The 72,089-nt window shown below is 40.6% G+C and overlaps 2 protein-coding genes across 2 annotated transcripts; one reads left to right on the top strand and one right to left on the bottom strand.

Moving 5' to 3' along the window:
• Positions 1-19,357: 19,357 nt before the first annotated feature.
• On the bottom strand, positions 19,358-30,936 carry LOC126178775 (40S ribosomal protein S5). The gene is made up of 6 exons (XM_049924557.1): positions 30,838-30,936; positions 29,587-29,750; positions 24,145-24,354; positions 23,932-24,060; positions 21,843-21,941; positions 19,358-19,475 (listed from the first exon to the last, which is right to left on the bottom strand). Exons 2-6 carry the CDS (start codon positions 29,737-29,739, stop codon positions 19,407-19,409), a joined length of 660 nt encoding a protein of 219 aa, XP_049780514.1. The 5' UTR covers positions 29,740-29,750; positions 30,838-30,936; the 3' UTR covers positions 19,358-19,406.
• Positions 30,937-31,340: 404 nt separating this feature from the next.
• On the top strand, positions 31,341-71,731 carry LOC126161752 (uncharacterized). The gene is made up of 2 exons (XM_049917805.1): positions 31,341-31,542; positions 69,900-71,731. The coding sequence occupies exon 2, from the start codon at positions 69,949-69,951 to the stop codon at positions 71,098-71,100; it is 1,152 nt and encodes a 383-aa protein (XP_049773762.1). The 5' UTR covers positions 31,341-31,542; positions 69,900-69,948; the 3' UTR covers positions 71,101-71,731.
• The last annotated feature ends 358 nt before the right edge of the window (positions 71,732-72,089 follow it).

Raw genomic sequence — 72,089 nt, 5'->3', positions numbered from 1 at the left:
TTCTTTCCTTATACATTTTTTCTTTTGATTTGACTGTTGGTTGACAATTTTTAAGTGCCTTAACACGAATAACAGTGAAAAAAGCAAAAGTGCAAAATTAAGCGGGGCGGCATTTCGGAAATTATCGAAGGAAAGGTGAGAACGAGAAAGCCAATCTTCTAAAAACGCTTGGCAGAGTAGATAAATTTTTCGCAAATATGTTACTGGTTCGACTGCGAGTTCAAGTAGAACGTATTATATTTCTGGCACTGCAGCAGTTGTAAAAGAAGTAAATACATACGAAACAAAAGTTAAAAATGAAGAAAAGCAAATTGCTCCTGATTTCGAGTTTCACGAAAAACTAGGTGTCGAGTCAGAGATTACAAAAAGAAATAGCTTGTTAGTGATGATCATGCAGAATGGTGTGTCAATGAATCAATAATCGACATTCTCTTACAAAGTGGCATTAACCAAAATTGTAATTGTGATTTTTCTAATTCAAGAAGACCAATAGACGATAAAACCAGATATTTGAACAAAAATGTATTTTACCGTAAACTTTTAAGAGGTGAATCAACTTAGTGTGATTTTCTAGTATACTCATGTAGCACCGGTGCTGTTTTCTGTGCACCATGTAAATTGTTCAGAGGTAAGGCTGCGATTGCTACTAATAGTATTTGTAGATTGGGAAAAATATTTCTAATATTTTATCTCATCATGGGAATTCACTTCAACACAAAAATTTTGAGTTATCAATCTTAACAAGAAAAAGTCACTTGGAACAATAGATAACCATTTCGAGCCATATGTTGAGACAGAAAAATGTATTGGCTCAGTGTGTTGAAAAGGTTGTTTCAGTAGTGAAGAAGCTAACAAGTCGAGGACTTAACCCTACGTGGACACGTTGAAAGATTCCATTCATAACATAATGGTCAATTTATGATGTTTCTTGAACTTATAGCGGAGTTTGATCCTTTTCTCGCAGAGCACATTGAACGATATGGAAATCCAGGGCAGGGACATACAAGTCACCTTTCTACAACAATCTGTGATGAAATAATAGAGCTTCTTTCTGAATGAATAAAAAGAATAATCATAAGTGAAATAAAACAGGCCAAATATTTCTCTATAATAGCAGATGCTACTGTGGACATTTCACATATTGATCAATGATCTTTCATATTAAGATATGTGAATGAGGATGATAAACCTGTTGAACGTTTCCTTCTGTTTTTAACAAACCCGGGATACAAGTCCGAAAACTTAGCTGAGGCCGTACTAAAAGTCCTGTCTACAAATTCCATTGATATTACTGACTGTAGAGGCCAACCACATGACAACGCAAGCAATATGTCAGGAACCTACACTGGTTTGCAGGCACGCATCACAGAACGAAATCCGAAAGCGCATTATGTGCTTTGTGCAGCACATTCATTGAATTTAGTCGGCACTAGTGCTGCAAGCTTTGTCGGGAAGCATATTCATTTTTCAATGTAGTGCAAAACCTTTACAATTTTTTCTCTGCTTCTACACTGTGCTGGGATAAACTTCTTTCATTCATGAAAATAGGAAGCAAAACGGTAAAAAGTTTACCAAAAACACGTTGGTCAGCAAGAGAGCAACATGTATAAGTCTATATGAAAACTGGGAGGGCATTATCAATGCCCACACACATATTGCGAATAATACGTTTCAAAAACCACTTGTGCGAAATAAGGCTTCAGCTTTATTGAATCAATTCAGTAGACTAGAAACAGTATTCATGATGGCAGTTTAGAAGGACATATTCCAGAGATTTAATAGTGTAAATCTGAAATTGCAAAGTGCAAATATTGATACTAAAATAGTGCATGAATTATATGAATCACTTATAGGATTTATTGCATCTATTTGTGGCATGTTCGACTATTATGAAAATCAATCCGTGGAGGTTGTAATTGATATAGACTATGAATGCAGCCATGAAATATCACGAAAACGAAAACTTCATGATGACGAAGAAGCGGACTCTGAAGAAGTTTTTCTGACTGGAAGGGAAAATAGAGTGTCGAAACATTTCTCCCAAATTACTGATGAGAAAGGAAAGCTATAGAACACTGTTGGACTCCACAGTTTTCAGTAACATTAAGAACAGTTCACCTTACGATATTGCTGAATGTGCAGCAAAATAAGCGTCATAGGACACAGATTTAGAGCCTTCCTTCCCTAGTGAATGTATACATTTCGCGGAGCTTTTGAAATCTTCTGGTGTTCGTGCTTTTCAAGGATGCTCGATACAGTTTATAGGATGTGCGTGATAATGACACGCTATGTTATGCACATTAAGTCGTGCATGACATAGACTACAGTGATTTCAAGGGAAGCAGTGGATGGTTGCATAAATTCAAACAGTGCTACACAATTGGAGGACGAAAGATAACAAAATTTCAAACGAATCGTCAACTTGACGATGCACAGCAAACAGCGGAATTGGCCTGAAAATTTGTAGATGAGAGAAACAAACATCCCATTGTCCAGTAAGGGACTTGTTTTCATCTCTGACCAATCTGAACTGAAGAGATACTGCATATAAAAGGAACCCCGGAAATTAGTGGTACCAAGGGAGTTGTATAGAGATCAATTAACATTAATGTTTTTAATGCATTCGCATACAATTATGCCGACTGTTAATATGAATGATAAATTGGCTGGAAAGTTATTTATTGTGCTGCAAGAAGTTAGAGGTGCTCTGTCCCCTATGATTCTTTCTTGTGTGGGTGATCTTGGAAAGGCATGTAATTCGCCTTCTCCGTTGTTCTGTAATCTTTTTGATTATTTCGCTATCCGGTGCAGTAATTTGGAAAATATGTTTCGTTATAAAGTCGCATGATAATTCTCGCCGTGAAGCAGCGTTGCGACTATAGCAATATACACAAGCGGAAACTATGCCACAGAATATTAATAAAATATCAGTAATGTTAAAACACTAGACCAGCTGGAACAACGAGAAAAGGCGCGTACATTCGCAAGTGAGTGGGGTTGGTTGGTTGGTTGGTTTGGGAAAGGAGACCTGACAGTGTGGTCATCGGTCTCATCGGATTAGGGAAGGAAGTCGGCCGTGCCCTTTCAGAGGAACCATCCCGGCATTTGCCTGGAGTGATTTAGGGAAATCACGGAAAACCTAAATCAGGATGGCCGGACGCGGGATTGAACCGTCGTCCTCCCGAATGCGAGTCCAGTGTCTAACCACTGCGCCACCCCGCTCGGTCCACGTGAGTGGGCTGTCTAATAACTACTACATTTGGGGATGACTGTAAGAAATTGTGATTATTGTAAAAGTCACCCACCTATGATGAATATACAGGAGAAGGAGACGCACGTTTTTTCTTAGATTTAACTTTCGTTGTGGCCTCGTTGTAAAGAATATCGGTTATGGTGGAAATAAGAATCAGATAAAAACTATAGCCAAAAAAATCAGACTTTGTTACAAAAAGAGAATTGATGAAGATTGCCGGTATTAGTGTCGCGGCAAATGACCAAATCAAAAAAGAATGAAAATGGCGGCCACAAAGGAAGAAAAAAATCATGTTCACCTCCATTATTGTACTGCGTCGTCGCGGAGATCGCCGCTGCTAGCTGCATCCATTTCGTATAAATAATAACAATATTGGTCCAGGAGAATGTGTTATTAGGTGTCCATAAATAACGATAAACGCAGAGATTTCGTTTTGAATTAAACTGGTGATTATTCAAATAAACTTTCATATAGTACCAAGTTTCACACATACATTCGCACTTTATGACGAACAAGAATAGAAAAGAAGACTACTACTAACGCTAAAAATTGAAGAGCGTAATTATGTCATTGTCCTCAGAGACTATCAATGCTCTTATCTTTGATTGACCGATCGATATATGGCAAATACTTTTCATTTTGGTTTATCAAGAAATAGTGGCATTGAGAAAGTATCTGCCCAGCAAGTATGCAGTATTTACGTCACAGCAACCAAGAGTGGGAAAATCGGCAAAAGATAATTACAACTATGGTTTGAGCAACTATGGTTGGCCAACAGCTGGTCAAAATAACTTGCTTTTGCTTTATTTCTGATCTGCATATGAAAATCATACTCCTTTCAAGCAATTTCTCTCTCCTGATAATTCGTACCACCTGGAATCACTGAACAAATTCAGTCTCTGAATGCCTTTTATTTATTTATTATTTTTTTTCGTGCCTATAAAACATGTTACCACAATGTCTGCAGCTGTGCGTTAAAGCATAGTCAGTTTCACAATAAGCTCCGTGACAGACTGTTTTGCATTCTTTTGCATGCCATCACATCCCATCAGTTCTCATCACCACATTACACCAATATGATTCTATATGGATTCGTTAAGAGTGGTAATCTAGCCGAGCGCCTTGCATTGTTTGTAACTCCCAAGGAGTTCACCGATCTTGATGATGTGAACCTTTGTGATCACTGTGGAGCACCACTTTTCATTCGGTGTTCATGGTCCAAGTTAATGTTTTCCTGAATGTCGCCTTACTAAAGACCTTGCACTTAAGGGATTTGTTGTGAGCGAGAAGAGCCCACTTGTCCTCAAAACCGGGTCAACGTGACAAGTGAGCAGCGGCTCGAGTCTCCGAGCAACAATGACGCCACAGGACTCCTCGGCAAGTGTTCTGGGCTCATTTCTAATTTCTGGAGTCTGCCTCCATGTCCGATTCTGGGTTCTATCTTGGAAGTTGTAGAGAAAGCTTTCCTCTGAATTTGATGTTGGTTGCTTGATGGGTTAGTTCACTGGATTATCTGTCAAAAGCTCATCTTCACCAAAAGTTGAAACAGTATTGACCTGTTTACTGAATCACAGGTTTTCCTGGAGTCTATGAATGTGAGCACGAAATTCTTGCATCTATGCTTTTGATAGACGGCCCAGATTTATATTAAAGATTTATTTCACGCATGAACTGCCTTCAGAAATTTTGTTGCTTTTCCACTCTGTTCAGTAATGTTTTCTAGAATATCTTGAAGGTCACTGGCGTTAACATTTCCGATTTCTTGCCAGGCTCTATCTGACTTATCTTCTATTAGCTGACAGCCCGCCATTGCCCGGTTATTCATTTCGATTTTCTAACAGAAAGAAACCAAAAAATGAGTTGTCTTTGTAATGTAATATTTAAGAAATTTTATTTCCATACAATGAAATATGCATAATATAAAATATATATAAGTACAGTATTTCGGACAGTTTCTGTACGCAGTTGCTTCGCGTATCTACAACGCGCTTTTGTAAACGTCTCGATAACAACGCTTCTCGATAGCTGTTCGCCTACAGTACGCGCTTCACAGTCGAAAGCTGTCAAATGCGCTGCCAGGTGTCATAGCTAACTTAAGCTGGCTCGACTGTAGGAGTGTCTTAGTACCTAAAAAGATATGTATTAAAACTCCATGCGTCACGGGGCATTTTTTCACGCATCTGTGTTTTTGACGTCATATTTCTTGAATTGTGTGTCGTACAATGATATACTTGAGTAGGCACCTTCGGCAGCATATGTGGATACTGTCTGCGAAAGATGCGAACAGAGTTAGTAGCAAAGCAGTCTTTGTCTTCTTCTTCTTCTCCATCCTAGGATAAAAAGCCTGTTTCCTTTATTTGGTACCCCTCAATCTACCCTAAGGTTGTCGCTCCATCTTTTTCCTTGGACGCCCAATATTTCTCTTACCAGCTAGTCATTTATTAAGATTTTCATAATCTTCAGCTCATCCATCCTGTCTATCTGTTCGTTCCATTCATGCATTCTCTTCTGTACCTACTTACTAAAACTTTACATTCTTTTCTAGTACTTTCACCTCTGTGTGTGTCCTGCAATAATGGGAAAATAAGAGAATGAGAACTGAAACTATGAGTCTTGCTTTTGGCTAATAGCTGGTCAAAGTGACTTGCTTTTGTTTGATTCCTGGTCAGCATGTAAAAATGATACTCCTTTAAGAGCAAACTATCAATCTTGAAAAGTGTGTGATATTGCAATCCGTTCCACCTGGAAACAGTGGACAAATTTAGCCTCTGGATATTTGTTAATTTTTCTCATCTATAAAACATCATCGCACTAGTTTCAGCTATGCCATAAACAATACATTTGCATTCGAAACAGTTACATCATCGCATACACAGACACACTGATCTCTTCATTTCCTAGTGATTTTTTATATTTATACAACTCTTAACTATTTAACCCACGAGTCCTTAGTTATGTTGTTCACACTCAAAATTTCGTTTCTTTCCTCTGCTGTCATACTCTCCTTTCGTTAACCTCTTTGTAAAACCATAGTGCTGTTTTCCTCTCTTACTTTACAACTTGTGTACCTGGTGTTCCTTGAGCTACTGCTTCTATGTTTTGATTTCCTTACAAGTCTGATCTCCATTATCCTCTGCATTACTGGATTTCTCTTTCATTATCTCTGCAAATCATTTCTGATCTAAAATTTTTGTGCTGTCATTCCACAACGGCTATTTTTCTTCTTTTAAGACTAGTTCTTTAGCAACTTTTTTTCCCTCCTACATACAATCTGATTTTTTTACCACAAGTAGGATGCAATCATTCCCTATGTTGGGAGAGTATAAAATCCTGACATCTAGCTCTGAGCAGGCATTGATGGTCCTGTTTGAAATCTATTTTAGATTTATGACTTCTTGTGTACTGTATTTATACTGCTCTTTGTAATCACAGAAGGTAATATTCGTCTTCAGTTTGCTGCTTGAGCATAATCTCATCATTTAGAAACTCTTATTAAATCGTTTGACTCCAGGAAAGACACTATTTCCAATATGATTATGATGAAGTCTGCTTGGGGGTATCAAACTGAAAACATAATAACTGTTCATAAAAGACAAGGAAGTAATAAATTTAAATATCATACATGATGTAACAGTTTTTAAACACCTCTCACTGTTTAAGTTTTTTTTCCTGAATTACATCATGATTGATAGGTGGTTTTACAACCCACAGCAGTTGTTGCCTTACAGCAAGGGGTGTGTGAACCAAGTGTGAATGTAATCAGTGTGTGTACGACCCGGGACAACCGGGAGATCCGGGAAAAACCCGGGAATTTTTTCATCCGGGAGAAAACCGGGAAAAACCCGGGAATTTTTCAGAGCTCCGGGAATTCTTCATTGTTTTAGTTTTCAGTTAAATTTTTGTGATTTTGAGTGGTAAGAACCAATACTCCAGCAAAGGATATTATTGTATCCCGCATTTGCAGAATAATTCTGCGGCAACAAAACATGAACGAGAGAAAAAAAAAAGAAAATAAAACTTAAGTCGCAAGGAAATGCGCCTTATATATATATATATATATATATATATATATATATATATATATATATATATATATATAATATAAAAACAGTGCTCGTACAAACGTCTGCCAACAGCAAAGTGTGTCAAAGGCTATAGGAAGACTATGCAATGCTTCCTAACAACAAATCGCTCCGATGAGCGTGACGTGACAGCTCTTTACATTAGATTCTTTTGAGTAGTTGCGGACGGGCTCTTGTGCATGTGCAGTTGAGTCGCGTATGGGTAGTGTGGCTGGGCGCCTCTATTTAGTATTGCCACGGTTCGGAAATATCGTAGATTCAGGGCTGATGCACAGAGCAGTCAGAGTTGCAGTGGGTGGGGGGGGGGGGGTAGTTTCCACGTGACCTGTGTTTACGTTTAGTGATTCTGCTGTTTGCTCTTCATTTATTGCTCTCACATTAAATGGAAAGAAAACGGATTTCTGTGGCCGGAAGCTAGCAAATGAATTAAAATACGCTCGCATAACTACGCCCTAAATCGCTCCAGGCAAATGCCGGGATGGTTCCTTTGAAAGGGCACGGCCGATTTCCTTCCCCATCCTTCCCTAATCCGATGAGGCCGGTGGCCTCGCTGTTTGGTCTCTTCCCTCCAACTCCGCATAGTTACGTAACGCTAAAATATGTTATTAGTTTCAGGTTTCTTTTTTTCAACATTTTTGACAGTCAAGCGTTAATCACCTTGCAAAACAATGAAGTTATTTTTGTCGGTTTGCTAAAGAGATTTGGCTTTTATTAAACTTTACCGCTGAAGCAGTCAATTTATTTAAAACGAAGTGTTTAATTTCACACTGTTGGCTAGTTTCAACTATTCGCTGCATTTCAAGTGCACGTTTTCCATCTTCTACCTCATATGGCATTATGTCATAATAAAGAACCAAACATGAGATAATTCAAGAAAATTTACATCCGAGTCTGTACATACGAATGTGAACTTTAAGCCGAATTATGCATTTCAGAATGGTTCACGAAATTCCGATGCTCTTGAAGTATCCTCCGATTTCTTTCTTTTATGACATAACAGGTTATGACAGGTTTCAGATAGATTATATAATGGTAAGACAGAGATTTAGGAACCAGGTTTTAAATTGTAAGACATTTCCTGGGGCAGATGTAGATTCTGACCACAATCTATTGGTTATGAACTGCAGATTGAAACTGAAGAAACTGCAAAAAGGTGGGAATTTAAGGAGATGGGACCTGGATAAACTGAAAGAACCAGAGGTTGTACAGAGATTCAGGGAGAGCATAAGGGAACAATTGACAGGAATGGGGGAAAGAAATACAATAGAAGAAGAATGGGTAGCTTTGAGGAATGAAATAGTGAAGGCAGCAGAGGATCAAGTAGGTAAAAAGACGAGGGCTAGTAGAAATCCTTGGGTAACAGAAGAGATACTGAATTTAATTGATGAAAGGAGAAAATACAAAAATGCAGTAGATGAAGCAGGCAAAAAGGAATACAAACGTCTCAAAAATGAAATCGACAGGAAGTGCAAAATGGCTAAGCAGGGATGGCTAGAGGACAAATGTAAGGATGTAGAGGCTTGTCTCACTAGGGGTAAGATAGATACTGCCTACAGGAAAATTAAAGAGACCTTTGGAGAGAAGAGAACCACTTGTATGAATATCAAGAGCTCAGATGGCAACCCAGTTCTAAGCAAAGAAGGGAAAGCAGAAAGGTGGAAGGAGTATATAGAGGGTTTATACAAGGGCGATGTACTTGAGGACAATATTATGGAAATGGAAGAGGATGTAGATGAAGATGAAATGGGAGATAAGATACTGCGTGAAGAGTTTGACAGAGCACTGAAAGACCTGAGTCAAAACAAGGCCCCGGGAGTAGACAACATTCCATTAGAACTACTGATGGCATCAGGAGAGCCAGTCATGACAAAACTCTACCATCTGGTGAGCACGATGTATGAGACAGGCGAAATACCCTCAGACTTTAAGAAGAATATAATAATTCCAATCCCAAAGAAAGCAGGTGTTGACAGATGTGAAAATTACCGAACTATCAGTTTAATAAGTCACAGCTGCAAAATACTAACGCGAATTCTTTACAGACGAATGGAAAAACTGGTAGAAGCCGACCTCGGGGAAGATCAGTTTGGATTCCGTAGAAATGTTGGAACACGTGAGGCAATACTGACCTTACGACTTATCTTGCAAGAAAGATTAAGAAAAGGCAAACCTACGTTTCTAGCATTTGTAGACTTAGAGAAAGCTTTTGACAATGTTGACTGGAATACTCTTTCAAATTCTGAAGGTGTCGTGGGTAAAACACAGGGAGCGAAAGGCTATTTACAATTTGTACAGAAACCAGATGGCAGTTATAAGAGTCGAGGGGCATGAAAGGGAAGCAGTGGTTGGGAAAGGAGTGAGACAGGGTTGTAGCCTCTCCCCGATGTTATTCAATCTGTATATTGAGCAAGCAGTAAAGGAAACAAAAGAAAAATTCGGAGTAGGTATTAAAATTCATGGAGAAGAAGTAAAAACTTTGAGGTTCGCCGATGACATTGTAATTCTGTCAGAGACAGCAAAGGACTTGGAAGAGCAGTTGAACGGAATGGACAGTGTCTTGAAAGGAGGATATAAGATGAACATCAACAAAAGCAAAACGAGGATAATGGAATGTAGTCAAATTAAGTCGGGTGATGCTGAGGGAATTAGATTAGGAAATGAGAAACTTAAAGTAGTAAAGGAGTTTTGCTATTTAGGGAGTAAAATAACCGATGATGGTCGAAGTAGAGAGGATATAAAATGTAGACTGGCAATGGCAAGGAAAGCGTTTCTCAAGAAGAGAAATTTGTTAACATCGAATATAGATTTAGGTGTCAGGAAGTTGTTTCTGAAAGTATTTGTATGGAGTGTAGCCATGTATGGAAGTGAGACATGAACGATAACTAGTTTGGACAAGAAGAGAATAGAAGCTTTCGAAATGTGGTGCTACAGAAGAATGCTGAAGATAAGGTGGGTAGATCACGTAACTAATGAGGAGGTATTGAATAGGATTGGGGAGAAGAGAAGTTTGTGGCACAACTTGACTAGAAGAAGGGATCGGTTGATAGGACATGTTCTGAGGCATCGAGGGATCACAAATTTAGCATTGGAGGGCAGCGTGGAGGGTAAAAATCGTAGAGGGAGACCAAGAGATCAATACACTAAGCAGATTCAGAAGGATGTAGGTTGTAGTAGGTACTGGGAGATGAAGAGGCTTGCACAGGATAGAGTAGCATGGAGAGCTGCATCAAACCAGTCTCAGGACTGAAGACCACAACCAACAACCAATGACATAATGCAAGATCTTTTAATTTTTTTACACGTACGAACATACGGGCTTCCTGCGTCATCGTAGCTGCGGAAGGGGCAGTGACGGCAGTTATCTGGCGCTCTCTAGTAATGCTGAAACGAACCAATTTCCAACAGGTCACGGGAAAATATTGCGAATGGTGGGTTGAAAAGCGCAACTTTCAAAGTAAATTTCCTTCTACGCAAGATAAACTACGTGCGAAAACGTAAGATGAATTTCTTAAATCACAGAGTGTTTGACTCTCATTTAAAAATCAACTCTGAGGACGACCATCTAGGAGAATTTCGCGCCCAGATCAGAAATTTACGTAGTTATTAAAAATTTTACTGGCACATTTGTGTGATGAATCTTAAAGTACAACACGCGCAAGGAAGATCAACATTATATGTAGAAGCTTAGCTTCTCTTGCAGCTTATTAATCTTCGAGACCAAGCTTATATGTGAAAGCTTTTCGTTTCTTGTAGCAACACTATGTATATTAATTCAAACCATTAACTTTTCTTATTTGTGTGTCCGCGCTACTTTAGAATGATATTGCTATTGGCTGACTACATCACGTGTCCTGTGCTGCCATCAGCTGGCGAGATCACGTTAAATGAGCTATGACTAGCTTACAAAAGTGCGTCGCAGTATACATTTCAATGCTTCGGAAAGTAACGTGGTGTTTGGTGGTATTCGGATTTATACGTTCGTAACACAAAAATATGCAGCGTACATGTTGCTGCACATCAAAGATCTTTCCAAAATGTGTTTTTTTCCCTGATTTTCGTTTTCTAAAGTGTCCGGAAATTCTATGTCCGCGTATAAAACCGTAAACATTCAAAGGATTGATAAGTTTTTCACTGCCGATGAAAAGTATACTGTCATTTAACACGGAAAAACTGTATTTTCACCCGGGAGAATGTGTTTTCAACCGGTAAATCCGGGAACTTTTTCCTTGTCCCTGTGTACACCCTGGTAATCGGCCAATGGTTTTGGACACACTTTTATAATGTGTGTGGATTTAAGTGCAGGATGTATTAGTGCTGAGGTTCATGTTTCTTGGAAACTGCTCCCCCATATTTTAGTTGAAATATCAGGAGGAAGTAGACAAAGCATTTCAGGTAATACAGGTAGAGAATATCATGAACTGTTGTCCAACTCACCATCTTAATTCACCACATACACTTGCCAAATGCAATGATTTAGGTAAAGAAAAGCAATAATAAAAATACAGGACATCAAGAAAAGTGCTGGAGTACACTGCACAACGCAGTTGTAGTCACTTTTCCTAAAATCACATTGTCTCCCACAACACAAATTTGAAATTTGACTCAGTAGTTTAACTTCTGCGATGTCACCCTCAGACACTGCAATGCTTCAAACACCAAGCCGTCGAGAAGTGCAAAAAAGGTTTTCCCAAAGGTTTAGTTTGGCCACCCACTAGAAAACCTGTGATTTCCACGCTAAGCGTTGCAGTTCTGACCATCACAGAAGTGTCATATGAAGGAGTGAAATGTGGGTAACGAGGGGCATGACTTTCCTATAATGTGACATGTCCACAGTGGAGCTGGGCAGAATTATGGTGCAAGTAATTTTGTGTTAGTGTAACGCATTAAGCCACCTTACACAAACTTCTGAGTTCTGGCCTTTTTTGCTTGTGTTGACACATTGCTGTCAGAAGTGTCACTGAGCCCAAGGGTGACATTGCAGGGTGCCACACTTTTGCATGATGGGGGATCATTGTAGGCACCTTTGAGCTAAATATCAAACTTCAGCCTTGCAGTGAGAGACTTATGGTGGTTCAAAAATGTGTCCGTGTTTTTTTGAAGAAAAACTTATTTGACTGTCAATGGGCCAAAACATGAACTTTATTCAAATACCGTTTTTTTTTCAAAATCTGTACCTGGATGACAGTAATAATAAGCATTCAAAATGTGTTTCAAAGTAGCTGACTTTTGAAACAGGATGCCCCAGACACACTGCCCTTCGCCAGTTACAATAGTCCCAACAGCTAATAAGCAAATAAATGAAACATGTTTAGTGAATCCAGTATCCATTCTGAAATTAAATTGTTGGGTTTTCTCAAAATACAGTTATGTTCTATAATATATGGTAGAGTTTTCTACAATTACATAAATACTCTGCAAGCTATTCCACAGTGCATGGCAGACGGTATCCTGTACCACTACTAGTCATTTTCTTTCCTGTTCCTCTTAAAAAGTAGACTGAGGGAGAATCTACTGTCAATAGGCCTCTGCACAAGCCTTTCATGTTGCTTATGCAAAATGTATGTTGACAGCCACAGATTCATTCAGCAGTCAACTTTGAATGCCAGTTCTCTCTTTTTCTCACTAATGTTCCACAAGAAGAACAGTCTTCCCTCCAGAGATCCCCATTTGACTTCACAAAGCATCTCTAACACTCCTGTGAATACCAAATCTGCCAGTAACAAATCTAGACACACTTCTGATTTGTTTTGATATGTTCCTTTCATCCAACACGATGGGAATCTCAAAACTCTCAAGCAGTACGCAGGAATTGGTTGCATCAATGTTCTATATGCAGACCCCTTTATAAATGCAACAGTTTCCTAAAATTCTCCCAATAAACTGAAGTCGAATGTTCGCCTTCACTACAACCATTCTAATGCACTCACTGCAACGTTACAACTACATATTTACACCAACACAAATGCATACATTTCAATGAAACAAACAGGAACAATAGCAAAGATATTACATCATTTTTCCACACAACCACCATTTACTTCAAAGTGTTTGTCACTCTTAGGACGAACAAGTTTTTTAATACCTGTGTCAATGTCTACTGTTACATCCTTAAAACTACTTCATTTCCATTTTCACCTCATCACCATGAAAGTGTTTTCCAGCCTAGTGTTGTGATGAAAGAGGCAGACTTACTTCATCAGCATTCAAGTCTCTTGAGGGTATCTCGGTATCGTGCACAATTGTCATTTCACCTCTCGACAAGAATTCGATACGAAGAGCCCCTTTTCTTTCCCAGAAAACAGTTGCCATAACTTTTCAAGCTGACTGCCGAGTTTTGAATTTTTTGTTGAAGACAAACAACTGCAGTGCCACGGCACTTATTGTCACTTGTTCTGAGGGCTCTGTTTCACCCCTGTCACTATGGAGTCGAGATGAGTCTGTCACTTGCAAAACAATCAAGAAGCTCTCCATGACCTTGACTGTAGACTTTTGTGTTGTGCAGTAAGCATATTCAGAACCCATTGCACAAACAACTTGTGATGTCCTAGTTGATCACTCAATTTCATGCACAATGATTCGAGAAACATCAGCACACAGTTTGTACAGGTCGCCAATGGTCACAGACAACTAAGAGAAATATGCTCTTGCAGCTTTTACACTAGATCAGTTACCATAGACAGGTGTTCACTTCTCTCTTCATCATGAATTTCCATTCTTCCTTAAGTGAAATTCCATGCCCATTTTGTCACATGTTGATATTACATAACCTCCTCCCTATACAATTACACGATTTTTGATGAATCATGGCAACACTTGTGCCCTCGGCATTCAGGCACGCACTTCCTTTAACCACCAATACAACGAGAGTTGTGATGCAACTGATGACCATTACCATCATTTGTTTCAGTGTGCAGGGTAGTACCCACTATCTCATAACCGTACTTTCTAGATATTCCTCATATATAGACGATCAGAGAATTCCTATCATACGCTAGGTCACTAACGATGATACCCTTCTATCCTAAGAACATTTGTTGTTGAGAACAACATACTGTGTTCTATTACTTAAGAAGTCTTTGATCCACTCACGTCTTGTGGACAGAAGCTCTTCTTAAAAGGTGGCGGGGTGCCTGCTACAATGCATGCATGTGCAATAGCTTCCACATGTGCAAGTTATTGCTGAGTTTCACTAAACTAAAATTACAAAAGCACTAACCACAGGAAGTACAAAAGGGATGCCTGGAGCAAATTAATATTAGCACAAGAGAGGTACCTGGAGAAAATTACAATGACTAGCACACGTGACAATTGCACATCCACAGACTTGTCTCCTGTACACAAAGCTTGGCCTTTCCTTGGCAATATCCATGGGGATTAATTCAGGGTGCAGATGTAGATGATGGAAGCAATCAACATTCTATGCCAAATCTGTGTGAAAATGGCATATCTGCAGAATCTATACATCAGTTCTGGGCAAATGTAGAAATGTATCAAATGTAGAATGAAGCATAGGAACAAAGTAGCTACCCAGGAAAAATGTAACCATGCATTTGTAATTATGTTTATAGTTAACTGAAGATTTGTGTGTGTCTGTAGACTGCACAATCCATCATTGCCTTTACACTATTCATAGTGTGCACATACCACTGGAAAGATAAAGAGAACAAAGGCAAAATATGTCTTTACATCATTGGTAGTAATGAGATTGAGAAGGTTAGGGCTGATTGTCTACAAATTACATATTGGTTATCTACCAATCTACCAGAAAAGGTTACATACTGTTGTATTTTGTTTTCAATAACACAAGATAATTCATCCACAGTATTTTCAGAGATATTTCAGGTGCAGTCCACTATACATACAGGGCGGTGCGAAATGAACACATGGATTTCAGTTGCAGAGGGGACAAATCAATCAACCTCAAGCATTGTTATTCTGCCAGTTAGAGCATCCAGTTTCACTAACAATGGTGCAATAGACTGGTCAGTATCGTGTTTATATTGTCTAACATATGAAATGTAATGAATCTTATCACTCTACAATGGCTTTTCCATACACACTTCAATGTTGAGCATAATGGTTTGATATCTGATCACCACATAATACTTTGTTGGGTTAACTTTTCGCAGAACTGAATCAGTTACAAAAAAAAAGTTGACTGGTCATGACGTAAACTCTAGAAAATATTGACAGAACAAGAGCATCTGTTCTTCGTCCTAGCTGTTGCATTAGGCAGTGTGCTACGAGTTTAGACACATCTCATCCTTTGCTACAGTGCACCCTGAACTGTGTGTTACTATTCCGTCCTTATAAAATTATGATCATTCAGAAGCTTAACGAATGTAATTTTGACAAAAAGAGACTTTTATGAGAGATTGCTTGAAGTTCTTGCTATTGATGATTTGTTAATGATGAGCACAGAAGCTCACTTTCACTGACAATTCTGTAAATAAGCAAAACTGTTGCTATTGGACAGCAGACAACCCAAAAGAATTTCATCCTAACCACTGTACAGTGCTAAGGTGATATGGGGTTTTCAAAGTGTGGATCTTTGGGCCTTATCTTTTTGAGGATGGCACTAGTGTAACAGTAAATTCTGGACATTATGTTGCAGTGGTGCTACACAATTTTTTGCAGCCACAACTTGAGACTTTGGGGATCAACAGGGCAGAAATGTGGTTCCAACAAGATGGAGCCACAGCTCACATGGCTAACATACTCATAGCAGTTATTTTGGAAATAACTTGGTCTCTCACTTCAGCAATCTCCAATGGCCTATACACTCGAAAGATCTGTGGGTATGCAACAACTTATTATGGGATCATTTGAAATGCAAAGTTTACTGCAGCAAACACTATTCATTCGACAATCTGAATGTTGCATTACATGAAGAAACTGTTGCTGCTTCACATGTCACTTTTGCAAAAGTTATGCAGAACTTTAAAGAAAGACAATGTGTGTGTACAAAAAAGAAGCCATCTTTCCAATATTATCTTTAGAAGACTTGCAATTCTTAAATTGGGGAACTTATAGGTGGTACTGGTGTAAATGCATTTTATATGTGATCAGACTGAACCTAATCACACTAATTTGAAATTCATACATTCTTTCTGCACCACCCCATATAACTATGCAGTCTTGCTACTGACCATGAAGAATAGATTGGACGACATAGTTGTATCTCAATGTATCTTTCAAACCTTAAACAAAATCGCTTCCATCACTAACTAAGACTAACAAGTATTCCATAATGAGTGACTTGCCATGCTTACCGACAATGATTGATTCACAATACTGTTGAGCCACGTAAACTCTCAAAAACAGATCATCTCTTTTGGATAGGAACACCCGATTGCTGTCCCGAATTGAGCATCAGTAATTTTTATCACCTTACCAATTTACTTTCATTAATTGTCAGTTATTTTACCAGAGAGACTGGGATGATGCAACAAATATACTCCAGCAGCAGGGAGCGGGAAGAATAATTACAATCACTAGCACACCTACATACACACTAACAGTGTTGTTAATTATTTATAGTTTGGATAAGCAGTGACACACACACACACACACACACACACACACACACACACACAAAAGCTTGATGTGGTGAATAAAATATGTCTGTAAATCTGGAGCTATCAACCACCCCCTCTACTTTCCCAGCCCCACGTGAAGTTATAGTCATTAGGATTTTACCATTTCTGAAAATAATTTTTTCAAATAATTCGCTCAATGTTAATCAACTATGCAAAATTTCTTACAAATCCATAATTCAACTGATGTTATCCTCCTAAAGAAATAATGCATTCCACATATGTATTTTTGCCACACATTTTCAAAGTTGACTAAGCACTGTTTTTCTATGTCCATAAAATTTAGGGACAATTTATCAGTTATTGTTAATTTAAACACCACTAGTCTCATGCAGAAATGTCAAGAATTTTGAAGTTTTAAATCAGAATATTATTCTGTGCTTAACATTACATGAAATTAACACAGTAATGCTCATTCAAAATTTGTATTATTTCTGTGTATTTAACAACTGCTGTACACTCAAGTTCTTTGAACCCAACAAGCTTTTATATGGTATTGCATGAACTACATTTTAAAACAAAATTGAGAATTACAGGTATAAAATAAGTGGCACTTTCTGTACTGTTACCATCTACCCAAAACCAATCACTTGCATTCTTATTTGTTTCCTTCTCAGTCAATTACAGCAATAAATCGAAGTATGTTTCATCCTTGCAAAAGTTGGGTCCCATTTACTAGAACATGCTCCCCTAATACACTACTGGCCATTAAAATTGCTGCACCATGAAGATGACATGCTGCAGACACCTAATTTAACTGACAGGAAGAAGATGCTGTGATATGCAAATCATTAGCTTTTCGGAGCATTCACACAAGGTTGGGACCGGTGGCAACACCTACAACGTGCTGACATGAGGAAAGTTTCCAACCGATTTCTCATACACAAACAGCAGTTGACTGGTGTTGCCTGGTGAAACGTTGTGTTGCCTCGTGTAAGGAGGAGAAATGTATACCATCACGTTCCAGACTTTGATAAAGGTGGGATTGTAGCCAATCACGATTGCGGTTTATCGTATCGCGACATTGCTGCTCGCGTTGGTCGAGATCCAATGACTTAGCAGAATATGGAATCGGTGGGTTCAGGAGGGTAATACAGAATGCCGTGCTGGATCCCAACGGCCTCGTATCACTAGAAGTTGATATGACAGGCATCTTATCCACGTGGCTGCAACAGATCGTGCAGCCACGTCTCAATCCCCGAGTCATCAGATGGGGACGTTTGCAAGACAACAACCATCTGCACAAACAGTTCGACGACGTTTACAGCAGCATGGACTATCAGCTCTGAGACTATGGCTGCGGTTACCCTTGACGCTGCATCACAGACAGGAGTGCCTGTGATGGTGTACTTGACGACAAACCTGGGTGCACAAATGGCAAAACGTCATTTTTTCGGATGGATCCAGGTTCTGTATTCAGCATCATGATGGTCACATCCGTGTTTGGTGACATCGCGTTGAATGCACATTGGAAGTGTGTATTCGTCATCGCCACACTGGAGAATTGCCCAGCGTGATGTTATGGGGTGCCGTTGGTTACACATCTGTCACCTCGTTCGCATTGACGGCACTATGAACAGTGGACATTACATTTCAGATGTGTTAGACCCGTGGCTCTACCTTTCATTCGATCCCTGCGAAACCCTACATTTCAGCAGCATAATGCAGGACCGCATGGTGGCCGAGCAACTGACTCGGCACAATACACCAGTCACTACTCTTGATGCACAGTGGTATCGTTTTGAAGCTGCATGGGCAGCTGTACCTATACACGCCTACAAGCTCTGTTTGACTCAATGCCCAGGCGTATCAAGGCAGTTATTACTGCCAGAGGTGTTTGTTCTGGCTACTGATTTCTCAGGATCTATGCACCCAAATTGCGTGAAAATGTAATTGCCTGACAGTTCTAGTATAATATATTTGTCCAATGAATATCCATTTATCATCTGCATTTCTTTTTGGTGTAGCAATTTTAATGGCAAGAAGTGTAGTTACAGAACCTAGCAATACTTTTTGCACTTAAATATCTATTTCTTTTGTGCTTTGAATCTTTTGCAGTGGCATACCCGAATAAAATTTCATGTTTTCAAGCCATGTCACATCAAATATAACACTCAAGCTTTCAACAGCTGTCTCCTTCACAACCACTACCACCAGCAGCAGAAAAAAAGCCCCACATTCCACCACTGGTTATATCAACAAAAACTTGAACAAACACTTTTCCATAGCAGATATGCAATGCATTTAACATTTTACATCAAATTCCTGTTTTTACTAGTATATATAACATTCAACTGGTGACATGGCAAGTGCTGTAAATTTTATTAAAAACTTCCCAAATGCATTTTATCACATTTCTGCTTCAACAAGGACCATACATTATGATACCCATAGAGATGCCCTCTCAAGTAAAATGAAAGAATGTGTCATTGGAAGAAATTACTTTATTAACCACAATCTGATCTCATTCAATTTTTAACGGTTTGATTTTGCAACACGCTCAAGTTCATCTTTCTTCTTGATTGCATAGGAGTTGGAAGATCCCTGAAATCAAGATACAAATGTTAACATAACTGACAAAACAGTTTGATACTTGTAAAAAACTAATGTTGCACTAAGTTTTAAATTTCTGTACATATTTAAAAATGCTGCTGCTGTTGAATGCTATCTCGTTTAAATAAACAAGCAAAGAAACTATCACGACTTGCTACTCTGCACTGCATTATTTTCCATGACAAATCAAAATTTTGAAGTGCATCTCAGTTTAACAACATTACATGCACATATGCAGGCTTCTTTCACAATTCCTGTTAAAGGCTTCTAACAGTTACATACAGGGTACTTAGAAGATATAGGACTTATGTCCAACCAAGGTATAGTTAGGATATAAAGCCTGTTTTAAGATCAGATCATTTTCCAATCTCCATTTACATAGTACGGAACAAATGATGTTCTTTTCGATTTGCAGCTCTTATATTTTCCTCCATACTTGCAGTTAAAATTATTGAATATAGTTTCCACCTTTTACGCAAAACACCTTTTTCTTGCTACCCAAAAAATTTTTTGACATCTCTGTGCCTCACCAGTGGGTTTTGTTTATTGAAAACTGTAATAATATGTTATACTTTAGGTTGTAACTGATCTAACAAAATGAGGCCTAATGACAGTTTTTATTCATACCTAGATGTTACTTTATACGATTTTGCAGGACCTGTAGGAGTCCTGCACTGACAGCTTGTCATCTGCAAACCAAACTATGTAAATGTGAATTTTAGCAATGAGTTAACACATTCCTTTATTTTTAAAAATCTGATTTTGGTGTGGCAAAATGTTTGGTGTATATATTAGTTATTACTCACATTTTGTTGCGACAAATTCTTGTTCTTTCCTGTTACGAGAGCACTGCACACACACATTAAGTGTACTTTGTACAATGTTGGTTTAAACAAATTCCTTTTCACTTTCCAAAAAGAGGTGTTAATGATTGCGTGTGTCCTAACCTCATCGGCATTCATTGGTTCCCAAGCGAGTGAGTGCATGTGTATGCACTTTTAATAGCTACACAATAAAATAAACAACTTATGCCAAAATATTCATTTCACATTTCTGGATCATACCATGCAAAAATAAACAGCACCCATATCCACAGGCCGAGCAGAACACCCATAAGCAAACAATTAGAGGAGCAGGAACATATGAACTCACATACAACACTTGTCAATCAATATACACAAGACAAACATGCAGGGACTTTAAAACGAGAAACTAAGGGCACCTTAGAGCCCTACAAAGTTAGAGCACCCATAGCACATTTGCTGACCATTTAATAGCCTATAACCACCACTTAACTTCAATGAAATATGAAATGAAGTCCCATGCTTCTTTACAGAGCATAGGGGAACGATGTGGGAGACCCGCACCGCCTTATTAGGCAAGGTGCTAATGGAGGTGGTTTTCAGTTGCCTTCCTTCGACCGTAATGGGGACAAATGATGATGATGATGAAGACGACAACACGCAGTCATCTCTAGGCAGGAAAAATCCCTGACCCGCCAGGAATCGAACCTGGAACCCCGCGCTCGGGAAGCGAGAATGCTACCGCGAGACCACGAGGGCGGACACTCAACTTCAATAGAAACATATTAAAAAATACTGAAATCCAGCCACAGCCTACAATGCAAACAAATAGGGGGGAAGCTTCTACATACAGAAGACAAACAAGTTTTAAATGAATACACTAAACTCTGTAAAGGCACATTAATACATTAAAGGAACTTTACAGGAAAGGGCACAAACAAAGGAGCCCCCCCACCATATAATGTAAAATCCAAGTACGTACAAAACCCTTCAAAAACTGTCTTTAGGCCTCATTTAGCTAGATCAGTTACAAACTAAAATATGACCACCTTTTACAATTTTTCAATGACCAAAATTCACTGATAACACAGTGGTGCCGAAACATGTTTGGGTACCGAGGAAGGAACAGTGTTTTGCATAAAAGGCGGTATGTATATCCAACAACAGAACGAAATGGTACAACTGCACACTGTATTCATCAAGTATATTTTCCAAATCGCTTGTCCATCAAATGCTATTTCAGTCCAACTGTGGACTTCGTATATGAAAGACTGTGTCTTTTGTGCAACAATTGGCAGGGTCACCACGTGGAGGTGGTCTTGCAGAGCACACCCAGTAAGGGCTCACTGTCGTTGTGTATACTGTGAAATAGAAATTTGGAAGTGATCTGAAATTTAAACTTATTTTACATCTGAAGAGTACATTTCCCGACATGGCTTCTTTATCAAAATTTTATCAACTACACTCTCCATACAACCAATAGAAGCATTTAATAAGAACTGTAAAATTCTAACTTGTAAATAACTAGTGTAAATAACTAGTATAATTTACAAACCTTTGCTGCATTAATGAGTTCATCAGCAACACATTCCGCAATAGTTTTAATATTCCTGAAAGCTGCTTCTCTTGCTCCAGTACACAGCAACCAGATTGCCTGAAAAGTAAAAGGTTTCATGATTTCCACAATTTATGACAATATTACTGACACACACACACACACACACACACACACACACACACACACACACACACACACACACACACACACACACAGGACAGACATATGTAGACTAGTAAACAAGCCAAAGTGCATGTATTACATGAAATCATATTTATCATAAAAATATGCGAAATCATGGATGACATTTATGGGTTAACATATGCAACTATATTAATAGTGAAAACAATTATACAATTGCATTCAATACATGCCACGACGCTACCAGAATGATAAAAAATTAAAGCCAATTCATAATTGAAAAAATTTTACATTAAGAACAACTACAATTCAAGTAGTGTGACACCTGCAATTTCTGATCAAGAATAATTTTGATATTAAGCTACTACCTGAACTCAAACCCAACTTCTAGCTACTACTGTAAACCAAACCGTCACACCAAAAAATATGATATGAGCAATGTAAGTCCAAATTCTGTTTTATCTTTTACATCTTTTCTACCTACTCACATTAAGGAAAGCTCATCGGAACCACCTAGACTAATACCACAGTCTAACAAGAGTCTTGACACTTCGCTTTGCATTTTACTGCCTACTGGGCCAGCAGTGCGCCAAGTGACATTTAAGTAAATCTCCTGAGTTCAGCGCGATCATGAAAGCTTATGGTAGTTGTTTATTTTTGTATGTGCAATTTTTTTTTTACAAACAGGAGCGCCTGTAGTGTAATAAATTACAGCAAAACCAACAAGAAGATACCCCATCCAACTTTTTTTAGGTTTCCTAAGGACAGTGAGAGGTATATACTGTCATGTTATTAAATTGTATCATCAGGATTCGCTTACAAATTATATGTGTATTAAGGATTAATGTTTCATTTTAGGAGCACAATGGCTAGTTAATACCAGATGAGAAGATCTTATGAAAAAAGACCCTGTTTACATTTATAACAATGTTAAGTTTTGTTCGCAACACTTTGAACAAAACCAGTTCATGAATGCAGACAGTAATAAACTCGTACAGAATGCAGTACCCAGACTGACATCCCTAATGAGCCACCTCAACTGACAATGAAGAGGAAACTGCCACACAGGTTCGGTAATCCATCTAAAGCTGTAAAACACTCCTGTGGCTCAGAAGCAGCCAGTTCACCTCTGGTTACCAGTGTCAGGTTTATATGAATCATCAACAAAGACGTCCTATCATTGTAGGTACAAACAGAAACAGAAACTGTGTCAGAAGGATCAAGTAAAGAACAACAAATTTTGAAGACTATAGTATCCAGATATTAAAAAAAATGTTCTTTACTTCTCAAGCCAGATTAGCATGCTAGTGAAGGAAAAACAAGCTGCAAGACGAAAATAATAGTGGGAGAAATATGCTGTGTGTGTAAACCTCAAGTCCTCAAAGGTAATAATATCAGCAATGTCAATATCATACATAAGACACACAGACATGTACCTCTAAATGCAAAAGTGATGGAACGCCTCAAGTGTCGCTCCCTAGGTCTACTGTACTTTAGTCATTGCTTGTTGCCACAAGTACGGTCTTTGTCTTTACATTGTTCTAATTGCTGATATTGATGTGGTAAGCTACAGTTTTGTCAAATGCCGCAAGTGTTTCTTCATGAGTGTGTTGTAGTTTGCCATTGGATTCATGATTTTTACCCCTATTTGCACTTATTTTAGAATCATCTTACAAGCATCTATGTCCTCTGATATTATACAAATCTCGGAGGCAAAAAAATAATTCCAATGTTTCGTAAATCACATAGGAAAGGCATGCGAAACAAACATTATGTTTATGACACATCTTACATTCTTTCTCGCCGCTTTGAGCGCTAGTGTTGCTCCAGCTGTCAAACAGTAACAACTTTTACGGCAGTGAGTGTCTCAACTGTTATATTAGACTGCTAATACTTAGGTTTACCCAAAGGAAAGTTCTATTTATCTATTCCTACAACAGCTTACCTGATTCACTCTCCTTAACGGAGACACATCAACTGCTTGACGACGCACCGTTCCTGCTCTACCGATACGTGTCGAGTCTTCTCGGGGACCTGAATTAATTATAGCCGACACTAAAACCTGCAGCGGATTCTGTAAATGAAATTTTCAATGAAACAAATCTCTATAACAACATGGTTTCTTTTCAGGCACAATGATAACAAATAAGAAGTATACCTCTCCCGTAAGAAGGTGTATGATTTCAAATGCGTGCTTTACAATGCGCACGGCCATTAACTTCTTTCCATTGTTGCGGCCATGCATCATAAGTGAATTAGTTAATCTTTCCACAATTGGGCACTGCGCCTTGCGGAATCTCTTGGCTGCGTATCGCCCAGCAGAATGGGGAAGATATTTGGCATTCTTTTCTTTGACAGCAATGTAATCCTGTCAATAAAAACATAACCCACTGACGAATGAACATACATACATATACTATAATAAGCATAACATTGTCGTGGATTAAAACAGTGATCCAGGAAGGTTAGAATAAATCTCTTTCTTTCAATCATCATAAAACATTTGGTCCTTAATACTACCAGTTTCAGTCAGCAATGACCATCTGCAGAAAAAATGGAAATGAAATACAACTAGTGGGCAACTTACCTCATACACAATAAAATATCCCATTAACGAAAAATCATTTTCATGGCTGTAGAAACATGCACTTAAAATATGATGAGAGGTATCTGCTTTAAAACATGTCCTCATAACAGAGCTATAGTGGCATCATCACAAAATATACACAAGATCTGCTTAGGCTTGTCGCAAAGAGTGCAAGGCGGTGCTGTCAATTTATTGGAAGAGCTCACAATTTATAAAGTCAAAAAACAGGAGCCAGCAAAAGCTCAATGGGCAATGCAATTTTGTATCCAATGTCTACTTTCAAATAACATACGGGATTGCTGCCGGGTGACGTCGTCGACCACTGTTGATATTTCGACAGGAGCACACCCTGCCATTATCAAGGCACAACTGCAGTGGTGCCTTGAGAATGGCAAGGTGTGCGCCTGTCAAAATATCAACAGTGGTCGACGTCACCCGGCAGCAAACCCTTAAGTTATTTGAACATTCAATTTGCCGGGAAAAGTTAAGGTCTCAATGTCTACTTTGCTTTATTTAATAATGTTTTCCTTAATTACTGAACGCCTCTAGTGCATGTATATATTGCCTTGTTGTTACATAGTACAGAGTGCTCATTTTTCTTAGGTTTGATTGGCCCTTCTCCGTTTATGTAATACATTGAATGAACAAAATGATCTTATTATGTGATGGTACATTATTTTATTATACTTTTCTTGGAATGACATGTTGCAAGGTACATGAGGCCCTCTGGTGATTACGTTCCTCCAACTTAACTACACTATTCTGACAACTGCACCAACAAAGGTCACTCATAACTTCAGTCTTTTCTTTAAATCATCTTTGCTTCTTTCCCTAGTTATTCTATCAACTTCATTAGGGATCAGTGCCTCAATCTGTGAAAGCGGACTGTACAGGGAGCTTCCCATTGACCTAGAAATCTGAGATTTGGCAAGGAACAAAGTTTCATAGTAAGTGAAGTGAAAAATCTCAAAATCGTGAAATTATATAACACAAGAAATATCTTTTGCCGTAAGAAAACACATTGCATTCATCATCTCTTAAAAGTGTAATAGGTGAACATTACTGCATGAAAACATAAAATGTAAGTTGTAGCCATGTTTTAGTAAGTAAATAAAAAATGTTTTATTAATCATCTCACAATATAACCAAACTGAAGTCCCCCATTTTCTTCTTTTTGTTTGTCCAGGATAGTCTGAGGAACTACTGTAGAGACTGTAATAGTCTGAATTCTGGGACCAATATCTAACCAGTATTGATATTAGTAAGAAGCAAAAATTGTTGAGATCCTCAATTCCCAGGATGGAACCCTCAGAGCAAGAGCCCTACTTGCATTTTGCCATTTTTATTAGCTCCAGAAGCTTGTTCTTGAGCGTGTTTTTTTTATCTAAAATGATCACACGAGCATATCAATCACAAATCAACACTTTGCCATTTCCTTTTGACAATTTTAAATTTAACTTAATTCAGTTGTAAACCTTTTGCTGCTGTGTGCGTTTATACATTCGCCTGGTGTGGGCATGCATGCATGCATGCATGCATGCGTAAGCCACTCAGATTTTCCTACAATACTATGGACATCCCTGCTGTGGACAAGTAAATTCCACATAGGAGTGAATTCTAAAGTTTCGAGTCTATCATGCAACGTATGTGCCTCATTACATGCTGTCACTGGCAAAAAGCTTGTTCTGATATCTAGAATCATTCATGAGATACGAGTTTTCATGACCATGTGTTTCGCAAATGCGCAATGTCAAAGCGTGCTTCACATACAACTGTTCTTGGAATATAAAACCCAATAACTTGAGGATGAAATAATATTCTGCTCTCAATTTTAAATAATATTCCAATATCTCATCCACATTTCGTTCATTGCAATGTATGAGCTAAAATTAATCACACACAAAATTTACACAAAGTGTTTTTACCTACACAAACTTGCAATTTTCGTGCAATGTTTTACTTAATTTGATGCCGCACATTGTTAAAAAATCAATTTTTTTCAACTAATAGCTTTCGATAAATCTGGGAAGTATTTCATATTGGTCTCTCAGCATAGGCACCAGCATCTGGCAAGCAATACAGCTATAACAAAAGTCACCTTAGAGCGGAATGCGAAGAGCACGTCTGTAGCAGTGGAAGGGTTAACTATTACATTTTCTCACTGTAGTAACACATTTGGCAAGCCCACTATAAAATTTGCCCATTGTACTGTTCATTTGCTGTGTTCTGTCTCAATTTTTTAACTGACGAGTATGTGAAGACTTACAGTAGCACAATCTATTGAACTTACAGCACGAACATATGTTGTGCCTACTGTACTGCAGTTTATTATGAACAGTAGTGCTAATGACAATATGACTCCAAAGGCACTGAGGCTTAGTTTACACTATATTTTAAATATTTGCAATGACGCTAAGCTGATTTTGTGACGATGGCACTACGACTTTATTATATTAGGACATGCTATAAAACAGGTGTCCTCGTATTTTAAGCACATTTCCACACCCATGGCACTAATAATTTTTAGTTATAGCATATGTTATGTTTAAAATGTAATCTGTCCACTAGTACTTCCTTTCCCATTTTTGCTGCAGATCTGAAGATGGTTATTGCTGACAAACTGACAGTCCAAGAACAAAACATTTTGTTATCACTGATGGAAAAAATAAATTTATTCTAAACATGATCAAGTCAATTACTTGCACCTTCAAAGGCATGCACAATAGATGATATAAACAGCTTTCAAAATTTGCATAACTGTAGAAATACTTTCACCTGTGACAATTTTCTTTAGTACAACAGCAATTTGTTGTATCTGCTTATGGAAGATATTTTTTGAAAGTCTTCTTTCCTTGTTGGTGAAGAGTAACATACATGTGTGTTAAGAAAAATATTTTCCTCCTAACTGCTTAATATTTGAGTTCTGTTCTCTACTGATACATACTCTTTAAAGATAAAGCACAATAAAACTGCAGTACTTCAGATTGTACATAACCTTTAACTTTAAATAATAAAAAAAGGGAAAGAGAGGAAGAAAACAGAATAAAGAAAGGGAAGAAATTAACTGACAAAGAATGGAACCATAACCTACTGGATGACATAGAATGCCATTCATTCATTACATCTTATAAGCTAAGTGTGCCTACTTAATGGTGTATTTTAAGTTAAATGTGCGTGTGTTGTCATTTTTAAAATATCTTCAATAATTTAGCTGATGTGACAATAGTGGAACTTCATACCACAAGGTGTCCCAATTACTGTCCTCTGCAACCACCTCCAACTGTCAGCACAGGTAACAATATTTGGTCTCCTTCCAGGTGCCTCGCAGAGAGCATCGCATTACAGTCCTCCAGACTGTGCTGTGACAATGCCTCAGTGATGAAATAATTTCATTCATTGCTGTTCACTTCAACAGTTTGTAAGACTTGGCAATTGTTTTATGAAAAACGGAATCTATTTTATTCTCAGAATTTCTAAGAAAATTCTCCAGGTTCGCGTGAATAAAGTGAGTTGGAGACTATACTCCAACCGGGTGTGTTCTTAGCTTGACTAAAAGGATGGGGAAAGTTGCTCAGCTCAAAGAATATTCTCAGATTCCATATGAATAAAACTAGAGAAGTATCTCAAAAACAGAGCATTCTCTGTTTTTGAAGTGAGCTCTGTAGCATACTCTGGCCTGAGTAAGTAGTGCTGAGGGTATGTTTTACACGGTTTTTGATCAAAATGGCAGAATTTATGTTGTTCGGAATGTAAAAGAAAGATAGATAGAACGAAGAAATACTGGACAGGAACTGTATAAGTTTATACAGGTTAAACAACAAAAACATTTTACTGTTGAACTTCCTTCACGAAAATCCTGAAACAAGAGAAGTGACCTTTCAAAAGAAATGAAAACTTTGTGCTATTTAGCCGATCTAGATTTTCATTCTGGTTTAGGAGAAGCCTTAGGTAAACACCAGGCAGCTGTACCACTGACATTTTAATATGTTCATGTCTCCTTACTGCATAAAATGTTTGAACCAAGTAGGCACATCAGGAAAAATAACTAGTTTATTAGAAACCTAGGGATCTGTTTCTTGTAACGACACTCCATGAGCGGCCACTTAAGTACTTGACACTTGAGCACCCCATTATGTGCATGTTAAACCAAAATTATCTCAGGTTAGAAAACTGACAGCTCCAGTTTGGAGTACACAAAGATGTGGTGTAGTCTTAAGACTTTAATCACATGAGATAATCAGCTAACTTCAATAGCAAAAATATTTCCCACATGTCAAAAATTTGGTATCATAAAATGCATTTTTGCAAGCATGTGTATATCATTTTAATAATTTGTTGCTGCACATAACACTAAAACTGAAACATAGTTCAGCTCTTCCGGAACACACTGATCCCAGTTCCAAATCTGGATGTGGGAGGCAACACACACACACACACACACACACACACACACACACACACACACACACACACACTGAGTGAGTTTTCCATCCGTCCAAATCCTGAGTGTAATTTCCTATTATCCCCGAAATGTGCTGAAATGTGTATATCAGAAAATAGATTTACATTCCATTTCTAATAAAACAATTACAGAACAATAAAATGGCAGAAATAAAAATAAATAAATAAAAATAAAAAGTGTTCTCATGACCGTCTCCACCATTTCCTCTACTTGAATTCTCTCTCACAGAACACACTGACTCAAATTTCGTAAGAACACTTACAAATTTCTTGTGGGCTACTTACATCCTAATATGAACTCCTGCTGTCTTTAAAGCTAACCCAGGCATCATTTTTGTTACCTTCCTATAGTTTCCCATGCACTTTCTCAAATATCACTTTCTAAATGCCATATCCTTTTCAACTAGAATAATTACTTCACTTCACTGTTCCCTGCACAATTAGTGAAGTACATAGTAAATGTTCAATTTAATGAACATGTCTCCTCGTATTATTCTCTACATCCTGCATGAAACAAATGAAATATCACTTGCAATGCACTGGTGTTCATACCTGTAGGGACATGTCTGAAACTTGAACATCGTCACAACTCCATCTACCAAATAACTTTATTTCTGGCAGTTCTGCAGGCTGAGCAACAGGCAATGTTGCTTCAGTTTCCATCACTGCCGGATCCTCATCACCCCAGGTCTCGACGTCTGTCATGATGAATGGCCCTGCCAAACAGTTTCCATTAAATGCAAGAAGTTCAGTGTCTACTGCAATTATCTACCTGTTTAACCATAAAGAGTTCACAATTGCAAAAATTAAATGCCAATTTCACTTGCACAATCATAATCTGACAGTCCAACAACCAAACAGTTAAGCAACTTCAGCAGTCATTGACAACTTATGCAGATTATGTTGGAAACGAAGTCTGATGGGACAGCTTTAACTACAGTACAGTTTGACAGCAATAATAATAATAATAATAATAATACAAAGATTCTTAAAATATCTAAAGCTCTACAGCAGAGATTTGCTCCTATTCAGTACCACACTGTCATACGCTTCTGCTCAGAAAGATTAACAAATCACTCTAGGGTATTGGTTATAGAGCAAACAACAATACAAACAGATGTTTTTTTTTTTTAAAAAAAAAAGAAAAAAAAGAGCACAGTCCAATATTAGGAAGCGCGACTGTTCAAACCAAACTTCTCAATTACCATAGCTTTAAACCTGCCTCACCTGTAGTAATGTAAATTATTTAACGCATTACAGGACTTAGGGTTCTTACTATTCAGAACAAAAACATACACGTTATTCTCACAATTACCGTGAAATTAAAACGGCATCTATGCGACTATTCTTTAATCGCGACTTCAACAAACAAAACACGGTACATACTGACTAAGCAAACTTTTGGGGTGCGAATCTTATTTTCAATTATTTAATACATTCTACGTCTGGCATTCGAAGAAGTCAAAGTTTACTAGTGCAGTTCAACTTCCAGCACACACAAGTTGCAAACATGTGCAGGCAAAATTTTTCATATGATTATAAATACCATCTGACAATTCGTCTAAAACGTTAACGAAAAGTTCGAGTGTCGCGTAACCATATACTATTATATACGAGACATTAAGACATGAATAAGAGTCACACATATGCATTGGACTCCACGTGCACACGTTTACACAGCAATCCGTAAGTGTAAATGAATATAGTGTATCCATTTTCAAAAAATACTACCAACAATCAACTAGAAACACCACTAAACATAACTATGGTAAATCACAGGTGCTCATGATTAATTTCACTTACTTCTTTCACTATAACACCCTTAAACCTTAAGTTCACTACCGGAAAGACGTACCGATGCACGGCTTCAAAACAAAGAGGCTCCTTACAAGATGAAACTCTTTCCCAGTATTCCTTGTACCAACTGTCACCAATGTTACAAACAAAATTTCGATTTAAATGGGATGAAAATTATGGATTAAACATTTAACTACGCCAGTTTGTTTAAATCTCAGAATTATTTTAAGACACATAAAACTTCAATTCGTCGTAAGTATTGATAATGAAACGAAAAATTCGGAAATTCATCTAACATTAATTTATTGAAGAAGGAAATATATAATATAATTGAGGAGGCGTCACAGAAAAATTCAGAAACGATTAATATCTTTCAAATGTGAAGTATTTTCAACAATTTTTACGAAAATCCAGAACTTTTCAGGACAAACTTCATATTGTGGCAATTTTCAAACGTATCTTTGACGAACATTTCAAAGATAACAAGTTTCATAATCGTTAATGTTTGTTTTTGCGTAGACAGTAGTGGCGCTGGCGCGGAAGTTTGACAGCAGATACAGATAGTAATCATACCATCGTGCACCGAAAAAAATGTTTCGAAAGATGTACTGCAGAGAAATGGCTTAGCAATAATCGGCAATATTGTAACACTCAGGATAAAGCATAGGCACAAAATTTGCTGCAGTGATTGCTGTTCTGAATTTTATGCAGGTGCGTTTATGTTTTTAAAAAAATTCCTGGTTATAGAGGAATGTTCGACACGGGTCATTGGCTTTGACCAATTACACAGGAAACATGCGACAAACGCGGTAAACAGTATGACGACTCTAACGTTATGTTATTGCTAATTGGCAATTTTTAAAACGTGCAAAGATACAGATCTGTATGTCACGACAACCAAGTTTTTTTTTTCAGTATCTCATTAGTTGCCTTCCCCAATTCCCAACCAAACTGTCACCGCCTGACTTAAACTATGCCTCGGGCTAAACTGCAGATCAGTGTGTTACCACAACCACATTTATTTATTTTTTGCATTAAAATTCATTGGCTTCGCCAAACATCAAAACTGTAAAAATATGCACCAGCAATGCACGTTACGTCACGGGCCAAAGCCGACGTCTCGTATAGAACATTCCTTTTAGCCCAAAACTCCATATGTACAATTAGAGATCTTCTTCCCAGCAGCATTCATTTCATCAGCAATGTTTTTTTAAAACTTAATTACGCTTTTTTATCGACTAAAAATGGCTTCAATAACGAGGGTGCGGATTTTAGTATGCGATGAAAAACTGTTGTACTTATAATTCTTAAGTACCTCACGAGGCCGTTTCTATTTATAGTTTGTAGTGTTTTGGAAAATGATCGGAGTATTGAGATGATGTACAATTTTCTGGTTAGCAATTTTTATTTAGGTTTAAGAGCTCTGTGGAATAGTCAGTAGTGAACTATATCTTCATACTCTGCTTCCCCAAGAAAATAGTTAAATATACTCGTAAGAAACCTTGTAACAAACCATGGCTTACTAAGGGTATAAAAATATCTTGTAACCGGAAAAGGGAAATGTATCTGACAGCAAGAAAGAGTAGTGACCCAGAAACTATCAAACATTATAAAAACTACTGTGTTATATTAAGAAAAGTTATTAAAAAATCCAGAAGTATGTGTATCATGTCTGAAATCAGCAACTCTGATAATAAAATTAAAACAATTTGGAATATTATTAAAAGAGAAACAGGTCAACCAAGAGCACAGGAAGACAGTATTACCATCAAATTGAATGAAAACTTTACGAACAAAAAGTCAGATGTTGAAAATATTTTTAATAATCATTTTCTAAATGTTGTGGATATAGTTGGATCAAGGTCTTCATTAGAAGATGCTAGGCTGTTAATGGAAGAGGCCATACCTATGCAATTTGATACAATTGAAATCTCACCCACTTCTCCCTATGAAATTAGGAAAATAATAAACTTGCTTAAAAGCAAAAACTCACATGGAATTGATGGCATTTCCAGCAAAATACTAAAAGCTTGTTCTCAACAGATAAGTAAGATTCTCAGCCACCTATGTAATAGCTCTCTGGAACAGGGCATTTTCCCTGATAGACTGAAATATGCTATTGTTATACCTTTGCATAAAAAGGGGGATAGATCTGATGTCAACAATTACCGTCCAATCTCCCTTCTAACAGCTTTATCCAAAATTTTTGAGAAAGTAATGTATTCAAGAGTAGCTTCACATATCTGTAACAATGAAGTACTAACAAAATGTCAGTTTGGTTTCCAGAAAGGTTTTTCAACAGAAAATGCCATATATGCTTTCACCAATCAAATTTTGAATGATCTGAATAACCGAACACCACCCATTGGGATTTTTTGTGATCTCTCAAAGGCTTTTGATTGTGTAAATCATGAAATTCTGCTAGACAAGCTCAAGTATTGTGGCATGAGTGGGACAGTGCACAAATGGTTTAATTCGTACCTAACTGGTAGAGTGCAGAAAGTTGAAATAAGTAGTTCTCATACTATGCAAAGATCAGCACATTCCTCAAACTGGGGAACTATCAAGAATGGGGTTCCACAAGGGTCAGTCTTGGGTCCTTTGTTGTTCTTAATATATATTAATGACTTGCCATTCTATATTCATGAAGAGGCAAAGTTAGTTCTCTTTGCTGATGATAAAAGTATAGTAATCACACCTGACAAACAAGAATTAACTGATGAAATTGTCAATAGTGTCTTTCAGAAAATTACTAAGTGGTTCCTTGTAAACGGACTCTCACTGAATTTTGATAAGACACAGTACATACAGTTCCGTACAGTGAATGGTATGACGCCATTAATAAATATAGACCTTAATCAGAAGCATATAGCTAAGGTAGAATACTCCAAATTTTTAGGTGTGTCCATTGATGAGAGATTAAATTGGAAGAAACACATTGATGATCTGCTGAAACGTTTGAGTTCAGCTACTTATGCAATAAGGGTCATTGCAAATTTTGGTGATAAACATCTTAGTAAATTAGCTTACTACGCCTATTTTCACTCGTTGATTTCATATGGCATCATATTTTGGGGTAATTCATCACTGTGGAAGAAAGTATTTATTGCACAAAAGCGTGTAATCAGAATAATAGCTGGAGTCCACCCAAGATCATCCTGCAGACATTTATTTAAGGATCTAGGGATATTCACAGTAGCTTCTCAGTATATATACTCTCTTATGAAATTTGTTATTAACAACCAAACCCAATTCAAAAGTAATAGCAGTGTGCATAACTACAATACTAGGAGAAAGGATGATCTCCACTATTCAAGATTAAATCTAACTTTGGCACAGAAAGGGGTGAATTATACTGGCACTAAAGTCTTTGGTCACTTACCAAATAGTATCAAAAGTCTGACAGACGACCAACAAGTATTTAAGAAGAAATTAAAAGAATTTCTGAATGACAACTCCTTCTACTCCATAGAGGAATTTTTAGATATAAATTAAAAAAAAAAATTAAAAAAAAAAAATAAAAATAAAATAAAAAAAAACACAAAAAAATTAAAAAGTTGTTATATTAACCTAAGTATGTTGTTAAATTAACTTAATTATGTCATGTATTGGAAAATTTGACTCGTTCCACATCATTACGAAATATCGTATTCATGATCCATGGAACTTGTATTAATCTAATCTAATCTAATCTAATCTGCATTAACCTGTCTTTCATACGGTCTATAAAGACTATAAACTCCATGTACGTTCCACTGTACCAACTTTGCACCTCAGTTTGAGAAACTATGATTAAACAGTAGTCTATCAAACTATATAATCAGATGAACATCCACAAACATAAGCAATCGTCAATTATTATTAAAGGAAAATAAGTAATCTTTCACTTGGCACCATCCCATGTTGAAATTCATGATAACAAGGGGCTTAACAACAAGCCAAGAGAGGTAGTTAAGTTCTACTAACAAAATATCTAACACTGCCAAATTACTCTGTATAGAAGCACAACACTTCTTTTAAGAAATATAATGTAATAATAATCCAGACGAAGGTTATCTACAACATCATAAGTTTCTTTATTCTGTCAGTTGGGCCTACATGGTCAGAGATTGGTTCTAAAGATTTTGGTGACATTGTGAGTGAAGAATATGTATGTTCTGTGTTGGAAACAATAAACTGATGCACACAGACAACCTAGAGACATAGCTTGATAATCACAAGACCAAGAATGGGTTTTAGATGGAGATCATTGAAGGAAGAAACAAGAACATATTCATTAGTGAATACCAGTTAACAACTAGGCCTATTAAGTGCAAGTCTTCACAAGGGCTCCACTGGAAACGTCCAATTCCAATTGTTTGCTTTGAATCTTGACATAATGGTTGTATTTGCTGGCACCCTGTGGTGGTACATGTTGATATGTGGAGTTTAACATCTGGTATTGGGTCCATTTGAGTCTTGATTGTCACTGTGGTAAAGCTGGAAAGTTGGTTTATTTGAGTCTGGGTAGTTGGTGCAGTTGGAAGTGTTTGCTTTATTTTCAGTGAGTTGTTCTGGGTTTTTTTCTTTTGTCTATGTGTGGGGCATGAGCCTAGGTGATTTTGTTGTGGGCTTTTGTTGGTAATTAGTTTTTATTCTGGTTTTATTCTGTAGTAATTCTGATGTTTTGTCTGTTTTATATTTATGGTTTTTCTGTTTTGTTTTAATTGATCTAGGGAATATGGGGTTTTTTGGGTTTTCAAGTTGTTGGGATTTTAGTTTAGGTGGTGTTTTGTAAGTGTTGTAGGTATATGGAGTTTGGGCTGTACAGAAGCATTTAATTCCACCCGTATCCTTTAACACACAATGTCATCAATATGGCCGAAACGGCTACTTCCAGCGTGTACAAAATGACAGTGACATCACCACACACACACACACACACACACACACACACACACACACACACACACACACACACCAGGAGATGTGAACAAAAATAATGATGATACAATAACGTCTCACTCAAAAAAATAAAATGAAACCAACAGAACAACCACGGAAAGTTAAGGGTTTAGGGTGGGGCAAGCTAAATGTACAGCACCATCCCAAGACAAATAATATAAAAAAATTAAATCACGCTACCAAACACCTGCAGAAACTGTCAGACATCACATCACCACCCATCTCAGATCGTAATGGTACGTTTGTGAACTTCACTGTCATATCCGTATCTTTTTTTTTTAAAAAAAAGAAAGATTCCTTTCCATGCAACAAACACCAAACTAATCAGACTTTGAAAAAAACCCATACATTTAAACAATTTAAAAAAAACCTTAATAACACACTGGAAATACTTCCACAACCCACATTACCACACCAGCTACCTAACTCAGAACCACCTTAGCACAATGACAACCAAAACTCAAATGAACCTAATAACACATGTTAAACTCAGCACGTCCACATCCACCACCAGAGGACATGGCAAAATACAAGAAAACAACATCTACAAACACAACCAACTCAAAAACTCTGTGCCATTGTGATGTCACAGATCATTACGTCACGGGACAAAGCATATAGATGGAACTGGGCGCTTCTGTTGACTCTTAAGTTTGTGATCGCGGTTTTTTATTTTTTATTTGTTGTTTGCCAGTTGATATCAAGAGCTTATAGAGATATATAGGACAAGGGAGATGTCCGATTCCACTTATCGGAGACCCTGGTTTTTTGGTATCGAGGGCTTTGTTTGAGCAGTATATATAAAGGGGAATGTCCGATTCTGATTTTCAAATTGCAGATGATTTTTCTTCATGTTGTGGACTTTGAGCTGTATAGGTCCAGTGAGAGGTAAGATTCTTGTTGGTTTTGTGTCTGTAGCTTTACATTGTAGTTGTGATTTTTCTTGTAATATTTGTTTTGGGCAGGGGCTGTGTTTTGTATTGTTATACATTTAGCTGGATCCAGCGCCCTAAACCCCTATTCCCCATTAGTTTCATTTTTTTGTTGGAATGAGACATTCTTGCGTCATTTTTATTTTTGTTCATGTTTGTTGGCATGTGTGTGTAGTGAACGACATCATTTCCATTTCGTATACACTGGAAGTAGGTATTTCTGCCTCATGGGTCAAAGCAGACAGGTGGAATTGGGCACATCCTTATTGCCTGCCTATTGTAGGTTCTCTGGGGGAAGCCTCTTTTGAAAGTAATTCTTGTACTAATCAGTGAAGCACAGCCAGTAGTTTGAACAGTAGCCTAATTGGTGCAATATGGGCCACTTAAGCAGAAATGCCCCTGTAGTAATATAGAACATGTCACTCTTTACTGTATAAATCATGTATGATGGATTCTGTGAGTGTATTTGCTGGAAGTATGCATATTGACCAACAACAGGAAAAAAAGTCTCGCTGTCTGTATGTAGCTATGCAAATGTGGTTGATACGACTTTGTCACAATCTTAATGTTGATTTTCTATGAAAAGCTATTGTTTGAGGACACCTATGTCTATGATGTCCAGCTTCAAATATTTTCACTGCAGTGAAGTTAGTAACGACTTAAGAAAGTTTATTAGAGCACAAGTGCTTCCAGCAGTGTATCTACATCCATACTCTGCAAATCACCACAAAGTGCATGCCCGAGGTTATGTCCACTGCACCAGTTACTAGGGTATCTTCCTGTTTCATTCATGTATGGAGTGTGGGAAGAATAATTGTTTGAATGCCTTGTGCATGCTGTATTTAATATAATATTGTCATCACAACCCCTGTGTGAGCGATATGTTTGGGGTTACAGTATATCCATAGAGTCATAACTTAAAGCCATTTCTTGAAAGTTTGTGAGATACTTTCCCAGGATAGTTTGTTTGGGATAGTTTACAGCTATCTTCAAGAGTCTCCCAGGTCAGTTTCCACAGCATCACTGTAACACTGTCCCATGGGTCAAACCATCTGTGCTACCCTTCTCTGTATACATTCAATATCCCCTGTTAGTCCTATTTGGTATGGGGCTCACACACTTAAGCAATGTTCTAGAATGGGTCACACAGGTGATTTGCAAGCAATATCCTTTGTAGACTGATCACACTTCCCCAGTATTCTATCAATAAACTGAAGTCTACCACTTCCTTTACCCAAAACTGAGCCTATGTGATCATTCCAATTTTTATTCCTACTAAGTGTTAGAGCTAGGTATTTGTATGAGCTGGCTGATTACCTGTGGCTCATTGGTTCTATAGTCATATTCTATGATTCATCTCCATGAACTATTGACCTTGCCGTTGGTGGGAAGGCTTGCGTGCCTCAAGGATACAGATAGCCGTACCACAGGTGCAACTACAACAGAGGGGTATCTGTTGAGAGGCCAGACAAACATGAGATTCCTGAAGAGGGGCAGCAGCCTTTTCAGTAGTTGCAGGGGCAACAGTCTGGATGATTGACTGATCTGCCCTTGTAACACTAACCAAAACGGCCTTGCTGTGCTGGTACTGTGAATGGCTGAAAGCAAGGGGAAACTACAGCTGTAATTTTTCCCGAGTGCAGTCAAAGTAGAGAGGATATAAAATGTAGACGGCAATGGCAAGGAAAGCGTTTCTGAATAAGAGAAATTTGTTAACATTGAGTATAGATTTGTCAGGAAGTTGTTACTGAAAGTATTTGTATGGAATGTAGTCTTGTATGAAAGTGAAACGAGGACAATAAATAGTTTGGACAAGAATAGAATAGAAGTTTTGGAAATGTGGTGCTACAGAAGAATGCTGAAGATTATATGGGTAGATCACATAACTAATGAGGAGGTATTGAATAGAATTGGAGAGAAGAGAAATTTGTGGCACAGCTTGACTAGAAGAAGAGATCAGTTGGTAGGACACGTTATGAGGCATCAAGGGATCCCCAATGTAGTATTGGAGGGCAGTGTGGAGGGTAAAAATCGTAGAGGGAGACCAAGAAATGAATTTACTTAGCAGATTCAGAAGGATGTAGGTTGCAGTAGGTACTGGGTGATGAAGAAGCTTGCACATGATAGAGTAGCATGGAGAGTTGTATTAAACCAGTCTGGACTGAAGACCACAGCAACAATAACATACTATGGTTTGTGAAGTGCACACTTTCATGTTTCTGAACATTTAAATGAAGTTGCTAGTCTTCACACCACTTTGAAAGCTTATCAAGATTTGATTGAATATTTATCTAGCTTCTTTCAGACAGTACTTCATTATAGATAACTCTATCATCTACAGAAAATCTGAGGTCACTATTAATGTTTTCCTCAAAGTCATTAAGTAAAACATGAACACCGAGGATCCAAACACACTTTCCTGGGGCACACCTGAAGTTACTTCTACATCTGACGATGGTTCTCCATCCAAGATAACATTCCTACCCAAAATTCCTCAATCTAGTCACAAATCTGACTTGATACCTCATATGATTAATCTGTTTACTATAAACGTGGGTGTAGTAGTGAGTAAAGTGCTTTTTGGAAATCAAGAAATACTTCATCTACCTGACTACCTGGATCCAAAGCTTTCAGTATGTCGTGTGGAGAAAACACACACACACACACACACACACACACACACACACACACACACCTACCTACCTACCTACCTACCTCTCTGCCCCTACATACCTACATGGCACTGACTGGACTAGAGTGCCACTCTTTGTTTCTCAGCAGGTGGACTGGTTGTGGTGTGGGTAGTGTCATGTGGGGTGAGTAGAGGGCGAAGGACTGAGCGGGGGTGCCTGGCAGCTGAGAGGGAAGCCCCCTCAGGGGCTCGCTCTCATCAAACTACTGTTATTGGTGTGACAGGTGTACTGTCAGGTAGTACCCACACCCACTCATCAAGGAGAGCTCAGTTGTACAGTCATCCCAAAAAGAAGTCTCAGAATCATAGTAACAGTGCATTAGTGTGCCATAACACTTTCATTGTAATCAAGCGAACAGGGGGAACCTTTGAGAAGGTGTCCCCTTTTTATCGGAATGTATTGCTGGGTCTCTAAAAAGTGTCAAACGACTTCATAATGGAACACTTCTAGTTGAAACTGCTAATTCAAACCAAATATGTAAGCTTCTGGGATGTAAGGCCTTACATGACTACCAGCCAAGACTGAGTTGCTTAATACCCTTAACTTTAGTAAGGGGGTGGTTACCTGCTCCAATAAAATGGAGGTGGACCCTACAGAGTTATGTGAAGAGTGGAAAAACATGGGTGTCACAGAAGTGCAGAACTATATGAGGAGAGTCAATGGCAAATTGGAGAAATCGGCAACATTCATTCTAATGTTTAGGACTCTGGAATTACCTGAACGTATCCTTACAGGCTACATCCATCTCAAGGTTTGGGTGTTTGTTAATAACCAAATGCAGTGCTTAAAATGTCAAAGATTTGGCCATGCCACTATGGGATGTAATGGGAGGGCTACGTGTGGTAGTTGTGGAGATTCAGCTCATGAATCGGGCAGTTATCGAACACTTCCTCCGAAATGTGTAAACTGCTCCGGGTATCACCCAATGTGAAGCAGAAAGTGTAAGGTTTACAGTGAGGAAAGGAAAATTCAGTTGCAAGTCAAGAGATGCGTACCCTGTGGTGAAGCAGAAGAAGCTTTCAAAGCTATGCAAACTCCAGTTTTTGCTACTTCTTTTGCATCTGTCCTTAAGACACGAATCGCCAAGTGTGATCCCTCCACATAAACTCAGACCACAGACTCAAGTATGAGCACATGCACTTGTCAGTGTACCTATGTAAGAAACGCTCCGCTTGAAACAGAAGTCATTCAGAAACCATTGGGAATGGGCTACCACCTAAGCCACATACCACTGCCCACCATCAGAAGCCAACCCCACACCTAAGCAATCACCTCCTCCAATAAGTAAAGAAAAATGTCCTTCGAAAAGTAGTTCCAAGCCCAAGAAAGTGGTAGTTAAACTTTCAGATTGGTGAGTTCTCCCTCTCTGATAGGGACTATGCTCTTGAGGATATGGACTTCCAGTTGGAGAAACATGAAACGCATCTTAAAGTCACCGGCACACCTGCATTACGGGGTTACCACCCATACAGGAAGGACAATATTACTGGCCACAGGGCTAAATGTGGAGTGGCTGTTTTCGTTGATGACAGATGCCACTCGTCTCTTGTCCCTCTTACCACAACCATACGAGCAATTGCCGTGAAAGCTCTAGCCCCCTTTAATATCACAGTGTGTTATTTGCATTTTCCACTTAATGATGCTTTGAATGCAGACGCACTGACAACTCTTCCAGGCACTCCCACACCCATTCCTCCTTTTGGGGGACTTCAATGCACTCAATGTGCTGCGGGGATTGGCTACAATTTGCTCGGATGATCGAGTCACTCGTTCAGTCTAAGAATAACTGCCTTCTGAATGCGGGTCAGATGACAGATTATTCCACAGCTACAGGGTCTTTTACAGCCATTGACTTTGTTTTTGTTCCCCAGCTATTGCAGACTGAGTTCAGTGGGAAGTGGCTACAGATCTACATTCTGGTGACCACTTCCCAGTGTGGATCCATCTGCCAACTAGGATGGTGGCTGACAGGAGACCATGCAGATGTATGATGATAAAGGGCAAATTGGTTGCAGTACAGTCGACAGGCTATTTTTGAACTTAAGGATTGTGCACAAGGGGCGGTGGCCCATATCAGTTGTGAGATCCAACAGCCTGTCGCAGAGTCCGTACTGTGGTCTAGTAACCACCTCAGACAACGGCCTGTATCTTGCTGGAATGATGACTGTCGATTGGCAATCAGGGCCAGTCGAACAGCTCTGCAGAACTTCAATTACTATCCAACTACAGAAAACCTTCATGCCTTTAGATCTGTGAGGGCACATGTGAGGTGAGTGATAAGGGAATGGTAAAGGGCTTCCTCGAGGGAATTCAAGACTTCCAGTAATTGGTTCACTTCCACCACGCAAGTTTGAGACTCATAAAGACGAATTTCAGGCAAGGGCAGTACATGTCCCATTACAGCCATGTCAAGTAATGAGGTCTTGGTGCACACACCAGAAGACATGACTCGGGTTTTAACTGAACACTTCTTTACTGTCACTTCCTCATCCAGACAGGCTCCTGCTTTCCAGATGTTCCATAGGACTGCAGAGATGAGGAAACTCAATTTCTTCTTGCATAATGAGGAACTCTACTACCTCCTGTTCTCGATGTGGGAACTGGAATCAGCTTTGTCTGCAGCCAGACACTGCTCCAGGATCTGATGAGATCAATTATGCCATGCTTCGTCATCTGTGTACTGAAGCAAAAGGACAGCTCCTCTCGAGTTTGTCAGATCTGGTTTCATGGACAGTACCCCACAAACTGGAAGGAACCAATATTAATTCAGTTCTGGAAACCAGTCAAGGACCGTAGTGCCCCTAACAGTTACCGGTGTTTAGGCCTTACCAGTTGTATGGGTAAGACTCTTGAACGCTTGGTGAATGGCCGCCTCCGTGGCTGCTTGAATCTCGAGGTCACCTGAGCCGCCCCCAGTGCGGTTTCAGGCACTGTCGTTCCAACCTTGACAACTTAATTATACTGGAGACAGTGATATAGGAATCCTTCTCACACCAAAACCATTTGGTTTGTGTGTTTTTGACCTCGAAAAAGCATATGACACAACTTGGAGGCACAACATCCTTTGCCAACTTCATGAATGGGCACTACGTGCACGCCTGCCACTTCTTATCCAGTCCTTTCTTGAGGGCCGGCATTTCTGATATTGCGTTGGCAAAACCTTGTCTGACTTCTATGTTCAAGAGAATGGGGCCCCCCAAGGCAGTGTCCTCAATGTCGCGTTGTTTGCCATAGCTATCAATGGCATTTCCTCTGCAGTCAGGAGCACTGTTAAATGCTCTTTATTTGTGGATGACTTTGCAATTTTCTACTTTTCCTGTGATTTTATAATGACAATGGGGCAGCTACAGCTGATGATTAGGAGGCTGGGAATTTAGGTCAGGACAACTGGTTTTCGGTTCTCATGCGAGTCATGCGAGAAGGCTACATGTGTCAATGTTAAACGTGCTTGTCGAAGTTTTAACCAACCAGTGCTCACAATGGGGGACAATATTTTATGTTTTCAAGAAATTGTGCGCTTTTTGGATTTATTATTTGACTTGAAATTAACTTGGCTCCCACACCTGAAAGACCTATGAACAAAAGGCTTCCAGTCATTGAATATTTTCAAATGCCTTAGCAAAAAAAAAAACATGGGGAGCTGACAGGTTCTTTCTCATGCAGTTTTGTAGGGCATTTGTTTGACCGTGTTTGATTATGGCAGTGTGGTCTATGGATCAGCCCATACTTTGTACCTCAAGATGTTAGTTGGTGTCCACTTTGAGAGCATTCGGATATCGACTGGAGCCCTTTGAACCAGCCCAGTCCCGAGTCTGTGCGCAGACGCTGGTGAACCACCACTGGATTTGGCACTGTATCCTTTTGGTTCCTCGACAGGTGCTGAGAATCTGTGTCACATCAGTCATTGGCATTTAGTGCAGTGGTCCAACCCACCTTTGAATGGCTAATCAGTAATCGACCCCAAGCGACCAAGCCATTTGAGATACATGCTACAGGCTGTCTCGAGGATCTGGATCTATCGGGCATCAAAATACACAGCCAGGGATGGAATGCATTGCTGCCTTGGTGTCTTTGGAGGCCCAAAGTGATTTTAAGCTTGACACAGAACAAGAAAACCTATACTCCAGATTATGTTGTTACAACTTTGTTTTGTCCATTTTAAAGTACATACCACAGTTTTATTGTTGTTTATATAGATGGATCCCAGCAAGAGAATGTCCTCGGTTGTTCTGCTGTTTTCTCTGCTAGGGTTTTTAAAGTGTGTCTTCCAGAACAATTTAGAAATTAGTAGTAGTAGTTGTTGTTGTTCTTGTTCTTGTGGTCTTCAGTCCAGAGACAGTTTGATGCAGCTCTCCGTGCACCCTATCCTGTGCAAGCTTCTTTATCTCCAAGTAACTACTGCATCCTACATCCTTCTGAATCTGCTTAGTGTATTCATCTCTTGGTCTCCCTCTAAGATTTTTACCCTCCACACTGCCCTCCGATGCTACATTGGTGATCCCTTGATGCCTCAGAACGTGTCCTACCAACCAATCCCTTTTTCTAGTCTAGTTGTGCCACAAATTCCTCTTGTCCCCAATTCTATTCTGTGCCTCCTCATTAGTTACATGATCTACCTGTCTAATCTGCAGCATTCTACTGTAGCACCACATTTCCAAAGCTTCTATTCTCTTCATGTCTAAACTCTTTATTGTCCATGTTTCACTTCCATACATGGCTACACTCCATACAAATACATTTAGAAAAGATTTCCTGACGCTTAAATGTATACTCGATGTTAACAAATTTCTCTTTTTCAGAAACGCTTTCCTTGCCATTGCCGTCTACATTTTATATCCTCTCTACTTTGACCATCGGCACTTACTTTGCTCCCCAAATAGTAAAACTCAACTACTACTTTAAGTGTCTCATTTCCTAATCTTATTCCCTCAGCATCACCTAATTTAAGTAGACTTCATTCCATTATCCTCAATTTGCTTTGTTGTTGATCATCTTATATCCTCCTTTCAAGACATTGTCCATTCCTTTCATCTGCTCTTCCAGGTCTTTTGCTGTCTCTGACAGAATTACAATGTCATCGGTGAACCTCAAAGTTTTTATTTCTTCTCCATGGATTCTAATTCCTACTCCAAATTCTTGTTTTGTTTCCTTTACTGCTTGCTCAATATATAGATTGAATAACATCAGGGATAGGCTACAACCCTGTCTCACTCCCTTCCTAACCACTGCTTTCCTTTCATGCCCTTCGACTCTTATAACTGCCATCTGGTTTCCATACAAATTGGAAATAGCCTTTTGCTCCCTATATTTGACACCTGCCACCTTCAGAATTTGAAAGAGAGTATTCCAGTCAACATTGTCAAAAGCTTTCTCTAAGTCTACAAATGCCAGAAATATAGGTTTGCCTTTCCTTAATCTGTCTTCTAAGGTAAGTCATAAGGTCAGTATTGCCTCACGTGTTCCAACATTTCTACTGAATCCAAACTCACCTTCTCCAAGCTCGGCTTCTACCAGTTTTTCCATTTGTCTGTAAAGAATTCGTGTCAGTATTTTGCAGCTGTGACTTATTAAGCTAATAGTTTGGTAATTTTCACACCGGTCAACACCTGCTGTCTTTCGGATTGAAATTATTATATTCTTCTTGAAATCTGAGAGTATTTCGCCTGTCTCATACATGTTGCTCACCAGATTGGAGAGTTCTGCCAGGGCTGGCTCTCCCGAGGCTATCAGTAGTTCTAATGATTGTTGTCTACTCCCGGGACCTTGTTTCGACCTAGGTCTTTCAGTGCCCTGTCAAATTCTTCACACAGTATCATATCTCCCATTTCACCTCCATTTACATCCTCTTCCATTTCCACAATATTGCCCTCAAGTACAGTGCCCTTGTATAGACCCTCTATACATGGTGTACATAAAGTCTGGGAACACTTTCAGTTATTTATTCCACAAGAACCAAACATTATGCAGATATCATACATATGTCATTTTGAAGAGAAACCCTGAAAGGTTTTTTTCATTTATACCGCCACAGCGTAGTTTGGTAATTTGCCGATAGTCAGCGCTAGTCGCAAACATGGCAAGTTTAGGTGCAGAGTGAGGTTTCTAAAAAACAACTGTGTTACAGCTGTTCAATGGATGTTTAGAACCAAGTACAGTAAGAAGCCATCAGTAAGGAAGGCCATTTACCACTGGAACAACAAATTCATTACAACAGATTGCTTCTGCCCAGCAAAGAGAAACTGATGTCCCAGTGTGAGTGAAGTGAATGTGGAGCACGTACGAGAGACATTCATAAGGAGTCCAAAGAAATCTGTGCATCATGCGTCCCGTGAACTCCAAATGGCTCCAATGACAGTGCAGAAAGTCCTGCGAGAGAAGCTGTCTGAAATCATTAAAATTGGAGCTAGTGCAGAAGCTCAGTGACACCAACAAAGACAAGCATTTTGAGTTTTGTTTGCAGTTGCAACAGTTGCATGAGGATGGGGATGGTATTGTTGATCGCTTAATTTTTAGCGACGAAGCCACTTTTCACACTAATTGGAAAGTGAACAGGCATAATTATTGAATCTGGGATACAAAGTATCCACACAAATGCATGGAATTTGAACACAATTCCCCAAAGGTAAATGGCTTTTCTTTTTTTTTTTTTTTGCCTTGTCACATCAAAAACTATCCAGGCTATTCTTCTCCACGGAGACCACTGGATATTTCTACTTGGACATGTTGCAGCAATGTCTGATGCCTCAAATGCAATAGAACTCTCCATTCATCTTTCAGCAGGATGGAGTTCCACCCTATTTTCATCGTGAAGTTTGTGGGTACCTTAATACGGAACTGTCACATTGATGGATTGGTCGTGCTACAGAAGGGGACAGCTGTTTTATGAAATGGCCTCCCTGATCACCAGATCTCGCTCCGAGTAATTTTTTTTCTTTGGGGACACATTAAAGATCTGGTGTATGTACCGCCTCTAAGTGATGTAGCAGAGCTCCGGGAGAGAATATGGCAAGTGACTGCCACAGTCGACGATGCAATGCTGGGACAGATACAGCAATAATTTGATTACCGTATTGACGTCTGACAGGTCACTCATGGTTTCTATTCAAATGTTTGTAAAAAGAACTTTCAGAGTTTCTCTTCAAAATGCAATACAATGTTAAGTTCTTGTTCAATAAAGAATTGAAAGTGCTCCCAGACATTATGTACAGCCTGTATACTCCTTCCACCTTACTGCTTTCCCTTCTTTGCTTAGAACAGGGTTTCCATCTGAGCTATTGATATTCATGCAAGTGGTTCTCTTTTCTCCAAAGGTCTCTTTAATTTTCCTGTAGGCACTATCTATCTTGTCCCCTGGTGACATATGCCTCTACATCCTTACATTTTTCCTCTAGCCATCTCTGCTTAGCTATTTTGCACTTCCTGTTGATCTCATTTTGAGACGTTTGTATTCCTTTTTGCCTGCTTCATTAACTGCATTTTTGTATTTTCTCCTTTCACCAATTAGATTCAATCTCTCTTCTGTTACCCAAGGATTTCTATTAGTCCTCGTCTTTTTACCTACTTGATCCTCTGCTGCCTTCACTACTTCATCCCTCAAAGCTACCCATTCTTCGTCTACTGTATTTCTTTCCCCCATCCCTGTCAATTGTTCCCTTATGCTCTCCCTGAAACTCTGTACAACCTCTGGTTCTTTCAGTTTATCCAGGTCCCATCTCCTTAAATTCCCACCTTTTTGTAGTTTCTTCAGTTTTAATATACAGGTCATAACCAATAGATTGTGGTCAGAGTCCACATCTGCCCCTGGAAATGTCTTACAATTTAAAACCTGGTTCCTAAATCTCTGTCTTACCATTATATAATCTATCTGATACCTTTTAGTATCTCCAGGGTTCTTCCATGTATACAACCTTCTATCATGATTCTTAAACCAAGTGTTAGCTATGATTAAGTTGTGCTCTGTGCAAAATTCTACCAGGCGCCTTCATCTTTCATTCCTTACCCCCATTTTCCTACTATCGAATTCCAGTCCCCCCATGACTAGTAAATTTTCATCTCCCTTCACTATCTGAATAATTTCTTTTATGTCATCATATATTTCGTCACTCTCTTCATCTGGGAAGCTGGTTGGCGTATAAACTTGTACTACTGTCGTAGGTGTGGGCTTTGTGTGTATCTTGGCTACAGTAATGCATTCACTATGCTGTTTGTAGTAGCTGACCCGCACTCCTATTTTTTTATTCATTATTAAACCTACTACTGCATTACCCCTATTTGAATTTATATTTATAACCCTATATTCACCTGACCAGAAGTCTTGTTCCTCCTGCCTCCGAACTTCACTAATTCCCGCTATATCTAACTTCAGCCTATCCATTTCCCTTTTTAAATTTTCTAACCGACCTACCCAATTAAGGTATCTGACATTTCAAGCTCCGATCAGTAGAACGCCCGTTTTAGTTCTCCTGATAACAATGTCGTCCTTTTTAGTTCCCGCCCGGAGATCCGAATGGGGGATTATTTTATTTCTTGAATATTTTACCCAGGACGACGCCATCGTCATTTAACCATACAGTAAAGCGGAATGCCCTTGGGACAAATTACGGCTGTCGTTTCCCCTTGCTTTCAGCCATTCCCAGTACCAGCACAGCAAGCTGTTTTGGTTAATGTTACAGGGTGTACAACTTTGCTTATGCCATTTCCCCCCCCCCCCCCCCCCCCCCAACATTTGAGGCTTTAATGACACAAATGGGTTACATATGTATCATTCAAAGTATTTTCCATCGCTGACCACTACTTTTTCCCATCTTTCAGGCATTGTACGAATCCTGCGTTGAATTAGTTGTTCATCTTTTAAAGCGATTGACGAATCGATCCAATTTGTGACTTCTTCATGAGATCTGACGTATTGGTCAGGCATCAGCCAGGCCATGCGCCAATGACCTAAACATCTGATAGTCAGATGGAGCAGTGTCTGGAGAATATGGCGGGTGGGGTAGGACTTCCCATTTTAATGTTTCCAAGTACGTTTTGACCTCTTTTGCAATGTGGGGTCGAACGTTGTCGTGCTGCAAAATCACCTTATCGTGCCTCTCGCTGTATTGCGGACATTTGTCTTTTAATGCTCTGCTCAAACACATCAATTGCATTCAATAACGAGCACCTGTGGTTGTTTCGCTTGGTTTTAACACTTCATAGTACACAACACCAAGCTGGTCCCTCCAAATGCAGAGCATCATCTTGGAGCCGTAAAATATTCGGTTTGGCCGTTGACGTGGAAGCATGGCCGGGATATCCCCATGATTTTTTGCATTTAGGGTTACCGTAAAGAACTCATTTTTCGTTCCCAGTCACAATGAATTGCAGAAATCCCTTCTGTTTTTGACTCTGAAGCAACTACACACGAACGCTGTTCGTCTCTTGGTTTTAGCTCACACGGGACCCAAGTTTCTTCTCTCTGAATCATGCACATATCCTAGACACAATTTGGAATGGCTTGCTGTGTCACTCCACTAATCATGCAAATTCTTCTTGTGTTTGACGCAAATCTTCTCTCAACAATGTCTCCAGTTCTGCATCTTTGAAAACATTCTCTCTTCCACCACTATGCTGGTCTACGACGTTAAAATCTCCCTTCTTGAAGCATTGAAACCACTCAAGATACATTCTTTCACTAATAGCGTTCTTACCATACATACTTGAGAGCATTCAATGAGACTCAGCTGCTGTTTTCTTCGTATTGAAACAAAACAGTAACACCTCCCGCAAATGACAAGAATTTGGCTTGTAAACTGACATTTTCAATGAACAACAACATTAAGATGCAGACACAAATCGACTAATGTTTGGATGAGGTTATGATGACCAAGGCCCAAGCTAACTGCCTGATGTCTGCTATCTGTTTCTTTCGACGGCTATCTACCGTTGTCGTCACATATCAGCAAATGGCAGAAGCAAAGTTGTATACCTTGTACAAGGCCAGAACAGTCAATCATCCAGACTGTTGTCCCTGCAACTACTGAAAAGGCTGCTGCCCCTCTACAGAAACCATGTTTGTCTGGCCTCTCCATTGTTGTTGCACTATGATACAGCTATCTGTATCTCTGAGGCATGCAAACCTCCCCACCAATGGCAAGGTCCGTGGTTAATGGGGGGATTTAAAAATTATGCTGTGGAATTGTACGGCATTCTGATACCACTGGAGAGGATTCACAGACATGACCATACAAGATTTCGTGTCTGTCCCGACTTGCTTAGTGCACTGCAAGCACTTCACCAAGTGTATCCAGTAGACCAGCTGATTCAGCTCATCCATGACTACTTACAGGGGTTCCAACACCGTTGCAACGAGGTGATCTTTTGCTGGGTACCTTGGCACATTCGGTTACAGGGAAATGACATGGCCGACAAAGCCACCAAGCAAGCATGTTGGGATGGTGCTGTCCATCAATGTTCCATCCCATTACATGCCATCATCTCATTTTCTGACAAATGTATCAGTGGGAGACTGAATGGTTGCAGGTGACAGAAAGCAAACTATGGTCACTCAAATCGACCCCAAAGTCATGGCGGACTTCATGTCAGTCTCACCGCTGGAATGAGGTTCTGCTCACTAGACCGCACATCGGACATAGCACTTTAACACATGGCATCCTCCACTGGTGCGAGGAGCCACCACTGTGAAGTTTGTGGGTTGCCGCTTTCAGTTCAGCATATTTGGCAACGTGCGTCCTATATATTGATATTAGGGCAGCTCTCAGTCTCAATGAGGATCTGCCCACCATCCTTGTAGATAATGATTCCAGTGTTATGAGAGTGGTGAAATTTTGTGAATTGTCAGGCCTCATCCCCAAACTGGTGGGGAAGGGAGGCAGACTTTAATACATTACAACCTACTTGACGTATAGGAACAGCCTTCCCCCCACCTATGAGATTGGCATGCTGACTTTTCATCAGGACGCTGATGACCATGATGTTGAGCATCCCTCACCTCAAATCATAATCATCATCATCATCGGATGGCAGCAATTGGTTTGCCATCTAGGAACAAGGGAGGGAGGGTTAGCAGGTATACGGGCTAGGCAGGTGATGCCAGAGAAGTTGGTAATGGAGCGAAAGATTCAGATGGCTTGGGTTGTGAGGCACCATTGAAATTCAGCATGTTGTGTTCAGCTGCATGGTATGCCACCCGGTGGTCAACTTCTTTCTTGACAACAGTGTGGCTGTGGCCATTCATCCTGCTTCAAAGCTGGAAGGCAGTCATAACAGTGTAACAAGCTGTGCAGTGTTTGCAGCAGTATTGCTATATGACATGGCTGCTTTTACAGGTGACCTGCCTCTGATGGGGTAGGATAAGCATGTGACAGAGCCGGAGTAGCTGGTGCTGGTTGAATGGATTGTGTACGTCTTGTAACTTGGAGTCTGCTACAGAGCTATGATCCCTGTGGCAAGTAGTTGGGAGTGGGAGTGGCATTGGGATTAACTAGCATGTTTAGTAGGTTAGGTGGGCAATGGAACACCATTTTAGGAGTGCTGAGAAGGCTCTTGGGTATGACGTCCCTCATTTCATGGCAGGATGAGTGATGAATAATCAAAACCCTGGTAAAGGAGATGGTTCAGTTATTCCAGTCCAGGGTGATATCGTGTGACGAGGCTCCTTTGTACCTGATTCTTGGGGGGGGGGGGGGGGGGGGGGGGGGGGGGGGAGGAGAATACAAGACAGGATGTGTTTGTGGACTAGATTTAAGGGGTGTTGCCTGTCTGTGAAGGCATACTGGGGAAGGTAGTTCTCATCACTGCAGATAAGATGTCCACGAGTGGCAAGGCAGTATGCTAGGGATTGTTTGGTATGGAAAGGATGACAGCTGTCGAAATGCGGGTACTGTTGATGGTTACTGGGTTTGATGTGCAAAGAGGTGTTGACGGAGCCATCAGAGAGGTGTAGGTCAATGTCCAGGAAGATGGTGCATTGTGTAGAGGAGAACCAGGAGCACCGGTTGGGAGAGAAGGTGTTCAGTTTGTGAAGGAATGTGGGTAGGGTGTCTTGTCTCTTAGTCCTGGTCATTAAGTTGTTATCGGTTAACCTGAACCATACTAGGGGTTGGGTGGTCTGGAAGGCTAGGAAGGTTTCCTCTAGATGGCTTGACACAGGAAGGTACCTTGTGGGTGCCTGTGGCTGTGCTGTAGATTTGTTTGTATACCTCCCCTTCAAGGGAAAAGTAGTGGTGGCTCATGACATAGTTGGTAAGGTGTGTAAGGAATGAGTTAGTGCATTTGGAGTCTGAGGGATGTTGGAAGAGTTAGTGTTATAGCAAGGCCATGGACATGAATGACATTGGTGTATAGGGAGGTGGCATTAGGAGTGACAAGTAGTGATCCAGGAGGCAAAAGGATGTGGATGGTGGAAACTTGGTGAAGGTGGCTAGGTTATGGGCAGTTGGTTGGAGGCGTTGGTCAAGAGCAGAAATTGCAGAAATTCTTTCAGTGAGAGCACAACAGCCACTTACAATGGGACACCCAGGTGGATTTTATGGAGTATGTCATAGAAGGTGGGTGTGTGGGGTGTTGTTGGTGTGAGTCTACATCCTCACATTGTCTTCAGTGTGTGGTGCTCCCAACTGTCCCCTCCAGTCGTGCATTAAATATCTAGTCCATATACTTCCCACCCCTACCTCTTGCTTTCCTGGATGGCAAACCACCCACCTCCCACCCCCAGTCCCTCTTCCTGCCTTCCACATCCCTCTCCTTCTAGTCACCCTACCTGACACTACCCTCACACAACTAGTTCATTTGCATGAAACAACAGATTGGCACTGTTAGTCCAGCTGGCACCATGTAGGGATAGAGGTGCATTTATGTTTTCTTTCTTCACCTGGTCCTCCTCTGCCCAATGTGCAACCTTCTTGCATGTTGACTTCCACTGCACTGATGACTCCATCCACACCTCTGTCCACATTAAATGCTCTGACCACCAACAGTGCCTGCATTTTGACACCTGCCATCATTTCCACACCAAAAAAAACACCACTCCCGTACAGTCTGTCCACTCGTGGACATCATATCTGCAGCGACAAGAATTCCCTTGCCCAGTATGCTGAAAGGTCTAAACAGACAGGCAATACCCCTCAAACCTAATCAACAAACAGATTGCCCTTGCTATATCCTCACACATCCCCAATCTTCCCACCACCCCTAAGAATCAGCTTCAAAGGGGTGCCCCTTCTCCCAATTGTCCAATGTCACTGTGGACTGGAACAACTGAACCATCTTCTTCACCAAGGCTTTGATTATCTCTCGTCCTGCCGTGAAATCAGGGACATCCTACCAAATATCCTTCCCACCCCTCCTGAAGGGGTGTTCCATCGCCAACCCAATCTACACAACTTCCTAAACATGCCTGTACCACTCCCACAGGGACCATACAGACTCCAAGGTGGAAGACCTGCACAATCCACTCACTCCAGTTCTGTCACAGGCTTGTGCTACCTGATCAGAAGCCGGGTCACCTGTGAAAGGAGCCATGTCATACACCACAGTTCTGCTACAAACACTGTACAGCCTTTTGTGTCAATATGACTGCCATCAGCTATTCACCAGGATAAATGGCCACTGCCAAACTGTTACCAAGAACAAAGCTGACCACCTGGTGGCACAGTATGCGACTGAGCATAGTGTGCTGAATTTCAGTGGCTACTTCACAACCCAGGCCATCTGGATCCTTCCCTCCACTATCAGATACTATGTAGATGGAGTTATCCTAATGAAACATCCTACACTTCTGTAATTGTCATGGCCCGATCTCAGGTAACCCAGTGTCCCTGCACCCTTCACCCAACAGTTTCCCCTTCCTCTGTCCTATCACGCTCTCCCAACTCATGTCCCCACATTGCCTTCAGCATGTTCCGCTTGCCACTGCCCCCCAGAATCATGCATTACATGACTAACTCATATACTTGCCACCTCTCCCTCGTGTATTCCTAGCCAGCAAACCAAGCACCTTCTGCTTTTCGATGAGTGGTCTCCTTTAATTTAAAAGTATTTAATTTGACCTTCATAGATACAAAGAATAAAAAATGGTAATAAATACATAAATTGAAGTAATTTTCTACAAACTGCAATGAATATTTTGTAATAGTGGCTGTGAGAAAGGGGCTAAAATTAATTTGACAAACATAGCTTAATTAAAGAAAGGCAAATACACAATGTATGCATCACCAACGGACATCCATCTAACACTCATCCATCCTATCACTGGCCTATGGATGCACAAGTAGTTCCTGTACAATGAGAACAAATGGCACGGGTGTTCTTTTCATTTTCCAACCATGGCAGTCCCTCACGAGGTCCTCTGAAGAAAACCTACATATTAAAAAGTAAATAATCACACCCTGTGATCTGCGTGATGTTGGTATTACCTTTGACTTTTCAGTATCATTATATAAGGGACATTCAATCAGTAACACAATAATTCTTTTTTCTCAGCCAATCTTGGTTCAAATAATGTGGAATATTACCACTTCAGCCCCTATAGTTTCATGAAGTTCCTACAAGTGGGTGGCGCTATACGTGTCTGTACAGAGGTGTGTTCTAAGCATAGTGTTTCTTTTGGCATCACAGATATTCATAGGCACCTTCAGAACTTCTGTGGAGACCTGGTAGTGAACAAAATCACAGTGAGTCATAGGGCGAGGCATATGCCATCACTGCAACAAAGTCACATAAACCTGTTCTATCTGATCTCCTGTGCGCCAGCTAACCTGTTGGATCTGATCTCCCGTGCGCCAGCGGGCCACATTCATCTGTGACTCCTGCAGTGTAAAAACGTGCAGACATAATCTTTTGAGAGGATTGGTGGATCACAATTAAATACTTGGCAGATCAACTGTATGTCTCTGTTGCTAGTGCTGACACACTTGTCCACCATTCGGCATACTCAAAGGTGTGTGCCTGCTGGGTTTCTTGCTGCCTAACAGAAGACCATAAAGAGTAACAAAGGACCATCTGTATGGAAGTGCTTGTTTGTTACAAGGCCGACCTTGACAAGTTTTTGTTGATCATCATCAGAGTTGATGAAACATGTTCATCATTTCAAACTGGAAACAATATAGTAACCCATGAAGTGGCACCACACCACCTGTCTCACCCAGGGGGCTCGTGGTTCTTTAGTGAGTTGGTGCGTGTCGCACATGGGGCCCAGAGACTCTGCCCTCCCTCCCTGCCCTCACTCCTCCCCCCGTAGCCCCCTCCTTCCCTCCCTCGGTGTTTCGGTTTTTATAGACCTGGCTGTCCACCTGGTTCCCTATATTGCTTGCAATTTTGTTCCTTCTCCCTGTTCTTTCATCCCTTTTCTGACATTTAGGTCTCTGATTGAAGTTTGACCTCCACTTCTAAATTTTCTGTTTTTAGTGTAAGCCATTTAGGGAAGAACTCCCTCTCTGGCATCTACGGTGTGGATTCCTCTCCCTGCTTCCTTCCCCTCTTCCTTCCCCGCTGCAGCTCCGTCCACCCTGCTAGGTCACCAGCACGTGTGCCAGTCCGTTTGGTGGTGCTGTTATGTACCCATCTGGCAGAGCCCCCTGACAACACAGGGATCACACTATTGATACCTTAGCTGTTCCCTCTCCATGTATGCCAGGGAGTGGTTGCTTGTCTTCCTGGAGCATCAGAACTACCAGCGATGGCTGACATGCCAGACGACTCTTCCTGTGGCTGGGTGGCACCCAGCCACAGGATTGGAGTGGGTGGTATCAGGGTGCATGTTTGGCACATGAAGTGTGTCAAGCTGCAAAAATCTTGTCTGTTCTCAAATGTCCGCCTCTTCAAATGGCGAAGGATCATTGAATGCTGCTTCATATGACCTGGCGGCCCTCCCTTCTCTTGCTACACCATGGGAGGAGGGCCAGGCTCACTGCCTTGGATGAAACACTTTCACCACTACTTTGTCTGTACTAGGACGGATGGGTACACATTCACCGTAACAAAGCCATTGTTTTTTGTGGAGAATATCGAGGACAAGTTTGGTGAAGTGGAGACTTCCAGTAAAATGCAGTCGAGCTCCCTGTTGATTGAAACTTCTTCTGCTGCCCAGTCTGCAGTTCTTCATGCTTGTGATCATCTTGGAAATGTCCCATTGTCTGTTACCCCTTACCAATCTCTGAATATGGTCCAGGGAATGATTTTTCATAGGAGCCTCATCCTGCAACCTGATGAGGAACTCCAGACTAATCTGGAGTGATGCAACATTCATTGTGTTAAACGTGTGCAGAAAAGTCGCAAAGACAACCGCACCAATACTGGGCCTTCATTCTGGCTTTTGAGCGGTATATCCTCCCGGAGAAGATCAAAGTTATGTGCTACAGATGTGGCGTGAAGCCGTACATCCCACCACCCACAAGGTGCTTTCGGTGCTTGCGTTTTGGGCATATTTCTTCTCACTGTATGGTGGACCCACTGTATGGTGGCTGTTGACACCCACTCCACCAGGGAAGCCCCTGTGTTCCGCCACCTGTGCGTGTCAGTAGTCATGACCGTCACTCCCCTCGCTCACCATGTTGCCCAGCTTACAAGAGAGAAAAGATGATCCAAGACTACAAGTCTCTGGATAGCCTGTCTTACATTGAGGTTCGCCAAAAATATGAGATTCCCCATCCAGTGTCACTTTCTTCAACTTTTGCCTCTGTTACTTCCTTTCCCCGTCCTACCTCTTCCTTACCCCATCCCTCTCTGTACTCCTCCCCTGCAGTTCCCATGACCTCCCATCCGACAGCCACTCCCCCTCCCCAGCCAAAGAAATGCCCACATTCTTTGACACCTGCTGGTGATAGGGTTCCCCCACAAGGACCCCTCTACGCAGCATCTCTCAGACTGGAAACCTCCTACCACAACACGGCCACGAGGCACACCATCTGTGCACCCCAAGGTCGCCCGCTCTCTTTCGGTTCCGGATCTTGCAGACACCTGTACTTCCCCTGTGCCCTCCCATCCTCCACCCCCAAAAGACAAGAAACTTAAGTTCCAAGACAATGCCCCCCCTACCCCCGTCCCTGCTGCCTCCGGAGATGCCATCTCCCCCCTCACAACCTGAGTGTGATGTCTTATTTATGGATGCCACCCCATCCTTGTTGGTGACGACCACTGACCGAGTGACACCTCCTCTCAGCTTCTTTGTGACTAACCTGGACTCTCACCATACGGTCGTCCAGTGGAATTGCAACAGATACTATTGTCACCTACCGGAAATACAATGTCTTGTTTCCTCCTATTCTGCATTCGGTCTTGCTCTTCAAGAAATGCACTTCCGTGATGACCACTCTCCAACATATCATGGTTATCAGGCGTTCTGTTGGAACTGTGCTGGCCCCGAGGTAGCATCTAGTGGGGACTACACTTTGGTTCACTCTGATGTCATTAGTGACCGGATCCCCCTTCGTACCAACTTCGAAGCAATAGTGGTTAGAATGCAAACGACTTTGGCAATCACCGTTTGCAGTGTCTACCTTCCTCCAGGTAGGACACTTTCTTATGTTGAACTGTCTTCTGTAATACAGCAGGTCCTACCCCCATTTCTCCTCTTTTGGGACTTACGTGCCCACCACCCACTGTGAGGGAGTGCCACTTCAGGGGGTTGAAGGCTCCCAATTGACTAACTTATTACAGACTTTGATTTGTGTCTCCTCAATGATTGTTACCCTACCCACTTCAGTGGCGCTCAAGTCACCTTTATGCTATCTATCTCACAGTCTCCTCCCCTGCTCTCATGGCTTCCCTACATTGGTCCTCCCATGATGATCTTTGTGACAGTGACCACTTTGCGATGATTCTGTTGTTCCCCTGCTGCTGCCAGGCAGACAATGCCCCACAATGGGCATTCTGCAGGGCCAGTTGGCCTTTATGTATCTCTGCTGTGCACTTCGGCACCTCTCTCTCATATTGCATTGATGTGGTCATGCAAAGTGTGTCTGCCACTGTTCTTCATGCTGTTGGTACTGCTGTCCACGTATCCACAGATGCCCCTTATTGTTGACTGTTACCATGGTGGACCAATGATTTAGCAGTCGCTGTCCAGACCCATCGGCAGGTGCTGCAGTCCCCATCACAGACCAATCTCCTCACTTTTGAACATCTCCATGCTAAGGCTTGTTGCCTTATTAAGCAGAGTAAAAAGGAATGCTGGGAGCGCTATGTTTCCTCCCTGGGCACGTATGCCTCTTGATCGCAGGTTTGGTCCAAGCTCAGTAGCCTTCTGGGCTGCCAGCGACAGTCAACTGTCCAGGGTCTTAACCTCCAAGGTGCTCTGTCACTAATCCATTGGTCCTTGCAGAACACCTCACAGCACACTTTGCGGAGGCATGGGTGCCCCCCTTCTTGTCCTGCTACCTTTCTCCGGCAGAAACACCTTGTTGAACAGACCCTCCTGTTTCAACCTGCACCATGCGGAACCCTATAATGAATGCTTCATTGAATGGGAATTGTTGCAGGCTCTTACCTCTTCAGGTGACATGGCCCCAGACCCGGATTCCATCCACAACCAAATGATCCAACACCTGGATGTTCCCCAGAGGCAAAAATCTCTTCAGGATCTTCAACCGCATTTGGCTCACGGGTCCTTTCTTGTTGCAGTGGCGAGACATTATACGAGGGCTATCCACAAAGTGCATTACGTTTTGGAATTAAAAATAAATAAAGTATTGGAATTTTTTTTTATTATATACAGATGAAAGCCTCACTTAAATACTACTTTTCTACGTAGTTGCCATTTAAATTAAGGCACTTATCGTAGCGATGGACGAGCTTAGAAATTCCTTCATCGTAAAATTCGGCCGCCTGCGCCTTCAACCACGAGGTTACCTCTTCTTGAAGCTGTGCGTCGTCATCAAAACGCTGCATAGCCAACCACTTCTTCATTGCTGGGAATAAGTTTGAAGTCGCTCGGTGCCAGGTCGGGACTGTACGGCGGATGAGGAAACAACTCCCACTTAAAAGATTCGAGAACTTCACGAGTGGCATTTGCCGTGTGGGCCCGGGTGTTGTCATGAATCAGCAAGACCTTTGAGCCCAACTTTCCCCTGCGCTTGTTTTGTATTGCTCTTCTGAGGTTGTGCAGAGTTTGGCAATACCTTTGAGAGTTTATTGTAGTGCCTCTTTCCAGGAAATCCACAAAAATCACACCTTTTCTGTCCCAAAAGACAGTTGCCATCACCTTCCTTGCTGACATTGTGTGCATGCATTTCTTGGGTTTTTGGGGGGAATTTGTGTGCCCCCACTGCATGGACTGCAATTTTGTCTCGCAGTTCACATGCTTAACCCATGTTTCGTCACCAGTAACGATGCGATCGAGTAATGAGTCGCCATCTTTCTCGTAAGCGTCCAAAAATGTTAACAGTGCAGCCATTCGCTGATTTTTGTGAATCTCTGTCAAGATGTTTTGTATCCATCTTGCACAAAACTTGTGGTAATCAAGCTTTTCGGTAATGATTTCGTCCAACAAACTTCGTGAAATTTGTGGAAAACTCAGAGAGAGCTCCGTTATTGTAAAATTACGGTTTTCACGGACTGCTGCATTGACTTTTTCGACAAGTTCGGCAGTCACTATGCTGGGCCTTCCACTTCGCTCTTCGTCGTGAACATTAGTTCGGCCATTTTTAAATTTTGTGACCCATTGATGCACTCCACCTTCAGTGATTATGTTGTCCCCATACACTTCACAAAGCTGCCGATAGATTTCTATCGGTGTACAGTTTTTTGCAGTCAGAAACCTTATTACAGCACGCACTTCACACTTCGCGGCATTTTCAATTAACGCTGACATTTCAAACTGTCACAGTAACTCAACGGAGTACAGCACGAACCTCTCACTAGCACGGCAGGATGCCGACTGAGCGGCGGAATGCCATGACACCAAGATGGCTGCGCTAGCCACGCCCCTAACGGACACAAACGAAAACGTAATGTACTTTGTGGATAGCCCTCGTAGTTATCCCTGCCCTTGAGCCCGCCAAGAACCTTGTCTGTCAACAGCTATTGCCCAATTAACCTGATGAATGTACTTTGTAAACTCCTCGAGAGGATGGTTAGCTTCAGATTATGTCGGGTGCTCAAATCTTGGGGCGTATTGTCCCCGTATCAGTGTGGCTTCCGGTAAGGACAATCTCCAACTGACCATTTACTCAGATTGGAAACAGCAATCTGACGGGCTTTTATTAATCACTGGCACCTTGTCACGGTCTTCTTTGACCTACATAAGGCATATGACATGGTGTGGCGCCATCACATTTTAGTTATCCAACATGACTGAGGCTTCCATTGGCCCCCTTCGGATTTTTGTCCATGCGATTTTCTCACCGGCTCTTCAGAGTTCGAGTTGATACTTCACTCAGCACCCCTCTGATTCAGGAAAAAGGTATCCCACAGGGTTCTGTATTGAGTGTTACACTCCTCCTCATAGCCATCAGTAGGCTTGTAACCTCTGTTGGGCCTGTGGTTATTCCAGCATTGTACGTCCACGATTTTTGCATCTAGTGCAGCTCACACTTGGCAGCATCTGCTGAGCGCAGAGTCCAAGGCACCATCCGACGGGCCTCTGCGTGAGCCATCTCCCATAGCTTTCAGTTTTCTCCCTCAAAATTACGGGTTGTGCATTTTTGTCATCGATCCACTGTACATCCCATTTCAGAACTTTATTTAGGCAACCAGCTCCTCAATGTTGTAGCACTGTCCCTCTCCTTGGACCTTATTTTTGATAAAAAGCTGCCGTGGCTGCCCCATATTTGCCATCTAAAGACTACATGCCTGCAGAAGCTTAATTCTCGCGCCTCCTGGCCCACATACCTTAGGGTGCAGAACGTAGCACTCTTCTCCATCTTTACCATGCTCTGGTCTTGCGCAGATTAGATTATGACAGTCAGGTTTATGGCTCAGCGGTTCCTTCCAATCGGTGAATATTTGACCCTGTTCACATTTTGGGGTGCATCTGGCTATTGGTGCCTTTCCCACTCAACCTGTTAAGTCTCCTCACAGAAGTGGGGATTCCCCCTCTCCAAATATGATAGAACCAACTCCTGGTTTCTTACGCAATCGCCATTCGTCAATTCATTGACCCTCTGTGTCCCCTCTCCTCTTTGCACCTCCTGACAACCGCCCACAGATGGGATCACCAGTTGGACTGTGTCTTACTTCCCTCTGTCGGGATCTCCATCTCCACTCACTGAATGCGCTCCATGTATTTCCTCCCACACCTCCCCCTTGGATAGTGGCTAGACCATGAATTAGGAGCGATCTATTCTGGGGTCCTGAGGTCTCTGTTTTGGTTTTCTGGTGTCTTGTATGTGCCATCCTTGCAGAGTTCCAGGGTGCCACCATCTGCTACACTGAGGGTTCTAAGACAGTTGATAAGGTGGGATACACTTTCATGTCTCCTACTGGCTTAGAATACGATTTATTGCCGGGATCATGTAGTGTGTTCACAGCAGAGCTTCTAGCCATTCACAGAGCCATCCATTTTGTTTCTCAGGTCTCCCTCCACAGTGTCTTAATTTGTACTGACTCAATGAGCAGCCTGCAGGCTGTCAACCAATGCTACTCCTGTCACGTTTTGCTATCCATGACTTCTCTCTGCCCTCAAACATGCCACCTGCTCACTTGTCTTTCTCTGGGTCCCAAGTCATGTGGGCATCCCAGGGAATGAACTGGCTGACCATTTGGCTAGAGAAGCATATACTTACCCTCCATTCCCTTTCATGATTCCAGCTTTGGATATGCAGATCTACATCAAATGTCTCTTTTCCCAAAAGTGGAATGACATGTGGTGCACTATTGCTCACAGTAATAAACTACGTGCCATCAAGGAGGCTACTGCAGTTTGGTGCTCTTTCTTTTTCTCCTCTGGGAAGGGGTCCACTGTTTTATGCCATCTACGCTTTGGTCATACCAGGTTCACCCATTGCTTCCTCCTGTGCAACGAACCGACCCCACAATGTGGTTGTGGAGCCAGACTGATGGTATCCCCCATATTGGTTGAATGTCCCCTTCTTTTGGCCATTTGCGTTAAGTATAGTCTTCCAGATTCCTTAATTTAAATATTAGCAGGCGATTCATAGATGGTTGAACTGGCCCTCAATTTCCTCTGTGAAAGTTGTTTTTATTTGCAGATATAAGGTTTTGCTTTACTCCTGGAGCAGGGGCAGGGTGGTTGTGGTTGGGACCTCTCTTCGTGTCTTCTCGGTCTGGGACCCCATGACCACTCTCCCATGGGGAGACCGTTCTTTCTTTTTTTCCCCCCCCTCCAGATTTTAGATTTGGTCTCACATTTTATGCCTTTCACTGTGTGTGCTTTAACTTCACTATTTCATAATTTGCCCCCTGATTGGACCAATCCGCTTTTAATGTACTGCCTTTCTTCCGTGAGTAGCTTCGGAATCACGGTACTGATGACCTCACTGTTCGGTCCCATAAACCCTCTCAATTAATCAACCAATCACTGCCTGTCCTCCAAAGAAAATTTCAAACCCGCAACCTTAGCAGGTAGTCATGGCGACAGTCTTCTGGCACTCTGAAAGGGTTATTCTGTTTGATGTCCTCCTTCATGGAGCAGTGATCAACTCTGTTGTGTATTACGCTACCCTCAGGAAACTGAAGAAATGATTTCAGCATGTGTCTGTTGCCACAGAATGCAAATAAACTTATCCTTCTCCATGATAATGCAAAGCCTCACACAAGCTCCATTGGACTGTTCTTCCTCATCTACCCTACAGGCCAACCTCGCACCCTCTGATTTCCTTCTGTTTGGCCCAATGAAGGATACACTCCACAGAAAGCAATCTATGGATAATGGGGTGGTTATTTATGTAGCAAGATGTTGACTCTGATTTCGACCAATGCAGTTGTTGCATGTGGGCATGCAAGCCATCCCAGTAAGGTGCTGCAAGGCTGTCGCATTGAATGCAGATTATGTTTTGTAGCGAGAATAGTGTGGAATAATATAATGTATTGAAATCCTGAATGAAACCAACATGCTTTCAGAAGAAAAAAAAGTGTTGTGTTATTTGTTTAACACCCCTTGTACAGTATAACCTCGCAAAGTGAACATAATTCCTTCCAGAATCTTACTCATAGTGCAAACACTCATTAAGTGAAATAATTTATCCATATAAATCAATGTAAAATACAATAATGCAGTCTATGCAGAAAAAGTACTAAAAGTTTATATAGTTCATGCCATTTATTTACAAATAAAATTATACATACAGAGTTATGTACTTTATTATTCATGATACACAACTAATTCTTTTTTACAAGGAAGCTATGTGTAGTCATTTGTTTCTGCCGATGCTTCAACACTTGGCAAAAATGTGACACAGCGTCATTGTCAAATAAATTTGTAGTGCACATAACCATTGCTTTATTGAGGTATTGCTTTTCATTGTACAGTGCAACCAATTCTCATGCGTTCAGCATTTCTCTTATTGTGCCAGAAGATTTGCTTTTACCCCCTCCTCCTACTCCTCCGAAGAAAGAACTCCGCCCGACAGCTTCATGCTGTGTAACATACTGCAGCTCCATAAACTCTCAGTGAGTGTGCCAATAGTATAAAGTTGATGAGAGGGATGTAATTATTTCAGAAGCTGAAAAATATAGCAATTGAATGCAGTACTTTCATTTCCTTTAGTTGACAAGTCTACTCCCTTATTAATGATTACAAAATAAGTGAAAGTCATTAGATTGAGAGGCTTCCAGAAGTCCATTGCAACTTCCTTAACAGTTAGAGTATTGTCCAGAACCAATACCTGACTTACAGTTAATGTGATTTAGTTTGGTATCGTGCAGATCAATTTTGTTGGACAACACTCTTAAACTACAGAGGATATTTTCAGTGCAAATGCATAGTGTCAAGTTATTTTGTGAAACTTCCTAACAGATCAGAACCATGTGCTTTACTGGGACACCATCCTAGAACGTTGCCTTTCACAGGCAATGCTGTCATTAACTAAGCCACCCAGACACAGCTCATGACCCACCTATGCAATTTACTTCCACCATTACCTCTCTCCTGACTTCCCAGAAGTACTGTACATAATGGAACAGTAAATTTAGGAGAAATGGCATAGCCACAGTGTAGGGAACTCTTTCCAGATTTACCCTTTACAAATTACTTAAATTCTCTACAGCTTAACTGTGATTGTGATGAAGATGAGCAGGGTTTTTTAGATGTTGGTATAAAATATTATATATATGTACTGAAATGGAATTGACACATTAGTCAAATGAAAAAAGTAGTTCACCACATTTTACGTATAGAAATATCTGTCATTGGATTAAATTTCTACCAAAAATATTACTGTAACATATGTTACATAGCTTTGATATCTGTCACTCATAAATACATTAATTGGTAATAAAGCTTAAATCATAAAGAACATGGTTTTCTTTTCATTGTGATAAAATTTGTTCCTCTTAGCCATCAGATGTAGTTATACATATAACTTCCTTGACAATGGGACTGATTTCTTGAATATATCCACCTTGAGATGTGACCTATTATACAGAATTAAATAAGGTGCTTCAAATATGAGAAATTTGGGTACATCAATGTAGCAGCTACAAGTGAATCATCGTGTGGTAGATATGGATCAGCAGTACATGGAACAGAATCCTCGTAGTTACACACCAATGTGCATTAACTGCCGGAGTGATCATTCCATTTGGGGCAGATAATGTCTGGTATATGCCAAGAAGCAGGAAAGTGACCAGTAAAATCACCTGTGGTGAAGCTAATTGAATGTTCAAGGTTATGCAGCCTTCATATTTTACACCTACCATTTGACTTTGCCCTGAAAGAAGTCACAGCATGAAAACAATAAATGTGTACAGGAACAGATCAGTTCAATCAGCTTACATATCTATACTAAATGATTAATGGAAAATCTCATATAAAGATGTGAAACAAATACTAACAAAGAGATAGAGGGGCTGGCCAGTACTTACCTCAGCTCAGTACAGCCGATAGATACACAAAAAACAGAACCAAAAATTTACGTTCCTAGCTTTCGGAACAAATGTTCCTTCATCAGTGAGGAGACAGGGGAAAGAAAGGGAAGAACGGAAAGAAGATTCAGTTACTCACAACCCAGGTTATGAAGCAACAGGGAAAGGAAAACAGGGAGGGTAGCAAGGATGGAGGCATGGTTGTCAGAGGGAAGCCAAAGATATTCTACTGTAAGTACTGTGCCAGCTTCAAACCAAAGAGGATGCATACAGAAGTAAAGAGGTATATAGTATAAAGATAAACACAACTATGTAGGATGAAAAGATGCATGAATGGCTAAAGAGGAAAGGGAAAGAGGAGAAGACTGAAGTGTAAATGGGAGTGAGGTTGTTTAACATAGGTTCAGTCCAGGGGGATGAAGGGATGTGTTGGAGTGCAAGTTCCCATCTCCGCAGTTCAGAGGGACTGGTGTTGGGTGGGAGAAGCCAAATGGCACATACAGTGTAGCAGGTTCCTAGGACCCTAGAATTATGCTGGAGGGCATGCTCCGCTACTGGGTATTGGGCATCTCCTAGGCGGACAGTTCGTCTGTGTCCATTCATGCGCTCAGCCAGTTTAGTTGTTGTCGTACTGATGTAAAAGGCTGTGCAGTGCAGGCATGTCAGTTGGTAAATGACGTGTAGTTTCACACGTGGCCCTGCCTTGAATTGTGTATGTTTTACCAGTAGCGGGGCTGGAGTAGGTGTTTGTGGGGGGATGCATGGGGCAGGTTTTGCAACGGGGTCGGTTACAGGGGTAGTAACCGCTGGGTAGAGAAGGTAGTCTGGGAATATTTTAGGGTTGAACAAGGATGTTACGGAGGTAAGGGGGGCGACGAAAGGCAACTCTGGGTGGTGTGGGGAGAATTTTGTCAAGGGATGATCTCATTTCAGGGGTTGACTTGAGAAAGTCATATCCCTGGCGGAGTAATTTGTTGATGTTTTCGAGGCCAGGATAATATTGGGTGACAAGGGGGATGCTTCTGTGTGGTCTGGGGGTAGGAACATTGTTGTTGGACGGGGAGGAATGTATTGCTCGGGAGATCTGTTTGTGGACAAGGTCTGCAGGATAGTTGCGGGAGAGGAAAGCACTGGTCAGGTTATTGGTGTAATTGTTGAGGGATTCGTCACTGGAGCAGATACGTTTGCCACGAATACCTAGGCTGTAGGGAAGGGAGCGTTTGATGTGGAAAGGATGGCAGCTATCATAGTGAAGGTACTGTTGTTTGTTTGTGGGTTTGATATGGACAGAGGTGTGGATGTGAGCTTCAACAAGATTAAGGTCAACATCCAGGAAGGTGGCTTGGGTTTTGGAGAAGGACCAGGTGAAATTCGGATTCGAAAAGGAGTTGAGGTTATGGAGGAAATTAAGGAGTGTTTCTTCACCATGAGTCCAGACCACAAAGATGTCATCTATAAACCTATACCAGGCCTATACCCAGCTGTTGGGTCTTCAGGAAAGCCTCCTCCATGCGGCCCATGAAGAGGTTGGCATAGGACGGAGCCATCCTGGTTCCCATGGTCGTTCCCCTGATTTGTTTGTAGGTCTGTCCTTCAAAAGTGAAGTAATTATGGGTGAGGATGAAGTAGGTAAGTGTGATAAGGAACGAGGTTTTTGGAAGATCTTCGGGTGGGCGTTGGGAGAGGTAGTGCTCAAGGGCAGAGAGACCATGGGTATGTGGGATGTTTGTGTAAAGGGATGTAGCATCTATGGTGACAAGAAAGGTTTCAGGTGGGAGAGGAGTGGGAATGGATTTGAGGTGTTCTAGGAAGTGGTTTGTGTCTTTGATGTAGGATGGGAGTCTGCGGGTGATAGGTTGGAGGTGCTGGTCTACCAGAGCTGAGATACGTTCTGTTGGGGCTTTGAAGCCTGCTACAATGGGACGGCCAGGATGGTTCTCTTTGTGGATTTTGGGTAATAGGTAGAAGGTAGAGGTACGTGGCTCAGGTGGAGTGAGTAAGTCTATGGAAGCCGTTGTGAGGCCTTGTGAGGGACCTTGGATTTTTAAGATCTTCTGCAGCTCAGTCTGGATGGAGGGAATGGGATCCTGGGTAACAGCTTTGTAGGTTGAGGTGTCGGAGAGTTGACGCAGTCCTTCTGCCACATACTACTCCACACGGTCAAGTACGACAGTTGTGGAGCCTTTATCCACCGGGAGGATGACAATAGAGCGGTCTATTTTCAGCTCCTTAATGGCAAGGGATTCTGCTGGGGTGATGTTGGGGGTTGTCGGGATGTTCTTCAAGAAGGACTGGGAGGCAACACTGGATGGTGAGGAATTCCTGAAATGTCTGCAAGGGATGGTTTTGGGGGAGGGGCGGAGGATCCCTTTGAGAAGGCGGTTGGAACTGTTCTAGACAGGGTTCAACACTGGGTCTAGTATTTGGGGGCTGTGTTTGGGTAGTGAAGTGATATTTCCAGTTGACGTTCCGGGTGAATGAGAGGAGATCTTTAACGAGGGCAGTGTGGTTGAATTTAGGCGTGGGGCTAAAGGTTAAGCCTTTTGATAGAACAGATGTCTCTGGAGGAGAGAAGGATCTGGATGAGAGGCTTAGAACTGAATTGGGACTGGTGATATGTGGCATTTGACTGTGGTTATAGTTGAGATTTGGTCTGTGTGGGGTATGTGCTGGGATGGGGAGATTGAGTAGGGTGGCTAGGCTAGGTTTGTTGGCTATGAGGGGGGTTTGTTGAAGGTTCTGTTGTGGTTGGTGTTTGTGAGGGATAGGGAGGGACCCCACTTCTTAGGTGTTGCACTAGCACTGTGGATAGTTTTTTCAGGTGGTGTGTGGCATGGAACTCAAGTTTGCAGCTGGCTTCTAGGATGAAGTTCCTGAGTGTGTTCTCCAAGCAAGGGTTTGAGAGGTGGAGGACTTTGAAGAGAGATAGGAGCTGTTGGGAGTGGTGGTTACATGAAGTAATGTAGAGATTCAGGACAAGGTGGGTAAGGGCTAAGGATTGAAGGTTCTGGAAGGCCAGGAGAGACTGGTGGAAGGAGGAATTGCACCCAGAGATGGGAACTTTTTAGGTAAGTCCTTTAGGGGTAATTCCAATTCGGAGGAAAAGCATGTGGGATTGCAGTTTGGCTACGGTGAATGCATGTTTCCGGAATGAATGTAAATAATGTGGTATAGGATTAGGGTACATAGTGGGTAACTGGTGGGTAGGGAAATTAAATAACTAAAGTTGAAATAGTAATCATAAGAAGGAATAAAACACGGAGGGAAGGACGAGAAAGAAATAAATTGTGTTGGTAATGTTCAATATCAAAGGAAGACCACTAAATAAGAAAAATACGGAAAAAGTTGACCAGACCAAGCAAGTATGTCCAGATCAGGGGAAAAGAACACACGTTGCTCAAAAACAAAGATAGCGCGTGCCGCAAAAGAGAGAGCGCGTGCCGCAAAAGAGAAAGATAGCCAATGGCACAAAAATATCACCGGCAACAAGAAATCGATGGAAATGGATGATACTGGTAGGTGTGGAAGAGATTGTCAGCAGTGATTGTTGGCTGGAAAACAGCGAATAACGAACGTTAAAACTATGGAATGTTAAATAAATAAATCAATAAATAAAAAAAGAGAAGTGGACTATAAATGGAACAAGATAATAGGAGGAAGATGAAACTAGCGTAGTTGGTGACGAAAATATTTATTTATGTATATATAAAACACTGAAGAAGAGAAAGTGTTAAGATGACAGATGTAAGTGATAGCTAACAAAAGAGACAAAACAATGAAGGATGTGGACCATATAGGTGATCTAAATGATTAGTGGAAAATCTCACTTCAGCTATTATGTGCTACTTTCCTTTCAAGTTGGCAGAATTCTTTCAGTCCACCCACTGTGGAGCCCCAAATTTTGATTCCTATTTGATCACTGATCTCGTGCTCTCTCTCTATTTTAAAAAATCAGAATTACTTTCATCTTTCATTTATTTTGTTTTTTGTGCAGATTTTACAGTTCATTCTTTTCAACAACACCTGTAAGTTTTTCTCTGTCACCGAGGATAGGAATGCCATTAATGAATCGTATCATTGATATCCTGCATTTGAATCTCATTCCTGAAATTTCCATCTATTCTTTGCTTTTGTGGTTCAGGTTAAACAGTTGGGGAGAAAGTCTGCACCCTTGCGTGACTCGTGTCTCTCTCTCTCTCTCTCTCTCTCTCTCTCTCTCTCTCTCTCTCTCTCTATCTATCTATCTTCTATCTTCAGACATCTTGTATCATGTTATCTTGGAATTCAATTTTCTGGGCTGAAAAATTCTATGGAGTGTTGATTTTTCTGATGTCTTCCTACGTCATCAAGCGAAGCCTTGGAATCGCTTCTTTGGGTCTTTATATTTCCTAAAGCCAAACAGATTGTCATCTAATTGCTCTTTAATCTTCTTTTCATTTCTTCTATATAATATTCTTATCAGTAACTAGGCCGCATGAGATGTTTAGCCAACCGTATGATAATTTTTACATTTTTCACATTTGATGTCTTTGGGATTGCATGGATATATTCTCTCAAGAGTTTGATGGTCCCATAGATGGCAGTCTTGTAGATTCTACTGAATAACTGGAATAACAATTTGGTTGGCACTTCCTCCAATGATTTTAGAAATTCCAGTGAAATGTTTATCTCTTTTGCCTAGTTAGATCAAGTGGCTTACAAGTTTGCCAAACTCTGCTTCTAATATTGAATCCCCTATATCTTCCAATTTGACATTAATTTCTTCTATCATCGTCTCTTTCACCATGTCTGTACTCTCCATTTAACAGTGAAATTCCCTCTGCACTCCTAATTCATCTGCATATTCCAAATCCCACACATTTTATAAATGTAAAAGGTATGAGCATACTACCCTCGTGTGTAGAAGTCTGGCACCATATGGTGGATGTAGCGAGCAGCGTTTGACCGTCTGTCTGCGTTAACTGGTTGGAAAACTGTGCTACGTGGATGTGTGAATGCCCTGTATGCCTTGCAGAGAAAAAGATGCAAAAACTAAAGGTAACAAAATTGACATTCTCCACTAATGGAAAAAGGTGTACAAGGCAATGCATACTCCTGCTTTTCTACAACCTCCACTTCACTGACAAAGAAAATGCATCAAAATTGATGCCACCACTCAGACTGAAATAATTGTCAGTATGGATCCCTGTACTTGCAAGTGCACCTGAAAAGCCACTTTTATCCAAAAACAAACTAATTTAAAACCCAAAAGTTCTGGTAGAAGCTAAATAATTGTAGAGTAAGGGAGACCACTCATCAAATAACAGAAACACAGAGTTGTTGACAACCGCACACACAAGAGAAAGAAAACTTGCAAGCTGCCTCAAATATTTTAATACATGTACATTTTACTTTATGAATTAGAACGTATATCTAACTATTACCTTGGTGGTATGTGAGAATTGAACTTATGCCATAAAAAAAACATGCCTTAATCCAGTACTGTGATAAAATGAGTTAATATTTTATTTTCATTGCATTTCAGAGACAGTAAGGAATGCTTCCATAAAAACAACAAACAGCAGTTGCACAAAATGACTACTTCCTGTGGAAATGAGATGTGCAACACCGCCATCAAAACAACAGTTATATGTAAGAGGGGGGTTAAACAAACTGTGCTCTCACCAGCTGGCTTTGGACAGATATATCAGCAGGAAATTACAGTGAAGCATATAGGTAGTAAAGAAGTTTCTATTTTGCGGCAGAGGTGGATTGGCTATAGAATTAATAATAGTGGTGAATATAATTCACCATCAGTTTTTTTAAAGTGTGATGAAATTGTATACCCATTCAGCACACAATCTGCACATGAAGAATCCCCAAAGTGTATGGTCACATCTAGTATGCACAGTCATAAGGAACCAGAAAGGAAGTTGTGTAGGTGGTGGACACTGTTTCTAATGTGCTTTATCCTGAGTGTTGTTTTGATAAGTATTCATTTACTGTTTCAGAACACCTGCAATAAAGTGTTTAACATAGAAAAACTTAGAGGTGTATTGGATGAAAACGTCTTTGGCCAAGATGAAATTAAAGACCAGTTAATAAGGACTATCGAGACCATGAATTCACCTATGGATTCAGATGTAAAATTTCTGATATTTTCAGGTAGTTCTGGTGTTGGAAAAACATATGTAGCATCACTAATAGCTCAGTTTTTCCCATGGTCAGAAAATGTCCAGCATTTTATGGCACCTGTTCATTCTGAGCTCTCAGCAGGTGACATTGACAAACGCATGTCTTTGTGTGGTTATAATTTAGTCATAATAGATGACCTGAAAAAAAGTGATGTAAACATGATGTTGGAATTGAAAAGAAACTATGAATTAATGAACAGGCAGTTTCTTAAAGTAATATTCATTTTCATTTTTACCACTGAACAAAATTTTATTGCTAATGACATTGATAACAGTTTCAGCACACAGTTGGATGGTAGTAGTCTAACTTTTTGTGGAAGTGTAACCCATTTTCAGTTTAAACAACTAGAAGAAGAAGACATATTGAAGTTCATAAAAAAATCGGTGTATGAGAAAGGACTAACAGAACCACAAATTCTTATTGATGAATTTATTAACAGTTTTTTGAGTCCTTCTTTTCGTGGTGGTGGTGGGTGTAAAAGAATAAGTAGTAAGCTAGCTTTATTCCTGGAGATGTATGAGCAGAAGAAACTGAGAGCAAATTTCCAGTAAATTATGGAGTAAAAGTATTCATTTGTATTTTTTTTTTTTTAAATGAGCATATCTTGACTCAACGGATATCGTCATACTTGTGAATGCTCATGGATGTGATACATCTTGCCGCATGAGAGTTAGTATGTATTCCATACCTGACATTTTTGTTAGTGCCTGACTTTTGTGACTGGCATTAAGACAGGTATGAAGCTCAGTAAATTATATGTTTGTTTATAGAGAACTCCTCATATATAAATTTTAGGAACTTTTTATTTTCTCCTTTGAGAATGAAGAATGTACCTGCAATCACTCCTTTCTATGAAAATTGTGTAACCGTGGCATACTCTGTGTAATTGTTTTATACTGAGAGTTCCTATTTTGATAGTACAACAAATTTATTTTGTATCTTTTATGCGATGTGTCTTACAAAGAAATGAGGCTAGTGCCTTATGGCTGATGTTTCCAAGTGTCACCTTTGTAATTCTCCTACTGCCATTTATTAATAAGAAATGTTTCTGCAATGACACTTGCCTTTGGAAAGTGCATATACATGTATGTTGTGATATATACCAAATGAAGCTTGTATTTTTGTGAATAAATATTTTGAAATACTCTCTCTCTCTCTCTCTCTCTCTCTCTCTCTCTCTCTCTCTCTCTGACCCAAAATTACTTTTGGTCCAGGAACAAAATGAAAAATGTTATGTCATTTTGTTTAAAAGTACTGGCATATTGTGCTGTATATACTGGTATTGTAAGAGGTGGTCTCATTCCATACAGTAAGTCTACCCTGACCCACAGTTCTGGGTGACTTTCCCAAAATCTACCCCTTTTCCTAGACCTCTCCAGTCCTTTTCGTTCACCCCTATTCCATCCCCTTCAAACCTTCTGCCTGAAGAAGGAGCTACTGGCTCTGAAAGCTTGTCAATTACAACTGTCTTTCATGTGTGTGTTCTGACGCTGCTTGGTGAGTAGATTTTTTATCCATCCAATTAAATAATCAATACAGA

This window comes from Schistocerca cancellata, chromosome 1 (assembly GCF_023864275.1).
Source record: "Schistocerca cancellata isolate TAMUIC-IGC-003103 chromosome 1, iqSchCanc2.1, whole genome shotgun sequence".
NCBI classification, from domain to species: Eukaryota; Metazoa; Arthropoda; class Insecta; order Orthoptera; family Acrididae; genus Schistocerca; species Schistocerca cancellata.
The sequence above is the reverse complement of the archived record's forward strand: the minus strand, read 5'-3'. Positions and strand labels throughout refer to the sequence as shown.

Coding starts and splice junctions, on each gene's coding strand:
- LOC126161752 (XM_049917805.1), top strand. CDS start 69,949: ATGACTACTTCCTGTGGAAATGAGATGTGCAACACCGCCATCAAAACA.
- LOC126178775 (XM_049924557.1), bottom strand. CDS start 29,739: ATGACAGACGTCGAGACCTGGGGTGATGAGGATCCGGCAGTGATGGAA. Junction 24,355..29,586: donor TTTCAGACATGTCCCTACAG/GTATGAACACCA, acceptor TTTTATTGACAG/GATTACATTGCTGTCAAAGA. Junction 19,476..21,842: donor AACTCATTAATGCAGCAAAG/GTTTGTAAATTA, acceptor TCTTGATTTCAG/GGATCTTCCAACTCCTATGC.